We start from the raw sequence: 72,089 nt of genomic DNA, 5'->3' as shown, positions 1-72,089 counted from the left end.
CTTCCATTTGATTAGGAAAATTTAACCGCTTTGAATTTAGGGGTATCATCGTTATTATTGTTATTCTGTCTGGTCATTTTCTCAGATGGGAGCATGTATTTTATTGTTTTTCATACAATCATTTCTTATCTTGAGATCAGATGGTATTCTTCAAGGCCTTGAAGAATTTCAGAGGAAATCTCTCCTGTCCAAATTGTCATGAGATCACGAAGAAAGCAAACATGTCAATCTTGCCTGTTTTTCTGATTTAACTCCTAACTCTCCAAAAGAAGTTCACAGATTATAAAGTCAATTGGTTTGCCTTCCTAGAATCTCTGAACTTGGGAGCATAAACTGAGAAGTAGAAGATAACGTAGAGGCCTTTGCATTTAACCCTTTCATGTGATGGATGAGGGAAATAATGCAGATGAATGAAGTGACTTGACCAATGTCGTACAGTGAGTACCTGGAGTAGTCTTTGGATGCAAATCTCACAGACTGCAAAGGTAGAGAACAAAAGACTTTATGTACTTTAAGAATACAGAGCAATATGATTTTCACAAGTTGCCTGATTCAGTGTTTGAAGGGCGAAATTTCCATGTGAGAAAACAAGCCTCTGAATATGTCAGAACAGGAAAGAGATTCTTGAGCTGTCATTGTTTGACTCTTGTGTGTTTTCATTCTCTCCACATGTTGGGGAATAAATCCTTTTAGACTTTGAGAGGACAGGTTGATAGAGAAAACGGCCTTCAATTTGCCTTCTTTTTCATTCTAGGGTGTCCTACAGCATGGAAACATCTGAAGCTGCTTTATCTTTGACATATAATTTCTGATCTTAAAAGTCTGACAGGTAGGAGCTCAGTGGGAAAGAGAAGCAGAGCTAGAAAGAAATTCAGACCCAAATCCAGATGCAGAGTAAGACAGAGATAGAACCTTATGGGCAGCTTCTGCTTTCCTCTCTATCTCTGCTCCCCTTTTTTACTTAGATCATCCTGTAATCCGTGGAGGTTCTGAAAACAGCAGGCATGGCTGCACCCCAGGTACTGTCCTAATTTCTGGGTCTACTTGGTAGCTTCCAGGTAACATCAAGTGCAGCATTGAAATATGCACTTTAGGGCAGAAGAGTGCGGATAGAGATGAAGGAGTTGAAGATGTCAACTAGAACTGTGAGGGGATTGGTCTTTTGAGAGGATGGGGTTCATGGATCCTTCCATGTTGACACTGCTGAGGTAGAGGGTGTAAGTTTTACTAATTGGCCTCTGTAAAGGGCCTCTACCAGCCTCTGTCTTTTGAAGCAAGTTGCCTGAAGTGTCAATATGATGAAAGGAGAGAGGTTTGTTCTGGACAGATGTGATACATGACTTGATTTGGTGGTGGTTTGGTAAAAAACAGAGAAAGTTTTGGGTCAGGTGGGTCCATGAGGAATTGATTGAGAGCCAGAGCTAGAAACGTAGATAAGGGGTCTCAGCTTGATGGTGTGAAGAAGTGCCTGGAATGAATTCAACACTCTCCAGTCAAATCAGGGCGAAGGAATTGAGCTTAATCAGGTGTCTTTTACAAACCTGTTAGTATTCTGGGCAGTTCTGGTATCAGGATCCATTTTGGAATCTCAGACAAAGAGAAGGCAGCAGTGAAAAATCGAGGGGAGTATGTCTTGAAAGCGCTGAAGGGATTGTGCCTCAATGCCAGAAACGTATAGGGCCTTGAAAGTTTTGGTCTGGGAGGAACCCAGGAGCATGTGGATGCTCTGCAGAAATTTCCCTGAAGTAGATGCCTGGGATTTGCCTACCTCCTTATGGGACTGAATTCCAGTCTTTCGTTGCTTCCATTTTTTTTCTTCCTTGATCTCTAACCCACTGTCTTTCCAAGATGTGGACAACGAATATCTTCCCTCCAGGTATCTAACAGATCCTCCTCTTCGCCAGGAGTAAGTCATTATCCCTTTCCCATCCTTCTCTCAATGGAAATTCCACCTCACTTTGTTCTTTTTTCCCCAAGGTGTGAATCCTCACCCTGCTCCTACCTCTTAGAGTATATCTTCTATTCCTTTTTTTAAAACATTTTTTATTTAAAAAAGTTAAAAATATGTAATTTATTTATTTTTCAGTTTTCAGCGTTGTCTTCCACAAGAATTTGAATTCAAAATTTCTCCACACCTCTCCCTACCCCTCACCCCAGGACAGTATACATCCATCCATTCCTCCAACCTGTCCTCCTTTTTGTTACCCCACTTCCTTCTTCCCTCACCTTCCCATTATTTTTCTGTAGGATTTAATAGATTTATATACCCCATTGTCAGTACGTGTTATTTTTAATTGCAATTAAAAACAATTTTTAATATTCATTATTAAAGCTTTGAGTTCCAAATTCCCTCTCTTCCTCCCTCCCCACCCATCCTCACTGAGAAAGCAATTCACTATGCATCATATATGTGCAGCCATGCCAAGCATTTCCATAAGAGTTATGTAGTGAAAAACTAACAACTTTTCCCTATGTCCTATTCTGCTCTCCATTTATTCAGCCCTCTCCCTTGATCTGTCCTCCCCCAATACAGTTTGCTTCTGATTATCCATGTAACCAATTTGGTGTCTCTTCTTTTAGCTTATCTCTCCTGTTGCCTTCCCCTCTACCTTCCTAAAGGATAAATTAGATTTCTGTATCCAATTGAGTGTGTGTTATTCCTTCCTTAAGGCAAATCCCCTGAGAGTAAGGCTCACTTAATCACTTTCATCTCCAGCCTCTTCCCCTACACTGTAAAAATTCTTTCTTGCCTCCTTTATGTGAGATGGTTTGTTACATTTTTTCTCTCTGTTCTCCTCCTGCTAGTACATTAGACTCAGCAATTATTTCATTTTTTAGGTACTCTTCTTTCAAAATCAGCTCATGTTGTGCCATCGATCGATGTTCACATACAAACATATGTACATATATAATACATATACACAAACACATGGATATAAACATTCTTACACATGTATAATACACACAGAGATATATACTTATATGCACACATACATATATGTATACATATGTACATACATCCATATATGTGTAACTACCCTAATACTGAAAAAGATCTTGTGAGTTACAAATATCATCTTTTCATGTAGGAATGTAAACAGTTCAGCTTTAAGAAGCTCCTTATGGCTTCTCTTTCTTGTTTACCTTTTCCTATTTCTCTTGATTCTTGCATTTGAAAGTCAAATTTTCTATTCAGCTCTGGTCTTTTCCACAAGAATACTTGGAAATCCTTCATTTCATTGAAATTCCATTTTTTCCCCTGAAGTATTATACTCTTGTTTCTTTGGTTTTGATTCTATCTCCTTTGATCTCTGGAATATCATGTTCCACAGCATTCAATTCCTTAGTATAGAAGCTACTAAATCCTGTATTATCCTGATTGTATTTCCACATTGCTTGAATTGTTTCATTCTAGCTCCTTGCAATACATTGCCCTTGACCTGGGAAGTCTGGAATTTGACTATAATATTCCTAGGAGTTTTCCTTTTGGGGTCTCTTTCAAGAAGTGGTGAATTCTTTCCTTTTCCATTTTACCATCTGGTTCTAGAATATAAGGGTAGCTTTCTTGAGAATTTCTTGGAAGTTTATGTCTAAGCTCTATTTGATAAAATTTTTCAGGTATACCAATAATTTTAAGATTGTGTCTCCTGCTTCTAGTTTTCAAGTCATTTGTTTTTTTCAATGAGTTAGCACACATTGTCTTCTATTTTTTCATTCCTTTGATTTTGTTTTATAATTTCTCCATTTCTTATGAAGTCAGTAGCTTCCATCTGCTCCAGTTGAATTTGAAAGAACTATTTTCTATAGTGGGATTTTGGACTTTCTTTTCCATTTGGCTAATTTTGCTTTGGAAGGCATTTTTCTTCTCATTGGCTTTTTGGATCTCTTTTGCCATTTAGATTATTTTTTGGGTCTCCTTTACCAATCTCTTGATTCGTATCTCATGATTCTCTTGCATCACTCTCAATTCTCTTTCCAGTTTTTCCTCCACCTCTTTTACTTGATTTTCAAAATTCTTTTTGCTCTTGCATGGATTGAGACAATTGCATATTTTTTGATGTTTTCCATGTTGCTGTCTCTGGCAAGGGAATCCAGAGCTCCATTTTGAGGAACAGGACCTGGATTCACAGCCAGGCTGTACACTTCACATAATCCCACTCCACATCCCTTGCTGTCTCCTCAACATCCTTGTTCCATGCATAATGCGGATGCTACCACGTAGCTGCTATTGAGAGTTCCTGTGAGGACACAATGAATGACAAAGAATGGCGAAACTGTAAAGGATTTGGGAGGAATAATGAGATTTGTAGATGACAATGCAGAGTTATTCTTTAAAGCACTTTGGAGACCAATCAGCTGCGTAAATACGTCATTGGGCTGATAGTCAGTGGGTTTTCAGAGTGTGTAATTTGAGGTCAATAAAAGTTTTACAATTTCTTTAAAAACAGTTTGAATAGAATTTCACCCATTATGTGAAAGAAATGGAATAATGGCAGGAATTTAAATTTACATAGTACCTACTAAGTACAAGGCATTTTATTCAGAGATTTTCTGAAGTACTGTCTCACTAGTATCTCATTCTTCAAGCAGTGTAATGTTAGTAGCGAGCAGGTGAATCATGCTAAAAGGCTACTCAAATAACACATCCATTTCAGAAATTTGGTTCATCTCAAGTAACCAGTTATCATTGGGCTCTTTTGATCTTCTCTTTGTGGCAAGTATTCCACATCATTTCTCTGAGAAACAGGGATCATCACAGCTATGTCTTGACTTTTGCCATTTCTCGTTTTTCAGATTCAACCACTTCTTTATTTTATTGAAGCTCTTGGAGAGGCAAATAGTGCTTTCTTATCTTTGTACTTTGTTTTAATTGGGTTTGTAAGTGTGGCAAGTCTACTAAATCAGCCATAGATCAAGCAATTAATTCCATGGTAGAGGCGTGGCTGGACACAAATGCCCAATTCCAAACTCTTGCTAGTATATACAAGCCTCATGGGGAGAGACCAATGTCTCTTCAAACAATCTGACGTATACTTCTGGTGCAGACTTTTTGCACTTATTATAAAGATTTTGATTCGTTATTTTTACCTGGTTAAGGTAATAAGGGATCAGTGATTTTGTGTGATTGATCCATGGCTTCCTCTTCCCCACTCTTAATAGGTATTAATTTTGTCTTTTATTTACACCAGTTTTTTTTCTTATCTGTGAGACATATTCATGTTTCTTTGTGATGTGCAGTACAAACCTTCCATCTGTCTTCTTGAAGGCAGTGCTCATGACATACAGAAATGAAACTCTGAATCCAAGTCATTCTCCATAAAATTTTGAATGAATCCTCTCTGATTTTTAGGAGCTTGAAAGGAGGGCACTGAATGCAGATATCTTACACATTTCTAGTTTTACTTCTGGGAATATTGTTGTCCAGTCATGTCCAACTCTCTGTGACCTCCTATGGGTTTTTCCTGGCAAAGATATTGAAAAGAATTGACAGTTGGTTCTGCACCTCCTTTTACAATCGAAGAACTGAGGTCAAAAAAGATTAAGTGACTTGACCAAGGCCAAACAAGTAGTAAGGGTCTGAGGCCATATTTGAATTGAGGAAGATGAGTCTTCCTGACTCTGGCCCCAGTAATCTATTCACTGGGCTACATATCTGTCTTTGGCAAAATGGGCCTCTAAAAATGAGTGATTATGGAGTATATCAGCACACTCATTGGGGAAAGGAAAAGGAGAAAATCCACATATAAGAATTAAGTGTCCAAATGAGATTTACTCAGGCATGGTCTAAAAAAGCTTACCAAGCCCTCAGCAGGACTGGAGAAATCAGGCCAGGCTAATAGGGTCCTTCAAGTCTGTATCCAGAAAGAGGTGGAATAAATGAGACCTGTGAAGATGCCTGCCCAACTTGTCACTTTTGTGTGTGAAATGTTTCATATCCGACATTTTTTATGAATGCTCTGTCACCTTTGGGGGGTTCCTGGTTCTTGAATCATGGGAAAAAAGTTTTACCTGTCTCCTCTCTTTGCAGACCTCCTATGATTTTTGAGCATGCTATTGAGTTAATGGGACAAAGAAGGGAGAAGGAGAAGCTGGGAAAGTGTCTGACTCGTCTCTTGACTAATATATCTTGTGTCCTTATCTTGAGATAGTATATGATTTTTTCCAGGCCATGAAGGATTTCTGAGGAAATCTGTCCTGGAAAAATTGTCAGATCATAAAAAGAACAAACATGTCAATCACTCGCAATTTTCTGATTAAACTCAACCCTCCCAAAGATGATTTCAGATTACAAAGTGAATTGGTTTGCTTTCCTAGATAAAGGCTGTTAGGATCATAAACTGAGGAATAGATGATAATTTAAAGGCCTTTGTATTCAACCCCTTCCTTTGATGGATGAAGGAAATAATGCAGAGGAGTGAAGTGATTTGGACAGCATCATATAGTGAGTATCTGAAGTAGTATTTGGATGTATATCTCCCAGACTGCAGCATCAGAGAACAGAGGAGTTTCTGTTTTGTATTTGTAAGAGTGTAAAACATCATGTCTTTCACATATGGTCTGGTTCGGTCTTTGATCTGTGAAATTTCCACATGATAAAAGAAACCTCAGAATATGTCTGAATGGAAAAGAGATGTTTGGGATGTGTTTACTTCTTATGGATTTTCACTCTTTCCATATATGTGGAAGGAAATTTTGAGAGGAAAGTTTAGTAGAGAAAATGACCTTCAATTTACTTTCTTTTTAATTCTGGGTGCCCTAGACCATGGATCAAGCTGAAACTGATTTATATTTGGCACATAATTTCTGCTTTTAAAAGTTTGAGAGTTAGGAGGAGAATGGGAAGTGAGAAGCAGAGACAGAAAGAAGTGCAGACACAGACACAGAAACAGACAGAGATAGACTTTGTGGACAACTTCTGTTTTTGTCTCCACCCCTGTCCCCCTTTTTTCTCACTGAAGTCATCCTGTGATCAATGGAGGTTGCAAGGTCAGCAGGCATGGCTCTACCCCAGGGACTATCCTAATTTCTGAATCTTCTTCCTGTCTTTCAGTTAACTTCATGTGTGAGATTGAAATGAGAGCTTTAGGGCAGAGGAGTGAGAATTGAGATGCAGTGATTGGAGATGTGAAATAGAGCTGTGAGGACATTGGCCTGTCAGGAATAGGGTTTTCATGGCTCCTTCTATGTGGACTTTGGTGAGGTTGAAGGGTATGGGGAGTGAGAGTCATTCTCACTAAATGTCCTCTATAAAGGGATTCTATCAGCCTCTGTCTTTGGAAGCAAGTTGCCTGCAGTGCCAAGAGTTACCCTAGCCCATGTGATGAAAGGTGAGAAGCATACCAGGTATATGTGATACTTGACTTGATATGGAGGTGGTTTGGTAAAAAGGAGAGATGGTTTAGGGTCACATAAGTGTGTGGGTTGCAGATTGAGAGCCAGGGCTAAAAACGGAGGTTAGGGGTTTCATCCTGATGGTGGGAAGAAATTCCTTGGATGAATTCAAGAGAGGCCCGTCAACTGAGGGTGACAAGTTTGAACCAAAAGAGTTGTCTGTAACAAGCTTCTTATTACGCTGGGCAGTTCTGACATCAGGATCGATTTTGGAATCTCAAGATGAGGAGAAGGCTGAAGTGAAAATTTGAGGGCGTCAGATGTTGAAAGCTCTGAACAACTTGGACCTCAGTGCCAAAGAGTATGGGGCCATGGAGACTCAGGTCTGGGCAGAAGCCAGGAGCATCTGGATGCTCTGCAGAGATTTCCCTGAAGTGGAAGCTTGGGACTTGCCTGACTTCATTGGATTCATTTCCAGTCTTGCCTTCCTTCCATTTCTTGCTTTACTGGTCTCTGACCCATTGTCATTCCAGGGTGTGGACCCTGGTATCTTCCTGCCTGGCACCTTTATAGGTCCTCCTCTTTCCCAGGAGTAAGTCATTAACCCTTTTCCCCCTCCTTTAAATGGGAATTCCATCCCTCATTCTTCTTTTTTCCCCTCAAGGTATGAATCCTCAGCCTCTTCATACATCCTAGAGTATAAACTTCTCTCTCCCTTACCCAAATGTGAAGCCTACCTATCTTTGCTTTCCCCTGATGTGACATTTCCCCCTCTCACCTCCCTTCTCGTGTATGAACCCTAGGAATCTACTTTCACCCATCTTTCTCCTGTTGCTAGGTCCATGTCATTTTTGTGCTAGTCTGCGGTGGGGGTCTGTGGACTATTACAGCCTTCCAAGATGTTTTAAGTGAACTGAACCTTGTGGGGCTCCTGGACCTGGTCACATATATTGTAGGGGTGTCTGACTCCCCCTGGTAAGAATCTATCAGTGTGTATGTTGTCTGTGGGCAGGGAATCCATAGCTCCACTGAGAGGAAGGGGACCTGGGTTCACAGCCAGGCTCTATACTTCACAAAATTGCACTGCACATCCCTTGCTGTCTTCTCATCACACTTGTTCCCTGCATAATGCTGAGCATACCACCCAGCTGATATTGAGAGTTCCTGTGAGGACACAAGGAATGACAAAGAATGGCGAAAGTGTGAACAATTTGGGAGGAATAATGAGCTTTATAGATGACAATGGTGAGTTATACTCTATAGCACTTTGGAGAGTAATCAGCTGGGTAAACAGAGCATTGGACTGATAGTCAGTGGGTTTTCAAAGTGTATAAATTGAAGTCGATAAATGTTTTACAATTTCTTTACAAACAGTTTGAATGGAATTTGACCCATCATGTGAAAGAAATGGATTAGGGGCAGGAATATGAATTTGTATAGCACCTACTAAGTACCAGGCATTTTATTCAGAGATTTTTGGAAATACGGTCTCACTAGTATCTCATTCTCCAAGTAGTGTAACTTTAATAGTGAGCAGGTGAATTATGTTAAAAGGCTACTCAGGTAACACATCCATTTCAGAAATGTCATTCATCTCAAGTAACCAGTTATCACTGGGCTCTTTTGGTCTCCTCTTTGTGGCAAGTATTCGACCTCGTTTCTCTGAGAAATTGTGATCATCACAGCCATGTCTTGACTTTTACCATTTCTCCTTTTTCAGGCTCAACAACTTCTTTATTTTGTTGAATCTCTTGGAAAGACAAATAGTGCTTTCTTATCTTTGGACTTTGTTCTAATTGGGTTTGTAAGTGTGGCAGGTGTACTAAATCAACCATAGATCAAGCAATTAATTCCATGGTAGAGGCATGGCTGGACTCAAATGCCCAATTCCAAATTCTTGCTAGTTTAAACGAGCCCCATGGGGAGTGATCAAAGTGTTTTCAATCAATCTGAGATATAATTCTGGTGCAGACTTTTTGCACTTAGTTTAAAGACTTTGAAACTTTATGATGACCTGGTTAAGGTAATAAGGAATCAGTGAGTTGGTGTGATTGATCCTTTGCTTCCCACTCCCGACTCTTTTTTAAATTTATTTAATTTTTAACATTCATTTTCACAAAATTTTGACTTCCAAATTTTCTCCCCATTTCTTCCCTCCCCCACCCCAAAATGCCAAGCATTCTCATTGCCTCTATCACCAATCTGCTCTTCTTCTCACATCCCTCCCTTCCTTTGTCTCCATCTTCTCTTTTGTCCTGTAGGGCCAGATAACTTTTTATATCCCATTACCTGTATTTCTTATTTCCTAGTAGCAAGAACATACTCGACAGTTGTTCCTAAAACTTTGACTTCCAACTTCTCTTCATCGCTCCCTTCCCTCCCATTCACTTTGGGAAGGCAAACAATTCAATATAGGCTATATCTGTGTAGTTAAGCAAATGACTTCCATAATAGTTGTGTTGTATAAAACTAACTGTAATTCCCTCCATCCTATCCTGCCCCCCATTGCTTCTGTTCTCTCTTTTGATCTTGTCCCTCCCCAAGCATGTTGACTTTTAATTGCTCCATCCTCCCAATGCCCTCCCTTCCATCATCCCCGCCACCCTGTTTTCCCCTTCTCCCCCACTTACCTGAATTGTAAGATAGGTTTTCATACCAAAATGAGTGTGCATTTTATTCCTTCCTTTAGTCCAATGTGATGAAAGTAAGCTTCATGTTTTTCTCTCACCTCCCCTCTTTTTCCCTGCCCTGAAAAATGTTTTAATTGCCTCTTTTATGAGAGATAATTTGCCCCATTCCGTTTCTCCCTTTCTCCTCCTTATATATTTCTCTCTCACTGCTTAATTCCATTTTTTTAAAGATATGATCCCATCCTATTCAATTCACTCTGTGCTCTCTGTCTGCCTCTTTGTGTGTGTGTGTGTGTGTGTGTGTGTGTGTGTGTGTAATTCCACCAACTACCCAGACACTGAAAAGTTTCAAGAGTTACAAATATTGTCTTTCCATGTAGGAATGTAAACAGTTCAACTTTAGTAAGTCCCTTATGATTTCTCTTTGCTGTTTGCCCTTTCATGCTTCTCTTCATTCTTTCGTTTGAAGGTCAAATTTTCTTGTCAACTCTAGTCTTTTCATCAAGAGTGCTTGAAAGTCCTTGATTTCATTGAAAGTCCATTTTTCCCCTGAAGTATTATAGTCAGTTTTGCTGGGTAGGTGATTCTTGGTTTTAGTCCTAATTCCTTTGACTTCTGGAATGTCATATCCCATGCCCTTTGATCCCTTAATGTAGAAGCTGCTAGATTGTGTTTTATCCTGATTGTATTTCCACAATACTTGAATTGTTTCTTTCTAGCTGCCTGCAATATTTTCTCCTTGACCTGGGAGCTCTGGAATTTGACCACGATATTCCTAGAAGTTTCTCTTTTTGAATCTCTTTCAGGCGGTGATCTGTGGATTCTTTCAATATTTATTTTATCCTCTGGTTCTAGAATTATCTGGGAACTTTTCCTTGATAATTTCATGAAAGATGATGTCTAGGTCCTTTTTTAGATCATGGTTTTCAGGTAGTCCCATAATTTTTGAATTGTCTCTCCTGGATCTATTTTCCAGGTCCGTTGTATTTCCAATGAGATATTTCACATTATCTTCCATTTTTTCATTCTTTTGGTTTTGTTTTGTGATTTCTTGGTTTCTCATAAAGTCATTAGCCTCCATCTGTTCCATTCTAATTTTGAAAGAACTATTTTCTTCAGTGAGCTTTTGGACCTCCTTTTCTATTTGGCTAATTCTGCTTTTGAAAGCATTCTTCTCCTCATTGGCTTTTTGAACCTCTTTTGCCTATTGAGTTAGCCTGTTTTTAAAGGTGTTGTTTTCTTCAGTATTTTTTTGGATCTCCTTTATAAAGGTGTTGACCTGCTTTTCATGCTTTTCCTGCATCTCTCTCCTTTCTCTTCCCAGTCTTTCCTCCACCTCTCTGACTTGATTTTCAAAATCCTTTTTGAACTCTTCCATGGCTTGAGCCCATTGAATATTTATTTTGGATGTTTGGGATACAGAAGCCTTGACTTCTATGTCTTTCTCTTTTGGTAAGCATTGTTCTTCCTCATCTGAAAGGATGGGAGGAGATATCTGTTCACCATGAAAGTAACCTTCTATGGTCTTATTTTTTCCCTTTTTTTGGCTTTCTCCCAACCAGTTGCTTGACTTTTGGGTCCTTTGTCAAGAGTAGAGTACAGTCTAGGAATCTGTAAGATCTCTGTTCCTGCAAGGTGGAATGATCAAGAGTGCACTGGTCTGGACGCAGAGAGGGATTTTTATGCCCTGAATCTTAACCTTTACCTTTCCACAGCCACCTGGCCTTAGTTAAGGTAAGTCAGCACTGGGGGCTTGTTTTCAAATAATCTGGATGGGCAGGGCCGCCATTCAGTGTGAGACAAAGACCAGCTTGGCCAAAGCCTCCACTCAGGGTTGAGGTAAGACTCTGCTCTTCAGTGCCCCCATGGGTTTTTACTCTTCCTTATGGGATGCTGTGCTGCCTCTGTGGCTGCTGCCTGCTGCAAGAGCTATGAGAAGGCCCTTCTCCTTTCCTGGCCAGCTGAGAAAACCCCATCACTGACCTTTGCACCTGTGGATTGAGGGATCTGAGGACCCACTGTAGGGACTGGAGATTCCGCCCCTGGTGTCTCGGGGGCTTAGCCAAGGCTGGGCTGGGCTCTGTGCTCTGTTCTTCTTCCACTGCAACTGACATTTCCATGGGCCTTTCAGGTTACAGTGGGCTGGAAATCTCCTCCACTCTGTTGTTCTCCACTTCTGCTGCTCCAAAAATTGTTGAGAGTCCCTCTCTACAGGTGTTTTATGGACTGTAGTGGGAGAACTGTGTAAGTGTGTTTTTCTAGTCCACCATCTTGGCTCCGCCCCCCCCCTGCAATTCTTAATAAACATTAATTATGTCTTTTGTTTACACCAGTTTTTTTCTGATCTCTGAGACAGTTTCATATTTCTTTGTGATGTCAGTACTTGCCTTCCATATGTCTCCTTGAAGGCTGTGTTCATGACTTACAGAGATGAAACTCTGAATCCAGATCATTCTCCACAAAAGTTTGAATGAATCCTCTCTGATTTCTATGATATGGAAAGGAGGCCACTGAATCCAGTTGGCTGCAGTACCAAGACTCACCCTAGCCAATGTGATGAAAGGTGAGAGGGGCATGCCAGGCATATGTGATACTTAAGTGGATATGGGGGTGGTTTGGTAAAAAGGAGAGATGCTTTGGGGTCAGCTAAGACTGTGGGTGGGAGATTGAGAGTCAGGGCTAAAATCACAGGTTAGGAGTTTCTTCCTGATGGTGGAAAGAATTCAACACTGGCCAGTCAACTCAGGGTGCTGGGTTTGAGCCAAAAGGAACTGTGTGTAGCAAGCTTCTTATTATTCTGGGCAGTTGTGGCATCAGGATCCACTTTGGAATCTCAAGAGGAGGATAAAGCAAAAATGAAAAACTGAGGGGGGAGGTCTTGATAACCCTAAAGAACGTGGGCCTCAATGCCACAAAGTGTGGCGCCATGGAGGCCCAGGTCTGGGCAGAAGCCAGGAGCATGTGGGTGCTCCACAGAAATTTCCCTGAAGTGGATGCTTGGGACTTGCCTGAGTCTTTAGTGGACTCAATTCCAGTTTTTCCTTCCTTCTTTTTCTTGCTTCAGTGATCTCTGACTCACTGTCTTTCCAGGGTGTGGACCCTGGTGTCTTCCTGCCTGGTACCTTTATAGTTCCTTGTCTTTTGCAGGAGTAAGTCATGAACCCTTTTCCCCCTCCTTTCAATGAGAATTCCTCACCCTAACCCCTCTTTCTTCTTGTTTTCCCTCACAGTGTGAATCCTCGACTTCTTCATACATCTTAGAGTACAAATTTTTCTATACCTCACCCAAATGTGAAGCCTACCTATCTTTGCTTTCCCCTGATGTAACATTTCCATCCCTTACGTTCCTTCTCAAGTACGAACCCTGGTAAAGTATTTTCAGCCCTCTCTCTCCTGTGCTTTTTTCCCTGTGGTTTCTGTGCTACTCTGTGGTGGGGGTCTGAGGGCTGCCTCAAACTGCCAAGGTGTTCTTAGTGAACTGAACCTTGTGGGTCTCCTGGTCATGGTCACACACGTTGCAGGGGCGTCTGGCTCCACCTGGGGAACAACCTGTCATTGTGTATGTTGTCTGTGGGCAGGGAATCCACAGGTGCAGGGGAAAGAAGAGGACCTGGGCTCATACCCAGACTCTATACTCCACAAATTCCCACTCCACAAGTCCCCTGCTGTCTCCTGATCACACTTGCTCCATGCGTAACGTTGAGTATTCTTTCAGCTGATATTGAAAGAGCTCTTTTCAGGACACAGTGAATGACAAAGAACTTGGGGAAATTGTAAAGGGTTTCAGAGGAAGGAAGGGCCTTGTTAGATGACAAAACGGAGTTATACTATATAGCACTTTGGAGACCAACCAATTGTGTAAATAGAACATTGGGCTGATAGGCAATCTGTTTTTAGAGTGAAATACCATCCAGGCCTTAGTGAACTTCTAAGCATTTGCAAACCATGATAGAAAAGAGGAAGGAAGCAAGCATTTCTTGAGCAGCTCTTGTGTGCCAGGCAGTGTGCTAAGTCATTTGTGTTGAGCAACAACGACTGTCTTCTTGTATCCTCACAGCAGCCCTGGGACATAGGTAATATTATTCTCATTTTATAGTAGAAGACACTGAGGCAGGCAGAGGTGAAGTCCCTTGTCCAGGGTCCCATGACCATGAATTATCTGAGGTCATATTTGAACTGGGATCTTCTTGACTGCATGGCTGGTCTTATCTACACTAAACTGTCCCCTAGTTTCCTAATTGCTTTGTAACTGATCAGATCTTTCTCCATCTAGGCATAAGATGTTTTTCTCACCCTTAGGTGCATGTCCTCCCCCCACACCCAGATTCATGGGTGGATAGACCTGAACAAGGGAGAAATGGAGCTCAGCAAGGGGCTGAAGGGGGACACCTGGGATTTTTCTGTTATCCTGGATAGGCTCTCTTAGGGCTGCCGAGAGGATGACTATGCTGTCACTGACTTCTGGTCTTATTCCGTTGTCTACTACCTTAGAAAGGAAGTAAACTCTCCAGCAGAACACAGGAGAGCTAGGAGTAGTGAGTGATTTCATCTAAATCGAGGCTATTCCCATTCTATCCCCTGTTTTGGTATACAGCACTGCATTTGCTCATATGGGTCAGAACACTCACAAACCCCAGGACTGGTTTGATGAAAATGATGGGAAAATTCATAAGCTGCTAAACGAAAAACTAGAATTCCACAGGACTTACCAGCAGGATAATTCATCCATTTCTAAGAAGGAAGCATTTAATTGCATCAAAAGCAAAGTAAAAGCAAACCTTAGGGAGATGCAGGATTCCAGGCTCAGTAAGAAGGCAGATGAAATTCAGTCTTATGCTAATTGTAACAATACAAAGCGCTTTTATGATTCCCTGAAAGCTTACGGACCAAAAACGCGTGTTATCTCGTAACAACTCAGTGTTGAAGGAGCCACATTGATTAGTGATCACGGCATGATCCTAGAGAGATGGGCTGAACACTTTTGTAGTGTTCTCAACAGAGCACCATCAATCAATGCTGAGGCCATTAATCATTTACCTCAGGCTGAAGTCCATGCCTTTTTAGCGGAATTTCCAAGTGAAGAAGAGGTTTTCAGGGCCATTAGGCTCCTTTCATGTGGCAAAACACCTGGTGTTGATTCTATTCCAGTTGAGATTTACAAGGTTGGGGGACCATTGTTCACACAAAAGTCCAACTCTGATGGCCTCACCATGTTGTTTGGATTCAAAATGTGCTCTTTTTAAAAAGACTCTTTATGGATAACTCCCATGGAGCCAGCGATCATGTGGTGGTCAGTAGAAGTGATACAAGGACACTCTCAAGTTCTTCCTGAAGAACTTTGGATTTGACTGTGTGGCATGGAGGACACTGGCACAGGGCTGCTCAGCTTGGGGTGCCCACATGAGAAAGCGTGCTGTGCTCTATGAGCAAAGCAGAATTGAAACAACACAAAGAAAACGTAGAATGCACAAATTCGTGGTAACCACCCCAAATGTTCACATGGACTCTCTGTGCCCGAACTGTGGTAGAGAATTCCAAGCTCCTATTGGTGTGATCAGCCACGGTTGGACACACTGAAACTTCAGTCTGTCACGGTGATGTGATTTAGGTCCTCTTCGAGAACCAAGGAAAACAACCAACCAACCAATCTGCAGAGGAAAATCCGACTGGGGTTTGGGATGACCAGGATTGTAACTGACAACAGGGAGAAGGCAGAGCTGGTCAGTTGTTCTTTTGTTCCTGTTCTTTCTTTCTAGGAGAGTCACCTTTGCCCATGAGAGGATAGAACAAAAATGATTCCCAGAGATCTGTTTCCCAAGGTAAGCATGGAACTAGAGAATGCTCGGTAGCTAGCGTGGATGACAGCACAGCAGGCTGAGAGGAACCCTGACCTCAGGCTTCACTTGGCAGATTGGACTGAAGAGCCTGTATCATTGCCAAAACACCTGCCTCGTGTGCAGGCACGTGCTCAGTGACACTGCGAGATGAACATATGATGGCTGCCCTCCTGTAGCCCATGGAGAAGGGGGAGGATGGTTGACAGATGGGTAACAGACTCAGCATTATGGATCGTGTCAAAGATCAGGATATAGTGCTCCTGGAAAAAAGAAGGCTGAAGAGGTTCATGCGATCTGTCTTAGAGGATCTGAAGGATTGTTCCCTAGGAGAGTGATTATATCTATCCTTCTTGTGAACAGTGGAACGTATGAAGAGCTAAATTCAGGTTTGAGATAAGGAAAAACTTTCTACAGATTCAAGCCTACCCAAAGTGGACCCCATTTCCTCAGAAAAAAGTGAGTCTTCTCTTTTGAGGTCTTTATTTAAAGACTTGACGTTCAATCAAGCTGATGAGCTCAACAATGGCATAGACAGAGAAGAGAAGAGTGCCCAGGACAGAATCATAAGGGACACTTACAGTTACAGGTCCTAATCTAGAAGAGGACCCATTAAGGAGAAGAAGGACCTGTACGAAAGGAGGAGAACTCAGAGAGAGTTGTGTCGCCATAGCCTAGAATCAAGAGAACGTCAAGGAAGGGAGAGTGATCAATAGTGTCCAAGGCTGCAGAGAAGCCAAGATGAGAACATGATGAGAGAATAACCATCTGTCAAATGTGTTGTTAACAGGTTTCTTGTTCACTTACGGATTAGTGTAGGTGGTTGCTGAGGTCTTTTCTGACTCTAAAATTCTAGGATTTGCCTGTAGAATTTTATATTTTTATCAGCTCTCCATTTATCAAACATTTATCCTTTTATGTCAGTTATGTCTAGGAATGCTTCACCCTTCTACTTCCATAAATGAGCCTTCCCTTGTAACAAAGAAAAGATGTTAAATAAAACCATTCATGGAGGGACCCCAACTGGCAATGTACATAAAAATTATCAGCTGTTGTCTCTTCCCACTCACATGAACGGTGAAAATTCGTTGCTTTTACTCCTTTCCAGGGACAGGAGGAATCGTGTTGGACATCGCTTTGGTATTCTACTTATTTCCATCATTGCAATAATGGTGTGTATTGTCCTCTTGGTTCGACTCCACTCTGAATTAGTTCAGAGAAGTCTTCTCATGTTTTGATGAATTCCTCACTTTGTCATTTTTGTGATTCAGTGTTGTTCTTTTTCACCGTTTCATTTGCCACAGTTCAAATAGCTAATCCCTGATTGTGAGTGTCTAGTTTTTATTCACCCTGTCTTTGGATCAACTTCATTCTCAAATGTATCTTACCCTATCGCTACTCATTAAACCATCCCATCTAGAATTATTTCTAAAGAGAAGAAAAAGGAAGTTTGCTAAAACAAACCAATACATCAAGTGTTTGACAATGTATTTATGGTTCCACCACTTGCATCTCCAATGAAAGACAGGAGGTACATTTTCAGATCTCTTCTTTTGGAAGCTTGATAGTTAATTCTAGCTACAGAGAATACAAAGGTCTTTTTGTCCATCATTTCTTCCATGTATATCACAGCCATTTGGTTTATTGCTTTCTGTATTCCAAACACTACATTTTGTGTTGATTGGAGATGTCTTCATATGCTTTTCTCAATCTTTAATGTTTATATGACTTATGAAGCAGAAATATGCCCTAAAATTCATTCACAGCTACTTGATATTCTGTTCACCAGTCAACCAACATCTACTTTGTTTCCAGCTAGTCCTTTGCTACCAAAAAGCTGTTGATCAAAGATATTTATTTTTTTCTTCCGTTTTATTCGGAGAATTGAACCCATTTGAATTTAGGGTTATCATTGTTAGGATTTTTTTTCCCTTTGCTCTTTTTCTCAGATGGGAGTATGTATTTTATTGTTCTTTATACAATCATTTCTTATCTTGAGAACAGATGGTATTCTTCAAGGCCTTGAAGAATTTCTGAGGAAATCTCTCCTGTCCAAATTGTCATGAGATCACGAAGAAAGCACACATGTCAATCTTGCCTGTTTTTCTGATTTAACTCTTAACTCTCCAAGAGAAGTTCCCAGATTATCATGTCAATTTGTTTGCCTTCCTGGAATCTATGAATGCTGGGAGCATAAACTGAGAAGTAGAAGATAACGTAGAGGCCTTTGCATTTAACCCTTTCATGTGATGGATGAAAGAAATAATTCATATGAATGAAGTGACTTGACCAATGTGATATAGTGAGTATCTGGAGTAGTCTTTAGATCCAAATCTCACAGACTGCAAAGGGAGAGAAGAAAAGACTTTCTGTATTTTAAGAATACAGAGCAGCATGACTTTCACAAGTTGCCTGATTCAGTGTTTGATGTGTGAAGTTGCCATATGAAAAACAAACCTCTGAATATGTTAGAGCAGGAAAGAGATTCGTGGGCTCTCAGTGTTTTCCTCTTATGAATTTTCATTCTCTCCATATATTGGGGAATAAACCCTTTCAGACTTTGAGAGGGCAGGTTGATAGAGAAAACGACCTTCAATTTATCTTCTTTTTCATTCTGGGTGTCCTACAGCATGGAAAGATCTGAAGCTGCTTTATCTTTCACGTATAATTTCTGCTCTTAAAAGTTTGACAGGTAGGAGCAGGGTGGGAAAGGGAAGCAGAAACAGAAAGAAATTCAGACACGAACCCAGATGTAGAGCAAGACAGAGATAGAACCTTGTGGGCAGCTTCTGTTTTCCTCTCTATCCCTGCTCCTCCGTTTTTCTTAGAACATCCTGCAATCAGTGGAGGTCGTGAGTACAGCGGGCATGGCTGCACCCCAGGCACTGTCCTCATTTCTGGGCCTACTTGGTAGCTTCCAGGTGACATCAAGTGTGGCACTGAAATACACACTTTAGAGCAGAGGAGTGAGGATAGACTTGGAGTCGAAGATGTCCACTAGAACTGTGAGGGGTTAGCTCTGTTGAGAGGAGTGGGTTAATGGCTCCTTCTATGCTGACACTGGTGAGGTGAAGGGGGCATGTGTAGTGAGTAATGGGAGTAAGTCTTACTAATTAGCCTCTCTAATGGGCCTCTACCAGCCTCTGTCTTCTGCAGCAATTTTCCTGCAGTGTCAAAAGTCACCCTGGTCCATGTGGGGAAAGGTGAGAGGGGCATGCCAGGCACATGTGATACTTAAGTGGATATGGGGGTGGTTTGATAAAAAGGAGAGAAGCTTTGGGGTCAGCTAAGACTGTGGGTGGAAGATTGAGAGCCAGGGCTAAAATCAAAGGTTAGGAGTTTCTTCCTGGTGGTGGAAAGAATTCAACACTGGCCAGTCAACTCAGGGTGATGGGTTCGAGCCCAAAGGAATTGTGTGTAACAAGCTTCTTATTTTTCTGGGCAGTTGTGGCATCAGGATCCACTTTGGAATCTCAAGAGGAGGATAAAGCAGAAATGAAAAACTGAGGGGGGTGGTCTTGATAACCCTAAGGAACGTGGGCCTCAGTGCCGAAAAGTGTGGCGCCATGGAGGCCAAGGTCTGGGCAGAAGGCAGGAGCACGTGGGTGCTCCGCAGAAATTTCCCTGAAGTGGATGCTTGGGACTTTCCTGAGTCGTTAGTGGACTCAATTCCAGTCTTTCCTGCCTTCTTTTTCTTCCTTCAGTGATCTCTGACTCACTGTCTTTCCAGGGTGTGGACCCTGGTGTCTTCCTGCCTGGTACCTTTATAGTTCCTTGTCTTTTGCAGGAATAAGTCATGAACCATTTTCCCCCTCCTTTCAATGAGAATTCCTCACCCTAACCCCTCTTTCTTCTTGTTTTCCCTCACAGTGTGAATCCTCGACTTCTTCATACATCTTAGAGTACAAATTTTTCTATACCTCACCCAAATGTGAAGCCTACCTATCTTTGCTTTCCCCTGATGTAACATTTCCATCTCTTACATTCCTTCTCAAGTATGAAGCCTTGTAAAGTATTTTCAGCCCTCTCTCTCCTGTGCTTTTTTCCCTGTGGTTTCTGTGCTGGTCTGTGGTGGGGGTCTGAGGGCTGCCTCAAGCTGCCAAGGTGTTCTTAGTGAACTGAACCTTGTGGGTCTCCTGATCATGGTCACACACATTGCAGGGGTGGCTGGCTGTCTCCACCTGGGGACAACCTGTCATTGCGTATGTTGTCTGTGGGCAGGGAATCCACAGGTGCAGGGGAAAGAAGAGGACCTGGGCTCATACCCAGACTCTATACTGCACCAATTCCCACTCCACAAGTCCCCTGCTGTCTCCTGATCACACTTGCTCCATGCGTAATGTTGAGTATTCTTTCAGCTGATATTGAAAGAGCTCTTTTCAGGACAGAGTGAATGACAAAGAACTTGGGGAAATTGTAAGGGTTTCAGAGGAAGGAAGGGCCTTGTTAGATGACAAAACAGAGTTCTACTATATAGCACTTTGGAGACCAACCAACTGTGTAAATAGAACATTGGGCTGATAGTCAATCTGTTTTTAGAGTGAAATACCATCCAGGCCTTAGTGAACTTCTAAGCATTTGCAAACCATGATAGAAAAGAGGAAGGAAGCAAGCATTTCTTGAGCAGCTCTTGTGTGCCAGGCAGTGTGCTAAGTCATTTGTGTTGAGCAACAACGACTGTCTTCTTGTATCCTCACAGCAACCCTGGGACATAGGTAATATTATTCCCATTTTATAGTAGAAGACACTGAGGCAGGCAGAGGTGAAGTCCCTTGTCCAGGGTCCCACAACCATGAATTATCTGAGGTCATATTTGAACTGGGATCTTCTTGACTGCATGGCTGGTCTTATCTACACTAAACTGTCCCCTAGTTTCCTAATTGCTTTGTAACTGATCAGATCTTTCTCCATCTAGGCATAAGATGTTTTTCTCACCCTTAGGTGCATGTCCTCCCCCCACACCCAGATTCATGGGTGGATAGACCTGAACAAGGGAGAAATGGAGCTCAGCAAGGGGCTGAAGGGGGACACCTGGGATTTTTTTGTTATCCTGGATAGGCTCTCTTAGGGCTGCCGAGAGGATGACTATTCTGTCACTGACTTCTGGTCTTATTCCGTTGTCTACTACCTTAGAAAGGAAGTAAACTCTCCAGCAGAACACAGGAGAGCTAGGAGTAGTGAGTGATTTCATCTAAAGCAAGGCCATTCCCATTCTATCCCCTGTTTTGGTATGCAGCACTGCATTTGCTCATATGGGTCAGAACACTCACAAACCCCAGGACTGGTTTTATGAAAATGATGGGAAAATTCATAAGCTGCTAAACGAAAAACTAAAATTCCACAGGATTTGCCAGCAGGATAATTCATCCATTTCTAAGAAGGAAGCATTTAATTGCATCAAAAGGAAAGTAAAAGCAAACCTTAGAGAGATGCAGGATTCCAGGCTCAGTAAGAAGGCAGATGAAATTCAGTCTTCTGCTGATTGTCACAATACAAAGCACTTTTATGATTCCCTGAAAGCTTACGGACCAAAAACGCGTGTTACATCATAACAACTCAGTGCTGATGGAGCCACGTTGATTAGTGATCACGGCATGATCCCAGAGATGGGCTGAACACTTCTGCAGTGTTCTCAACAGAGCACCAACAATCAATGCTGAGACCATTAATCATTTACCTCAGGTTGAAGTCAATGCCTTTTTAGTGGAATTTCCAAGTGAAGAAGAGGTTTTCAGGGCCATTAGGCTCCTTTCATGTGGCAAAACACCTGGTGTTGATTCTATTCCAGTTGAGATTTACAAGGTTGGGGGACCATTGTTCACACAAAAGTCCAACTCTGATAGCCTCACCATGTTGTTTGAATTCAAAATGTACTCTTTTTAAAAAGACTTTTTATGGCTAACTCCCATGGAGCCAGCGATCATGTGGTGGTCAGAAGAAGTGATACAAGGACACTCTCAAGTTCTCTCTGAAGAACTTTGGATTTGACTGTGTGGCATGGAGGACACTGGCACAGGGCTGCTCAGCTTGGGGTGCCCACATGAGAAAGCGTGCTGTGCTCTATGAGCAAAGCAGAATTGAAACAACACAAAGAAAACGTAGAATGCACAAATTCGTGGTAACCACCCCAAATGTTCACATGGACTCTCTGTGCCCGAACTGTGGTAGAGAATTCCAAGCTCCTATTGGTGTGATCAGCCACGGTTGGACACACTGAAACTTCAGTCTGTCACGGTGATGTGATTTAGGTCCTCTTCGAGAACCAAGGAAAACAATCAACCAACCAATCTGCAGAGGAAAATCCAGCTGTGGTTTGGGATGAACAGGATTGTAACTGAAAATAAGGAGAGGGCAGAGCTGGTCAGTTGTTCTTTTCTTCCCGTTCTTTCTTTCTAGGAGAGTCACCTTTGCCCATGAGAGGATAGAACAAAAATGATTCCCAGAGATCTGTTTCCCAAGGTAAGCATGGAACTAGAGAATGCTCGGTAGCTAGCGTGGATGACAGCACAGCAGGCTGAGAGGAACCCTGACCTCAGGCTTCACTTGGCAGATTGGATTGAAGAGGCTGTATCATTGCCAAAACACCTGCCTCGTGTGCAGGCTTGTGCTCAGTGACACTGCGAGATGAACATATGATGGCCCCCCTCCTGTAGCTGATGGACAAGGGGGAGGATGGCTGACAGATGGGCAACAAACTCAGCATTATGGATCGTGTCAAAGATCAGGATATAGTGTTCCTGGAAAAAAGAAGGCTGAAGAGGTTCATGCGATCTGTCTGAGAGGATCTGAAGGATTGTTCCCTAGGAGAGTGATTATATCTATCCTTCTTGTGAACAGTGGAACATATGAAGAGCTAAATTCAGGTTTGAGATAAGGAAAAACTTTCTACAAATTCAGGCTTACCCAAAGTGGACCCCATTTCCTCAGAAAAAAGTGAGTCTTCTCTTTTGAGGTCTTTATTTAAAGACTTGACTTTCAATCAAGCTGATGAGCTCAACAATGGCATAGACAGAGAAGAGAAGAGTGCCTAGGACAGAATCATAAGGGACACTTACAGTTACAGGTCCTAATCTAGAAGAGGACCCATTAAGGAGAAGAAGGACCTGTAGGAAAGGAGGAGAACTAAGAGAGAGTCGTGTCGCCATAGCCTAGAATCAAGAGAATGTCAAGGAAGGGAGAGTGATCAATAGTGTCCAAGGCTGCAGAGAAGCCAAGATGAGAACATGATGAGAGAATAACCATCTGTCAAATGTGTTGTTAACAGGTTTCTTGTTCACTTACGGATTAGTGTAGGTGGTTGCTGAGGTCCTTTCTGACTCTAAAATTCTAGGATTTGCCTGTAGAATTTTGTTTTTTTATCAGCTGTCCATTTATCAAACATTTATCCTTTTATGTCAGTTATGTCTAGGAATGCTTCACCCTTCTACTTCCATATATGAGCCTTCCCTTGTAACAAAGAAAAGATGTTAAATAAAACCATTCATGGAGGGACCACAACTGGAAATGCACATAAAAACTATCAGCTGTTGTCTCTTCCCACTCACGTGAATGGTGAAAATTCTTTGCTTTTACTCCTTTCCAGGGACAGGAGGAATCGTGTTGGACATCATTTTGGTATTCTACTTATTTCCATCATTGCAATAATGGTGTGTATTGTCCTCTTGGTTCGACTCCACTCTGAATTAGTTCAGAGAAGTCTTCTCATGTTTTGATGAATTCCTCACTTTGTCATTTTTGTGATTCAATGTTATTCTTTTTCACTGTTTCATTTGCCTCAGTTTAAATAGCTAATCCCTAATTGTGAGTGTCTAGTTTTTTTTCACCCTGTCTTTGGATCAACTTCATTCTCAAATGTACCTTACCCTATCGCTACTCATTAAACCATCCCATCTAGAATTATTTCTAAAGAGAAGAAAAAGGAAGTTTGCTAAAACAAACCAATACATCAAGTGTTTGACAATGTATTTATGGTTCCACCACTTGCATCTCCAATGAAAGACAGGAGGTACATTTTCTGATCTCTTCTTTTGGAAGCTTGATAGTTAATTCTAGCTACAGAGAATACAAAGGTCTTTTGTCCATCATTTCTTCAATGTATATCACAGCCATTTGGGTTATTGCTTTCTGTATTTCAAACACCACATTTTGTGTTGATTATAGATGTCTTCATATTCTTTTCTCAATCCTTAATGTTTATGTGACGTATGAAGTAGAAATATGCCCTAAAATTCATTCACAGCTACTTGATACTCTGTTCACCAGTCAACCAACGTCTACTTTGTTTCCAGCTAGTCCTTTGCTACCAAAAAGCTGTTGATCAAAGATATTTGTTATTTTCTTCCATTTTATTCGGAGAATTGAACCCATTTGAATTTAGGGGTATCATTTTTGGATTGTTTTTCCCTTTGCTCTTTTTCGCAGATGGGAGTATATATTTTATTATTCTTTATACAATCATTTCTTATCTTGAGATCAGATGGCATTCTTCAAGGCCTTGAAGAATTTCTGAGGAAATCTCTCCTGTGCAAATTGTCATGCGATCACGAAGAAAGCAAACATGTCAATCTTGCCTGTTTTTCTGATTTAACTCTTAACTCTCCAAGAGAAGTTCCCAGATTATCATGTCAATTTGTTTGCCTTCCTGGAATCTATGAATGCTGGGAGCATAAACTGAGAAGTAGAAGATAACGTAGAGGCCTTTGCATTTAACCCTTTCATGTGATGGATGAAAGAAATAATTCATATGAATGAAGTGACTTGACCAATGTGATATAGTGAGTATCTGGAGTAGTCTTTAGATGCAAATCTCACAGACTGCAAAGGGAGAGAAGAAAAGACTTTCTGTATTTTAAGAATACAGAGCAGCATGACTTTCACAAGTTGCCTGATTCAGTGTTTGATGTGTGAAATTTCCATATGAAAAAACAAACCTCTCAATATGTTATAGTAGGAAAGAGATTCTTGGGCTCTCAGTGTTTTCCTCTTATGAATTTTCATTCTCTCCATATATTGGGGAATAAACCCTTTCAGACTTTGAGAGGGCAGGTTGATAGAGAAAACGACCTTCAATTTATCTTCTTTTTCATTCTGGGTGTCCTACAGCATGGAAAGATCTGAAGCTGCTTTATCTTTCACGTATAATTTCTGCTCTTAAAAGTTTGACAGGTAGGAGCAGGGTGGGAAAGGGAAGCAGAAACAAAAAGAAATTCAGACACGAACCCAGATGTAGAGCAAGACAGAGATAGAACCTTGTGGGCAGCTTCTGTTTTCCTCTCTATCCTTGCTCCCCCTTTTTTCTTAGAACATCCTGCAATCAGTGGAGGTCGTGAGTACAGCGGGCATGGCTGTACCCCAGGTACTGTCCTCATTTCTGGGCCTACTTGGTAGCTTCCAGGTGACATCAAGTGTGGCACTGAAATACGCACTTTAGAGCAGACGAGTGAGGATAAAAATGGAGTTGAAGATGTGAACTACAACTGTGAGAGGTTAGCTCTGTTGAGAGGAGTGGGTGACTCGCTCCTTCTGTGTTGACACTGGTGAGGTGAAGGGGGCATGTGTAGTGAATAATGGGAGTAAGTCTTACTAATTGGCCTCTGTAATCGGCCTCTACCAGCCTCTGTCTTCTGCAGCAATTTTCCTGCAGTGTCAAAAGTCACCCTTGTCCATATGGTGAAAGCTGAGGGGTTTGTCCTAGATAGGTGTGATACATGACTTGAGTTGGTGGTGGTTTGGTAAATAAAAAGAGAATCTTTCGGTTCAGGTGGCCCATGAGGTACCTATTGAGACCCAGAGCTAGAAACTTAGATGAGGGGTTTCAGCCTGATGGTGGTGAGAAATGCCTGGAATGAATTCAACACTGTCCAGTCAAATCAGGGTGAAGGGATTGAGCCTCAGGAGGTGTCTCTTACGAGCCTGTTATTATTCTGGGTAGTTCTGACATCAGGATCCATTTTGGAATCTCAGATGAAAGGAAGGCAGCAGTGAGAAATCGAGGGGACCGTGTCCTGAAAACGCTGAAGGGTTTGCGCCCCAATGCCAAAATGTGTGGGGTTATGGAAGCCTTAATCTGGGCAGAACCCAGGAGCATGTGGATATTCTGCAGAAGTTTCCCTGACGTGGATTCTTGGAAATTGTGTAATTCTTTATTGGACTGAATTCCATTCTTTCCTTACTTCCATTTTTTTCTTCATTGATCTCTGACCCACTGTCTTTCCAAGATGTGGATAATGAATGTCTTCCCTCCAGGTATCTTACAGGTCCTCCTCTTTCCCAGGAGTAAGTCTTTACCCCTTTTCCCTCCTCCTGTCAATGGAAATTCCATCTCACTTTATTCTTTTTTCCCCAGAGAGTGAATCCTCACCCTGTTGTTACCTCTTAGAGTCTAACTTCTTCTATTCCTTTCTTAAAACATTCTTTATTAAAAGAGTTAAAATATGTAATTTATTTATTTTTCAGTTTTCAGCATTCTCTTCCACAAGAATTTCAATTGAAATATTTCTCCACACCTCTACCCACCCCTCACCCCAGGACAGTATACATCCATCCATTTCTCCAATCTGTCCTCCTTTCTGTTATCCCACTTCCTTCTTCCCTCACCCTCCCCATTATTTTCTTGTAGGGCTTAGTAGATTTATATACCCCATTGCAGGTACATGTTATTTTCAATTGCATTTAAGAACAATTTTTAATATTCATTATTAAAGTTTTTAGTTTCACATTCCCTCTCTTCCTCCCTCCCCACCCACCCTCACTGAGAAAGCTATTCACTCTAGATCATATATGTGTAGCCATGCCAAACTTTTCCTTAAGAGTTATGTGGTGAGAAATTAACCAGTTTTACCTATGTCCTATTCTGCCCTCCATTTATTTATTCCTCTCCCTTGATCTGTCCTCCGCCAATGGTGTTTGCTTCTGATTATCCCTTTAACCAATTTAATGTCTCTTCTGTTATCTTATCTCTCCTATTACCTTCCCCTCTGCCTTCCTACAGGGTAAAATAGATTTCCATATCCAATTGAGTGTGTGTTATTCCTTCCTGAAGGCAAGGTCCATGAAACTAAGGCTCACTTATTCCCTTTCATCTCCAGCCTCTTCCTCTACACTGTAAAAACTGTTTCTTGCCTCTTTTATGTGAGATGATTTGTAACATTTCATCTCTCTGTTTCTCTTACTCCTAGTACATTGGACTCAACAATTAATTTTATTTTTTAGGTACTCTTCTTTCAAAAGCTGCTCACCTTGTGCCCTTGATCTATGTGTACATACATACAGACACACACATATACATTCATATACATAATATACACACACACCCATGTACATAAACGTTGTTACACATGTATAAACCCCACACATACATACTTACATGCACACACTTATGTACATATGTGTACATACATGCATATATATGTAACTCCCCTAATACTGAAAAAGATTCCATGATTTACAAATATCATCTTTTCATGTAGCAATGTAAACATTTCAACTTTAAGAACTTCCTTATGGCTCCTCTTTCCTGTTCACCTTTTCCTATTTCTCTGGATTCTTGCATTTGAAAGTTAAATTTTCTGTTCAGCTGGGCTCTTTTCAAAAAGAATACTTGGAAACTTTCCATTTCATTGAAATTCCATTTTTTCCCCTGAAGTATTATACTCTTGATTCTTTGGTTTTGATTCTATCTCCTTTGGCCTCTGGAATATCACGTTCCAAGCCCTTCAGTTCCTTAGTGCAGAAGCTGCTAAATCCTGTGTTATCCTGATTGTACTTCCACAGTACTTGAATTGTTTCTTTCTAGCTCCTTGTAGTATTTTTCCGTTGACCTGGGAAATCTGGAATTTGACTAAAATATTCCTAGGAGTTTTCCTTTTGGGGTCTCTTTCAATAGGTAATTGATGAATTCTTTCCCTTTCTGTTTAACCGTCTGGTTCTAGAATATCAGGGTAGTTTTCTTGATAATTTCTTGCAATTTTATGTCTAGGCTCTATTTGATAAAATTTTTGAGGTATACGAATAATTTTAAGATTATATCTCCTGCCTCTACTTTTTATGTCAGTTGTTTTATCAATGAGTTAGCACACATTGTCTTCTATGTTTTCATTCTTTTGGTTTTGTTTTATAATTTCTCTATTTCTTTTGCAGTCATTAGCTTCCATCTGCTCCACTTTAATTTTTGAAGAACTATTTTCTTTAGTGAACTTTTGCACCTTCCTTTCCATTTGGCTAATTTTCCTTTTGAAGACATTGTTCTCCTCGTTGACTTTTTGGATCTCTTTTGCCATTTAGATTAGTCTATTTTTGAAGCTGTTTTTTGGGTCTCCTTTACCAAGCTCTTGACCCGTTTTTCATGATTTTCTTTCATCACTCTCAATTCTCTTTCCATTTTTTCCTCCACCTCTTTTACTTGATTTTCAAAATCATTTTTGCTCTTCTGTGTACTGAGACCATTGCATATTTTTTGATGTTTCCGATGTTGCTGTCTCTAGCAAGGGAATTCAGACCTCCATTCAGAGGATCAAGCAACTAATTCCATGGTAGAGGCATGGCTGGACTCAAATGCCCAATTCCAAACTCTTACTAGTTTATACAAGCCCCATGGGGAGTGACCAAGGTCTCTTCAACCAATCTGAGGCATACTTCTGGTGCAGATCTTTTGTACTTAGTATAAAGACTTTGATTCTTTATTTTTACCTGGTTAGGGTAATGAGGGATCAGTAATTTTGTGTGGTTGATCCATTGCTTCCTCTTCCCCACTCTTAATAGGCACTAATTTTGCCTCTTGTTTACAACAGTTTTTTTCTTATCTGTGAGACAGTTTCATGTTTCTTTGTGACGTCCAGAACTTGCCCTCCATCTGTCTCCTTAAAGGCAGTGTTCATGACTTACAGAAACGAAACTCTGAATCCAGGCCATTCTTAATAAAAGTTTGAATGAATCCTCTCTGATTTCTAGGATCTTGAAAAGAGGCCATTGAATCCAGTTATCTTACACATTCCTAGCTTCACATCTGTGAATATTGTTGTTCAGGGATGTCCAACTCTCTGTGACCTCATTTGGGGTTTTCTTGGCAAAGATATTGAAGGGACTTGTCAGTGAGTTCTCCAACTCATTTTACAGTTGAAGAACTGAGGTAAAAAAGATTAAGTGACTTGTCCACGGTCAAACAAGAAATAAGGGTATGAGGCCAGATTTGAATTGAGGAAGGTGAGTCTTCCTGATTCTGGCCCCAATAATCTATCCTTTGTGCTACCTCACTGCCTTTGGCAAAGTGGGCCTCTCAAAATGAGTGATTATGGAGTATATCAGCATGCTCACTGGGGAAGGGAAAAGGAGAAAATCCACACATAAGAATTTAGCGTCCAAATGTGATGTATTCAGGCATGGTCTACAAATCTTACCAAGGCCTCAGCAGGACTGGAGAAAGCAAGCAAGGATGATAGGGTCCTGCAAGTCTGTATCCAGAAAGAGGTGGAATAAATGAGACCTGTGAAGATGCCTGCCCAACTTGTCACCTTTGTGTGTGAAATGTCTCATATCTGACATTTTTTATGAATGCTCTGTCACTTTTGGAGGGTTCCTGGTTCTTGATTCATGGGGGAAAAGTTGTTACCTGTCACCTCTTTTTGAAGACCTCCTATGGTTTTTGAGCATGCTATGGAGTTGATGGGACAAAGAAGGGAGAAGGATAAGCTGGGAAAGTGTCTGACTCACTTCTTGACTAATTTATCTTGTGTCCTTATCTTGAGATAATGTATGATTTTTCCAGGCCACGAAGGATTTCTGAGGAAATCTGTCCTGGAAAAATTGTCAGATCATAAAAGAAGAAACATGCCAATCAGCCCCAATTTTCTGATTAAACTCAACCCTCCCAGAGAAGATTTCAGATTACAAAGTGAATTGGTTTGCTTTCCTAGATAAAGGCTGTTAGGATCATAAACTGAAAAATAGATGATAATTTAGAAGCTTTTGTATCCAACTGCCTCCTTTGTTGTATGAAGGAAATAATGAGAGGAGTGAAGTGATTTGATCAGTGTCATATAGTCAGTATCTGGAGTAGTGTTTGTATGCAGATCTCCCAGAATGCAGCAACAAGGAACAAAGGAGTTTCTGTTTTGTATTTTTAAGAGCATTGAACATCAGGTGTTTCACAAATGGTCTGGTTCAGTGTTTGATGGGTGAAATTTCCATGTGATAAAAGGAACCTCAGAATATGTCTGAACGGAAAAGAGATGTTTGGAATGTGTTTGCCTCTTATGGATTTTCACACTTTCCATATATGGGGCAATAAAGTCTTTCAAATTTTGGAAGAAAGTTTAGTAGAGAAAATCACCTTCAATTTATCTTCTTTTTAATTCTGGGTGTCCTGGACCATGGAGAAAGCTGAAGGTGATTTATATTTGGCACATAATTTCTGCTTTTAAAAGTTTGAGAGGTAGGAGGAGAATGGGAGGTGAGAAGCAGAGACAGAAAGGAATACAGACACAGACACAGAAACAGACAGAGATAGACTTTGTGGACAGCTTCTGTTTTCTTCTCCACCCCTGCCCTCTTTTTTTCTCACTGAAGTCATCCTGTGATCCATGCAGGTTGTAAGATCAGCAGGCATGGCTATACACCAGGGACTGTCCTAATTTCTGGGTCTGCTTCGTGTCTTTCAGTTAACTTCATGCATGGGATTGAAATGAGAGCCTTGGGGCAGAGGAGTGAGAATTGAGATGAAGTGATTGGAGATGTGAAATAGATCTGTGAGGAGACTGGCCTGTCGGGAATAGGGTTTTCATGGCTCCTTCTATGTGGACTTTGGTGAGGTTGAGGGGTGTGGGGAGTGAGAGTCATTCTCACCAAATGTCCTCTATAAAGGGATTCTACCAGCCTCTTTCTTTGGAAGCAAGTTGTCTGTAGTGCCAAGAGTCACCCTAGCCCATGTGATGAAAGGTGAAGGGGCATACTAGGCATATGTGATATGGCACTTGACATGAGGGTGGTGTAGTAAAAAGAAGAGATTGTTTAGGGTCAGTTAAGGCTTTGCGTGGCAGATTGAGAGCCAGGGCTAAAAGCTGAGGTTGGGGGTTTCAGCCTGATGGGAAGGAATTCCTAGGATGAATTCAACATAAACCCGTCACCTCAGGGTGACACATTTGAACCAAAGGAGTTGTCTGTAATAAGCTTCTTATTACTCTAGGCAGTTCTAACATCAGAATCCATTTTGGAATCTGAAGACGAGGAGAAGGCAGAAGTGTGATCAATTGAGAGGGGCAGGTCTTGATAACCCTGAAGAACTTGGGCCTCAATGCCAAAGAGTACGGAGCCATGGAGGCCCAGGTCTGGGCAGAAGCCAGGAGCATCTGGATGCTCTGCAGAAATTTCCCTGAAATGGATTGTTGGTACTTCCCTGACTCTTTATTGAATTCATTTTCAGGCTTTCCTTCCTTCTATTTCTTGCTTTACTGATGTATGACCCACTGTCATTCCTGGGTATGGACCCGGGTATCTTCCTGTGTGGTAACTTTATAGATCATCTTCTTTCCCAAGTGTAAGTTATTAACCCTTTTCCCCCTCCTTTTAATGGGAATTCTATCCCTTTCTTCTTTTTCTCCCTCAAGGTATGAAACCTCAACCTCTTCATGTATCCTAGAGTATAAATTCCTCTCTACCTTATCCAAAGGTGAAGCCTACCTACCTTTGCTTTTCCCTGATGTAACTTTTCCCTTTCTCACTTCCCTTCTCAGGTATGAACCCTGCTAAGCTACTTTCATCCTTCTCTCTCCTCTGCTTAGGTCCCTGTGGTTTCTGTTCTGGTCTCTGTTGGGGGCCTGGAGGCTGCCACAGCCTGCCAAGGTGTTCTTAGAGAACTGAGCCTTGTGGGGCTCCTGTACATGGTCACATACATTGCAGGGCTGTCTGGCTCTACCTGGTCAGAACCTGTCAGTGTGTATGTTTTCTATGAGCAGGGAATCCACAGCTCCAGTGGAAACAAGGGGACTGGAACTCTCTGCCAGACTCTACAAACTCCCAGTCCACAAGTCCCCTGCTGTCTCCTGATCACACTTGCTCCATGCGTAATGTTGAGTGGAACTTCAGCTGATCTTGAAAGAGTTCTTTTTAGGATAGAGTGAATGACAAAGAACTTGGGGAAATTGTAAAGGGTTTAAGGGGAAGAAAGGGCCTTGTTGCATGACAAGACAGAGTTATACTGTATAAGACTTTGGAGACCAACCAGTTGTGTAAATAGAACACTGGTCTGAGAGTCAATCCGTTTTCACAGTGAAGTGTCATCCAGGCTTTGTTGAACTTCTAAGCACTTGCAAAGCATGATAGAAAGGAGGAAGGAAGCAAGCTTTTCTCCAGCAGCTATTGTGTTCCAGATAGTGCACTAAGTTGTCTGTGCTGAGCAAGAAAAAGATCTTGTTGGATCCTCACAGCAACCCTGTGACACAGGTACTAATATTCCCATTTTATAGTAGAAGACACTGAGGCAGGCAGAAGTGAAATCACGTGTACACTGTCCCATGACCATTAATTGTCTGAGGTCATATTTGAACTGGGATCTTCTTGACTCCATGGCTGGTCTTATCTACAATAAGTTGTCCCCTAGTTTTCTAATTGCTTTATAACTTGTCAGATCTCCATCTAGGCATAAGATGGTTTTCTCACCCTTCGGTGCATATCTTCCCCCCACAGCCAGAGTGATGGTTGGACTGACCTAGAGAAAGCAGAAGTCAAATTCAGCAGGTGGCTCAAGGATGATTCCTGGGATTTCTCTGTTGTTCTGAATGGGCCCTGTTTGTCACTCAGAGAGAGATGACTATTCTCTCCCTGACCTCTGGTCCGATTCCCTTGTGTTCCCATTCTATCTCCCTGTTTGGGTGGCTCCCCCAGACTAGTCTTCCAGGTTCCTAGTCAATCAACTCACAACTATTAAGTCCCTACTCTGTGCCAGATTCTGTGCCAAGTGGTAAGGATCTACTTGGTGACATCATGTTACATTTTTGGTGTTGAGGCAGGGAGCATCCCTTCAAATCTGACCTTAGTCAATAGAGGCTAAGATTTACAGTCAGGAAACCTGAGTTCAAATCCTTTGTTGATTCTCTGTGTGACCCTACTGCCTAGGTTAGTAAAACTGTCAAACAGGCAATTTTGAAGACCCAAATGATTCCAATGAGGAGAGAAAAAGGGAGTTGAAGAAAGAGAACAATGTGAATGTGGAAGGAACCCTTAAGTCAACTCAGACTTTGAAAAGCTATATCCAGATGATAGTAGGAAAGAAAAGGACAGATAATGGAATGAATGTAAAAGGGCAGAGTGACGAGTAAGAGAAGTTTAAGGTGTGCTGAAGCCAATCAGGAGGTACTTCAGGACAGCAAAAAATGCTTTTCAAGGTGTGCTTTTGGTCCAAGGCATAGGGTCTTTTCTCTTTGGAAGCAGTCCTCAGCAGCTCCCTGGGTGTCTGAGCAGCCTTTCAAAGATTACACTGCTCACCTCCTCATATGAGGAAGGGGCCAGAAAAGAAGCCCTAAAAATTGTCTGCTTACCCAGCCCTTGTCTGATTACCCCAGCAAGTGGAGAATACCACTATGTCATTGAAACACACACAAAAATGTACAAAATGTACAAAAACATCTGTAAGGATGATTCCACTCATCATTGGTACATGGAATTTGCACACATTTATAGAAAACACAAAATCCAGTAGACCAGAAAGATGAACCATTCTCATTGGAAGAGAACTCAACAGGTACTGCATCCAAATAGCAGCTGAGGGAAACAGGGCTGGCAAATGAAAGCCACCTTACTGAAGCTGACACTGGATGCACGTTTTTTGGAGTTGTCTCAGTGAAGGGGAGTGCTGACAAGGCTGTGGAACTATCGCAATCAAAGCTAACCTAGTCAGCATGTTGGTATGCCTGCCAAAAGGAGTGAATGACAGGCTCATGAGAATGCAATTGCCACTGGCAGTAAAACCCTGTGCTACCATCATCAGTGCCCATGCTCCCACCATGATGAACCCTGACGAGGTCAAAGAAAATTTTAAGAAGACCTAGAGACACTTATCATCAATGTCCCAAAAGAGGACAAGCTTCTAATCCTGAGTGACTTTAATGCTGGAGTAGGCTCAGACTAACAGACTGGGCAGGGAGTCCTGGAAAGGAATCAAGTTGGAAACAGCAACAGCACTGGCCATTTACTGCTGAAGAGTTGGGCATCACATGACCTCATCATGAACACTGTTTTTCATTTACCTAAACGCAATAAAACTTCATAGGTGCCTCATCGTAGTAAATATTGGCATATAATAGACTAAGTGATTGTAAGGAGAAGAGACAGAAAATATGTGAGAATGGCAAAGGCAATATGTGGTGCAGAGTGCTGGACTGATCATAGACTTATCCTTTCCAAGGTAAATATTCACATTCACCAAAGTGCCACCCTGAAGGCAAAATGACTACCAGAAAAATTAATGTCAACCAATCAGAACTCTTCTCTGAGCATGAAGAGTTTCTTGCTGACTTGGAGGGAAAGTTGATCCAACACACAGGTGGAAACCGTGGAGCAGAAAAGGAGTGTGCAGCTTTCAGAGATTTGATGTACAGCACTGCTTTTGCTCATCTGGGTCAGAACACTCACAAACACCCAGAGTGGTTTGAGGAAAATGATGGGGAAATTCAGAAGCTGCTAAATGAAAACCGAGGACTCCCCAGGATTTACCAGCAGTATAGTTCATCCATCTCTAAGAAGGCAGCATTTAATTCTATCAAAAGCAAAGTACAAGGAAGCAGAAGATGCAGGTCTCCAGGCTCATTAAGAAGGCAAATGAAATTCAATTTTATGCTGATAGAAACAATAGAAAGCGCTTTTATGATTGCCTGAAAGATTTTATGGACCAAAAACCTGTGTTACATCACAACTACTCAGTGCTGATGGAGCCACTTTGATTAGTGAGAAAGACATGATCCTAGAGACATGGGCTGAACACTTCCATAGTGTTCTCAACAGACCATCTTCAGTCAATGCTGAGGCCATTAATCGTTTACCTCATGTTGAAGTCAGTCCCTTCATAGCTGAATTTCCAAATGAAGAAGACGTTTTGACAGTCATTATGCTCCTTTCATGTGCCAAAGAATTGGTCCTGATTTTATTCCAGCTGAGATTTACAAGGTAGAGGGACCATTATTCATCCAAAAGTGCAACTCAGATAGGCTCATCATGTTGTTTGAATTCAAAATGTATGCTTGTCAAAAAGACTATTTTTTGGATAACTCGCTTTGGGGCAGGGCATCACGTGATGGTCAGAAGAAGTGATACAAGGACACTCTCAATTTGTCTCTCAAGAACGTTGGATTTGACTGTGTGGCATGGGAGACATTGGCACAGGACCACTCTGCATGGGGTGCCCGCATGAGAAAGCATGGGGTGCCCACATGAGAAAGCATGAGGTGCTGTATGAGCAAAGCAGATTTGAGACAGCACAAAGGAAACACAGAATGCACAAATTTGTAATAACCACCCCAAATGTTCACATGGATTATATGTGCCCAATCTGTGGGTAGAGAATTCTGAGCTCCTATTGGTCTGATCTGCCCCAGTTGTACACACTGAAACCTCACTTTATCATGGTGATATCATTTAGGTCCTCTTGGAGAACCAAGGACAACAACCAACCAACCAATCTGCAGATAAGAGGAAAATCCAGTTGGGAATTGGGATGGACAGGATTGTAACTGACAATAGGGAGAAGGCACAGCAGGTCAGTTGTTCTTTAGTTCCTGTTCTTTCTTTCAAGGGTAGTCACCTTTGCCCATGAGAGGATTGAACAAAAATGGTTCCCAGAGATCTGTTCCCCAAGGGAAGTAAGGAACTAGAGAATGCTCAGTAGCTAGAGTGGGTGACAGCACACCAGGCTAAGAGGAACTCTGACCTCATGGTTCAGTTGGCAGATTGGATTGAAGAGCCTGCATCATTGCCAAAACACCTGCCTCGTGTGCAGTCATGTGCTCAGTGGCATGGGAGATGAATAGAGTTTGGACATCATGGCTTCCCTCCTGTACCTCCTGGACAAGGGGAAGGATGACTGACACGTGGGTGAAAGACAATATTATGGATCACGGCAAAGATCAGGATACAACATTCCTGGACAAAGAAGACTGTAGAGGGCCAAGAGATCTATCTTAGAGGATTTGAAGAATTGTCCCCTAGAAGAGTGATTCAATCTATCCTTCTTGTGAACAGTGGACCATATGAAGAGCTAAATTCACGTTTGAGATAAGGAAAAACTTTCTACAAATTCAAGCTTACCCAAAGTGGACCCCATTTTTTCTGAAAAAAGTAAGTCTTCTCATGTGCAGTCTTAAGACTTAATGATCAATCAAGCTGATGAGCTCAGCAGTGGTATAGACAGAGAAGAGAAGAGTTCCCAGGACAGAACCATAGATGACACTTACAGTGAAATTTCATGATCTATAAGAGGATCCATTAATTAGATTAAGGCACTGTGTGAAAAGAGGTCAGCTAGGAGAGGATGGTGTCCCCAAAACCTGGAATAAAGAGAATATCAATGAGGGAGAGTGATCAAAGTGTCCAAGCCTGCAGAGAAGCCAATATGAGAAAATCATGAGAGAATGAATATCTGTCAGATGTGTTGTAAACAGGTTTCTTGTTCACTTACAGATCAGAGTAGGTGGATGCTGAGGTCTTTTCTGACTCTGAAATTCTAGGATTTGCCTGTAGCATTTCATATTTCTATCAGTTCTCCATTTATCAAAAATTTATCCTTTTATGTCAGTTATGTCTAGAAACGTTCCACCCTTCTACTTCCATAAATGAGCCCTCCCTTGTAACAAAGAAAATATATTAAATAAGATCAGTCATAAAGGAAAAGCAAGTGACAATACAAATAAAAATTGACAGCCCTAGTCTCTCCCCTCTCACATGAATGGTGAAAATTCTTTGTTTTTATTCCTTTCCAGGGACAGTAGGAATCATTTTGGACATCATTTTGGTATTCTACTTATTTCCATTGTTGTAATAATTTTGTATATTGTCCTGTTGGTTCAACTCCATTCTGAAATTGTTCATAGTCGTCTTCTCATGTTTTTAAGAATTCCTCACTTTGTCATTTTTGTGATTCAATGTTATTCTTTTTCATTGTTGCATTTGCCACAGTTTAAATAGCTAATTCCTAATTGTGGGTTCCTAGTTTTTATTTAACTTTTATTTCTTCACCCTGTCTTTGGATCACCCTCATTCCCAAATGTATCTTATGCTATTCCTTCTCATTTTTTTTAATTTAACTTTTAACATTCATTTTCACAAAATTTTGGGTTACAAATTTTCTCCCCTTTTCTCCCCTCCCCCCCCAAACCCAAGCTTTCTAATTGCCCCTGTGCCCAATCTGCTCTCTCTTCTATCATCCCTCTCTGCCCTTGTCTCCGTCTTCTCTTTTGTCCTGTAGGGCCAGATAGCTTACTTTACTCCTTTACCTGTATTTCTTATTTCCTAGTGGTAAGAACATTACAGTTGATCCTAACACTTTAAGTTCCTACTTCTTTACCTCCCTCTCTCTCCACCCCTTCCCTTTGGAAGGCAAGCAATTCAATATAGGCCAAATCTGTGTAGTTTTGCAAATGACTTCCATAATAGTTGTGTTGTATAGGACTAACTATATTTCCCTCCATCCTATCCTGTCCCCCATTACTTCTATTCTCTTTTGATCCTATCCCTCCCCATGAGTGTCGACCTTGAATTGCATTCTCCTCCCCATGCCCTCCCTTCTATCATCCCCCCCACTCTGCTTGTCCCCTTGTCCCCCACTTTCCTGTATTGTGAGATAGGTTTTCCTACCAAAATGAGTGTACATTTTATTCTTTCCTTTAGTGGAATGTGATGAGAGTAGACTTCATGTTTTTCTCTCACCTCCCCTCTTTATCCCTCCACTAATGAGTCTTTTGCTTGCCTCTTTTATGAGAGATAATTTGCCCCATTCAATTTCTCCCTTTCTCCTCCCTATATATTTCTCTCTCACTGCTTGACTTCATTTTTTTAAAGATATGATCCCATCCTCTTCAATTCACTCTGTGCACTCTGTCTCTATGTATGTGTGTGTGTGTGCATGTGTGTGTGTGTACTCCCACCCAGTACCCAGATACTGAAATGTTTCAAGAGTTACAAATATTGTCTTTCCATGTAGGAATGTAAACAGTTCAACTTTAGTAAGTCCCTTATGATTTCTCTTTGCTGTTCACGTTTTCATGGTTCTCTTCATTCTTCTGTTTGAAAGTCAAATTTTCTTTTCAGCTCTGGTCTTTTTATCAAGAAAATTTGAAAATCCTCTATTTCATTGAAAGACCATTTTTCTCCCTGAAGTATTATACTCAGTTTTGCTGGGTAGGTGATTCTTGGTTTTAGTCCTAGTTCCTTTGACTTCTGGAATATCCTATTCCATGCCCTTCTATCCCTTAATGTAGAGGCTGCTAGATCTTGTGTTATCCTGATTGTATTTCCACAATACTTGAATTGTTTCTTTCTAGCTGCTTGCAATATTTTCTCCTTGACCTGGGAACTCTGGAATTTGGCCACAATGCTCCTAGGAGTTTCTCTTTTTGGATCTCTTTCATGCGGTGTTCTGTGGATTCCTTGAATATTTATTTTGCCCTCTGGTTCTAGAATCTCAGGGCAGTTTTCCTTGATAATTTCATGGAAGATCATGTCTAGCCTCTTCTTTTGATCATGGCTTTCAGGTAGTCCCAAAATTTTTAAATTGTCTCTCCTGAATCTATTTTCCAGGTCAGTTGTTTTTCCAATGAGATATTTCACATTATCTTCCATTTTTCCATTCTTCTCTCTTTGTTCTGTGATATCATGGTTTCTCACAAAATCCTTAGCCTCCATCTGTGCCATTCTAGTTTTGAAAGAACTATTTTCTTCAGTGAGCTTTTGAATCTCCTTTTCCATTTGGCTAATTCTGCTTTTGAAAGCATTCTTCTCCTCATTGGCTTTTTGAACCTCTTTTGCCAATTGATTTAAGCTAGTTTTCAAGGTGTTAATTTCTTCAACACTTTTTTGGTTCTCCATTAGCAGGGAGCTGATCTGCTTTTCATGCTTTTCTTTCATATCTCTCATTTCTCTTCCCAGTTTTTCCTCCACCTCTGTAACTTGATTTTCAAAATTCTTTTTGAGCTCTTCCATGGCCTGAGCCCATTGGGTGGGCTGGGACACAGAAGCCTTGATTTCTGTGTCTTTGCCTGATGGTAAGCATTGTTCTTCCTCATCAGAAAGGAAGGGAGGAAATGTCTGTTCTCTGAGAAAGTAGCCTTCAATAGTCTAGTTTCTTTTCCCTTTTCTGGGCATTTTCCCAGCCAGTGACTTGACCTCTGAATATTCTCCTCACACCCACCTCGCCTCCTGGTCCTCCCAGCCAGCATTTGGGGACTGAGATTCAAATGCTGCTTCCAGCCTTAGGGCTTTTGGCGGGGGCAGGGCTGCTATTCAGTGTGAGAATTAAGTTCAGATGGTCAGGTCAGGGCAGGGCCGCCTCTCAGGCTCAGTTCCCTCAGGGGGTTTGTGCACAGACCTTCCACAATGGATCCAGGCTCCCGCCCACTTGGGGAGCCCCAGTCTGCAGCTGCCTCTCAGCTTCTACCTCCTGGGGGGGGGCCCGAATCATAGGGGCACCCCACTCCCCTCTCGACCCGCCAAAGAGACTCTCTCACCGACCCCCGTCACCTGTGGGCGGAGGAACTTGTGCGGCCGCTGGAGATCCCGTCCCTGAAGCCTGCTCGGGTCTGTTTCTCTTGGTGCTGTGGCCGCAGCAGGTCTGGGCTGGGCTGGGCTCCACGTCTGCAGCACAATAGACCTTTTGCAAGAGGTTTGCAGGTCCCTCTGTGGGTGGAGGGACCCGCGTGGCTGCTGGAGGTCCCGTCCCCGAAGCCCACTCGGATCTTTTCCTCTTGGTGCCGCGGCCGCTGCAGGACTGCCCTCAGCTCCCAGTCTCGGCGCCCAGTCTGCAGCACGAAGGAACCCCCGGGAGAGGTTTGCAGGTCCCTCCGGAACAGAAATCTCCCTCGCTCCAATATTCCATGGCCTCTGGGTGCAGAATTCGCCGTGAGTTGCTCCCCTGTAGCTGTTCTGTGGGTTGCGGGTTCGGAGCTATGTGTATGTGCGCCTTTCTACTCCGCCATCTTGGCTCCGCCCCTATTCCTTCTCATTAAACTATCCCATCTAGCACTATTTTTAAAGAGAAGAAAAAGGAATTTTGCTAAAACAAACCAATACATCAAGAGTTTGACAATGTATTTATGGTTCCACCACTTGTATCTCCAGTGAAGCAGAGGAGGTATATTTTCTCACCTCTTCTGTTGGAAAAAGCTGGATAATTAATTGTAGCTGCAGAGAATACAAGGATTATTTTTGTCCATCCTTTCTTCCATTTATATTACAGCCATTTTGCTTATTGCATTCTGTATTCCAAACACTTCATGTTGTGTTGATTAAGGATGTCTTCATATACTTTTGTCAATTCTTAATGTTTACATGACTTATTAAACAGAAATATGCCCTAAAATTCATTCACAGCAACTTAGTAGTCAGTTCAGCCGTCATCCAACATCAACTTTGTTTCCTTTAATTCTGTGCTACCAAAAAGCTGCTGTTCAAATACATTTATTGTTTTCTTCCATTTTATTAAGAAAACTTAACCCCTTTGTATTTAAGGGTATCATTGTTAGGCTTGTTTTTCCCTTTGCCCTTTTTCTCAGATGGGAGTATATATTTTACTAATCTTTATGCAATCATTTCTTATCTTGAGATAAGATGGTATTCTTCAAAGCCTTGAAGAATTTCTGAGGAAATCTCTCCTGTAGAAATTGTGATGAGTTCATGAAAAAAGCAAACATGTCAATATTGCCTGTTTTTCTGATTTAACTCTTAACCCTCCAAAAGAAGTTTCCAGATTATAAAGTCCATTGGTTTGCATTCCTAGAATCTCTGAATGCTGGCACTGTAATCTGAGAAGTAGAAGATAACTTAGAGGCCTTTGCATTTAACCCTTTCATGTGATGGATGAAGGAAATGATGCAGATGAATGAAGTGACTTGACCAATGTGATATAGTGAGTATGTGGAGTAGTCTTTGGATGCAAATCTCACAGACTGCAAAGGGAGAGAACAAAAAACTTTCTGTACTTTGAGAATATAGAGCAACATGACTTTCACAGGTTGCCTGATTCAGTATTTAATGGGTGAAATTTCCTTGTGAAAAAGCAAACCTCTGAACATGTCAGAGCAGGAAAGAGATTCTTGGACTGTCAGTGTTTGCCTCTTATGAATTTTCATTCTCTCCATATATTGGGGAATAAAGTCCTTCAGATTTTGAGAGGACAGGTTGATAGAGAAAACGACCTTGAATTCATCTTCTTTTTCATTCTAGGTGTCCTAGAGCACGGAAACATCTGGAGCTGCTTTATCTTTGACATATAATTTCTGCTTTTAAAAGTTTAAAAGTTTGACAGTTTAGAAGTTGGGTGGAGAAGAGAAGCAGGGACAGAAAGAAATTCAGACATAAACCCAGATGTAGGACAAGACAGAGACAGAACATTGTGGGCAGCTTCTGTTTTCCTCTCTATCCCTGCTCTCCCTTTTTTACTTAGATCATCCTGTAATCAGTGGAAGTTGTGAAAACAGCAGTCATGGCTGCACCCCAGGTAATGTCCTAATTTCTGGATCTACTTGGTAGCTTTCAGACAACATCATATGTGGCACTGGAATATCCACTTTAGGGCAGAAGAGTGAGGATAGAGATGAAGGAGTTGAAGATGTCAAATAGAACTGTGAGGGGATAGCTCTGTTGAGAGGTGAGTGTTCATGGCTCCTTCTGTGTTGACACTGGTGAGGTGGAGGGGGCATGAGCAGTGGGAGCAAGTCTTACTAATTGTCCTCTATGAAGGGCCTCTACCAGCCTCTGTCTTTTGCAGCAAGTTACCTGCAGTGTTAAGAGTCACCCTGGCCCATATGATGAAAGGTGAGAGATTTTTCCTAGGCAGATGTGATACATGACTGATATGGTGGTGGTTTGGTAAAACACAGAGAAAGTTTAGGATGAGGTGGGTCCATGAGGGGCTGATTGAAATCGTGAAGTAGAAACTTAAATGAGGGGTTTCAGCCTGATGGTGGGAAGAAATTCCTGGGATGAATTCAACACTGTCTAGTCAAGTCAGGGTGAAGTGATTGAGCCTAAGGAGGTGTCTATAACAACCATTCTGGGCAGTTCTGGCATCAGGATCCATTTTGAAATCTCAGATGAAGAGAAGGTAGCAGTGAAAAATGGAGGGGAGCATGTCTTGAAAGCCCTGAAGGGCTTGAGCTTCAGTGCCAGAAAGGTATGGGGCCATGGAAGCCTTTGTTTTGGCAGCAGCCAGGAGAATGTGGATGTTCTGTAGAAGTTTCCCTGAAGTGGATGCTTAAGACTTGCCTATCTCTTTATTGGACTCAATTCCAGTCTTTCTTTTCTTTGATTTTTATTTTCTTCATTGATCTCTGACCCACTGTCTTTCAAAAATGTGGACAATGAATATCTTCCCTCCAGGTGTCTTACAGGTCCTTCTCTTTCCCAAGAGTAAGTCATTACCCAAACGTGAAGCCTACCTATCCATTCCTATCCCCTGATGTAATACTTTGCTCTCTCACCTCCCTTCCCAGATTTGAATTCTAGCAAACTCCTTTCACCTCTCTTTCTTTAGGTCCCTGTGGTTTCTATTCTGGTCTCTGGTGGGGGTCTGAGGGCTGCCATAGCCTGCCAAGGTTTTCCTAGTGAGGTGAGTCATGTGGGGCTCCTGGACATGGTCACATACATTGCAGGGGTGTCTGGCTGAACCTAGTAAGAACCTGTCAGTGTATAGTAGGGAATCCACAGCTCCACTGGGAGGCAGGGGACCTGGGTTCACAGTCAGACTCCATACTCCACAAAATCCCAGTCCACAAATCCCCTGCTATCTCCTGATCACACTTGCTCCATGCAAAATGTTGAGCCTCCCATCCAACTGATATAGAAAGAGTTCCTTTTAGGACAGAATGAATGACAAAGAACTTGTGAAATTTGAAAGGGTTTAAGAGGAAGAAATGGCCTTGTTAGGTGACAAAGCAGAGTTATACTACAAATTGTTTTGGAGACCAACCAGTTGTGTAAATAGAACCTTGGGCCAATAGTGGGTTTTCAGAGTGAAGGGCCATCCAAGCCTTGGTGAACTTCTAAGCCCTTGGAAACCAAGACAGAAAGGAGGAAGGAAGCAAGCATTTCTCGAGCAGCTATCGTGTGCAAGGCAGTGTGATAAGTCAGTTGTGCTGAGCAACAAAAACTGTCTTCTTGGATCCTCACAGCAACCCTGGGACATAGGTACTCTTATTCCCATTTTATAGTAGTGGAAACTGAGGCAGACAGAGGGGAAGTCTCTTACCCAGAGTCCCATGGCCATTAAATATCTGAGGTCATATCTGAACTGGGTTCTTTTGACTCTGGCTGTCCTTATGTATAGCAGGGTGCCCCCTGTTAGCCCCATTGCTTTGCAACTGCCCATATCTTTCACCAGCTTGGCATAGAGATGATTTTCTCATCCTTAAGTGCATGTCCTCCTTCTACATCCAGTGTGATGAATGGAAAGACACCTGGAGAAAGCAGAAAATGAGCTCAGGAGTGGCTGCAGGAGGATTCATAGGATTTCTCTGTTGCTGTTGATGGACTCCATGTGGCAGCAGGGAGTAATGAAAATTCTCTCACTGACTTTTGGTCCTATTCCATTGTCTACTACATTATGCAGAAAGTAAGCTCTCCCTAGAAACCAAGGGAGAGGGGAGCAGGGAGAGGTTTCCTTTCAGGGTGAAGGTATCCCATTCTATCCCCCTGCTTGGTTGGCTGCCCCAACACAGGCTTCTAGCTTACTGGTCAATCAACTAGAATTTATTAAGCAGCTACTCCCAGCCAGATACTTCCCAAAGTGCTAGGGTTCTGTTGGGTGACCTCATGTTTACTTATTGATGGTGAGGCTGTGAAGGTCCCTTCAAACCCAACCTTAGTCCAAAGAGGCCTAGATCCAGAGTAAGGAGACCTTGGTTTAAATCCCATCTCTGCTCCTGATTCTCTTTGTGACCCTACTGCCTAGGTTAGTGAAACTCTCAAAGAAGAAATTCTGAAGACCCAGACCATTCCAATGAGGAGAGAAAAAGGACCATGATTAAAAAGTTCAGTGTGGATGTGGGGGAACTCTTGAGTCCAGTCAGACTTTGGAAAGCTCTATTCAGATGATAAAAGCAAGGAATAGAAGATGTGACAGATGAATGTAAAATCATGGAATGACCAGTAGGAAGAGCTTGACCTGTGCTGAAGCCAATCAAGAGGGGAGATCCATGGGAACTTCAGGAAAACAGGAAGGGCCTTTCAAGGCCTGCTTATGGAAAAGAGGAAAGTGAAGGAGGGAATTGGGATGGACAGGATGAGTACTGACAATAGTGAGAAGGCAGAGCTGCTCAATTCTTTTGTCCCTGTGCTTTCTTGACAGGAGAGTGGCCTTTCCCCTGGAGAGGCTAGAACAAAAATTGTTCACAGAGACCTGTTTCCTAAGGTAAGTTAGGAGCTAGAGAGTGCTCAGCAGCCACAGAGGAGGTCAGCTCCCCTGGCTCCGATGAACTCTGACCTCAGGGGACTATTGCAATTGGCAGATTGGATGAAGAGTCTGTATTCTATTAAAAAATACGTGCTGTCTTCAGAGCCATGTGTTCAGTGACACTGGGAGATGAGCAGTGATTGGGTATGATGGCTGCCCTCCTGGAGCTGATGGATGAGAGGGAGGATGAGTGACAGACAGGTTCCAGACTCACTGTGATGGCGATGTCCAGCTCCAGGTGAAAGGTTTTCCTGCTGGGCAGAGGGATGAGGGGTCCTGGAAGGCCTCTTCGAGGACAGGGTATTATTGGAGCTGGTCACCAACAGACTGGCAAGAGTGGAAGGGGGAGAGAGGAAAGGCCACAGGGTCAAGAACCTGTGCTGGGTTTCACCTGTCTTCCATTGTCTGGCCTTGAATATCTGCTGAGCTCTGGCTAAATCATAGTAGATTTACAGACAGGAGAGACCTTCCAGGTCATCTAGCTTAATCCCTACATTTTGCCAGTTAGGCAGCTTCCTTCCTTCCTCCTTCCTCCCAGCTTTCAAGGACTTACCCAAGGTCATTGCAACTAGTGAGTGTCAGACTCAGAATGTGATCCCTGGTCTTTCAGACTTTCCACTTTCCACCACCTAACTGCTTGAGAGTGCTAGTCTTCAGTTTTGTCATTTATAAAATGGGTGGGTGGGTTGAATTAGATCAGGGGTTCATAATCTTTTTTTTGTGTCATGACAGTCTGGTGAAGCTGATGAACCTCTTCTCAGAATAATCTTTTTCAAATGTATTTTTCTTAAATCCTAGAAAGTATCATAATATTTTCTTTTCAATAAAGTTGACATTTCCTTACATAACTGCCCTGTTCCCCTGAAATCCACACCTTGAAAAGGTTTATCAGTTGTAACAGTTGAAAGGAGGGGTGGGTCAAAGTCTTGGATGGGAGAGGTCTGGTTTCCTTAAAAGGCAGCGCTGCAGAGATTCCTCATAGTGGGTCAGCACGTCTTGCCCCAAGGAAACTCACAGACGAAGATCTTCTAAGAGGATTTCATCCTACTCTTCTCCTGACGGTAAGTCATTTCCTATTCTCATTATTCTTTTCTAACTTTAAAAAAAAATGTACTCTTATAATCATATAACAGATATAGTGTGTTGGTATTGGCATTGAAAAGAAGAAAGTTCCTTTAACAGCTTTTCTTAGCTCCTTTGTACTCACAACATCCCCAATCACACGTCGATAATTGAGTTAAATACTTTTCAAACTCACCATTTCCTAGAAAGTCGTTTACCTTATTACCTCTGGCATTTTCATACTAATCATAGTAGTTTATGTAGTACCTAGTCCATGTGCCAGGCTTTTTCTGTATCTTGAAAGTTGCTTAAGTCTGGTTTGAGTAAGATTTTAAAATGTTTTCTCTGTGTATTTTCAATTTCTTGGTTCATATTCCATGCCAATCAGAAAAAGTACCTGTAGAGGAGATAGTATTTTGTTCAATTGCATTCCCACAAGATCTGAATATTACAGGGAATATTACATCTGAGTATTACAGGTTTTCAGAAGCCAGGAAGTGTGATAAGCCTTTCACTACTATGTGTTTCTCTCCACAGCTGTGGGAGAAAGGTGCAAATATTTATTATTTCCTTGTACATATCAAGTCTGCTTAAATTCTTCTAATTTACTACAATAACATTTTCAACTCAACCAATTATTGATTTATAATTACTATGTGCAGTACTTAAATCTCAATTTTTTTTAAGAAGGGTCCATTTTTTTCTCTACTTGATGTTCCGAATTTCATGGTGACACTTCAACTCCCCAGTAGTGCTTTACTTTTTGGAATTACCCAAAGAGCCAAATCAGGTTCTTTAATTTTTTTCTAAATTACTAATTCTTCAGCCTGACTGTTGAAACCAGAGCAAAGAGATGATCCTTTCTCAATGAAATAATTCCTGTGAATTTTGTGAAACTTATGTTGTAGTCTTATATTGACTGGGAAAGGAAGATCTACACTAACTATCAAAGGGCCTTGCTTAAAAATTTCTAAACCTTGTCTGTTTCAGTGGGACAAAAAAATCTTTTTCTGATACCTATATGTTTAGTCTTTATTCTCCTGAATTTTGTTTTACATTTTAGCCCAAAGTTATATTGCAGAAAACCATCCTCCACCTGTACATGGCCCTACCCTAGACTACCACTCAGTTCCATGTAGATCTCTTGCAGGTGGCCCAGGTCCCTGGTGTTAGCCACTTTAGCACAAAGTTTTATTACATAAAACCAACCAATTTCTATACTGGCATTCCATTTTTAGTCTCTTAGTAGTTACAAAACACAGTTCATAATAGATTCTTTTTTATTAATTTATTTGTTTTTAGTTTTCTACAATTACTTCTATAAGTCTTATATGTTCTTCCCATCATTCCCTGAGATAGCATGCAATCTTATATGGATTCTCACATACATTCTTATTAAAGACATTTTCAGATTAGTCATGTTTCGTAGAAGAATTAAAATGAATGAGTGAAACCATGAGTAAAACCAAACCAGAACAAAACATAACACAAGAGAAAATATTCTGCTTCCTTCTGCATTCCAATTCCACAGTTTTTTGTCTGGATATGGATGGCATTTTGTCTCAAGAGCCCTTTGGGAATGTTTTAGATTTTTGCAGCTAGGTGGTGCAGTGGATAGAGCACCAGTGCAAGAGTCAAGAGGACCTGAGTTCAAATCTCACCTCAGATACTTGACATTCACTAGCTGTGTGACCTTGGGCAAGACACTTAACCGCAATTGCCACATCCTGGGTCATCTCCAGTCATCCTGGATGAATATCAGGTCCCTGGAGTCAGATGGCTCTGGAGGAGAAGTGAGGATGGTGACCTGCACAGCCGTCCCTCACTCAAAACAAAGTTAAGTGCAAGTCATGTCATCATTTCTCTGATGGTGTGGTCTTCTTTGGCAACAAAGGACAAACACAAAGGTCCTTGAAGTTCTGTGAAGGGCTAAGTCTATCAGAAAAATTCCTTGTCCATTGTGGTTGCTGTTGTGTGCAGTGTTTTCATGGTTCTGTTCCTTTCACTCAGTGTTAATTCATATAAGTACTTCCGGGCCTCTTTGAAGTCTTCCTGTTCATCATGTCTCACAGCAGAATAGTATTCCATTGCATTCATATACCACAACTTATTCAGTCATTTCCCAACTGATGGGCATCCCCTCGATTTCCAATTCTTGGCCACCACAAAGAGTTGCTCTACATACTTTTGTACATGTGTACATTTCCCACTTTTATAATCTCTTGGGGACACAGTCCCAGAAGTGGTATTGCTGGGTCAAAGGGTATGCACGTTTCTGTAGCCCTTTGGGCATAGTTCCAAACTGCTCTGCAGAATGGTTGGATCAGGTCACAGCTCCACCAACAATGAATTAGTGTTACAAATCTCCCACATCTTCTCCCACATTTATAACCTTCCTGTTCTGTCATCTTAGCCAACCTCATAGGCGTGATGTAGTACCTCAGAAATGCTTTGATTTGCATCTCTCTAATCAATAGTGATTTAGAGCATTTTTTTCATATGACTATAGATATCTTTAATTTCTTCCTCTGAAAACTGCCTGTTCCCGTTCTTTGACCATTTATCAATTGGGGAATGACTTGCATTCTTATAAATTTGACTCAGTTCTCTATGTATTTTAGAAATGAGACCTTTATCAGAGACACTAGTTGTAAAAACTCTTTCCCAGTTTTCTGCTTCCCTCCTAATCTTGGTTGCATTGGGTTTGTTTGTGCAAAAACTCATACCAGTTTCTTAAAGGACTTTTGGGCAGTTAGAGTTGGTTACTATCACATAGCTGTATCAGTGGTTGGCAAATAGAGCCACAAAAAAACTCACTCAGCACAACAAGTTCCTCATTGTAGGTAGCTCAGATTTCAGTAAGCAGGATGACTTTGGAGAAGAAATCATCTGTCTTCTTATCAAAATTAAGCTCTTTGATGCTGGAACAGTAGGTATCTAGCTATTTCTTGAAGGAATCCACTTGGCAATGACCAAGGACCCAGCTATGGAAGAGGAATGACATAGATATTCGGACCATACAGAATCTCTGCTCCTCCTCTCACTACTTACAATAAATTACGATTACTCCCTTCTTGGTTATTCCCTCTAAATGAAACACTGAGCAGTTTCCTCAAAGGCACTTCCATTTTGTGGTCTGTGAGTGATCCGGATCCTTCATGGCCTTTTTCTTCTACAAATATTTGATAGTTTCCAAAACTGCAGGTTTTCATGTTAGGAATTTTATGTTTGTCTCTCATCAAAAGAGGAACCAATTTCCTAATGGTTATAAATGAATTGAAATCCTTATGGCACTAATTTAACTTTGAATTCAGTCAAGTGAAATCTGTCCCTTATTTGAAAACTCAGTTTCAGTAAAGGCCATTAACTCCCAAGATTTCAAATTTCAGGGCCCAACGTCATCAGTATAATTTATGTTTGACAGTGATTTGAATTAGAAAGATCCTTTCATTTGTAGTATAATAATTTCTTGATTTAAAGTTTCGATTTCAATTAAAACACAGTTTAACTACGTATAACGTTAACAGGAGGGTTAACACTACTTAAAAGTATCTGATGGAGATTGAACTTTTCTGAAGACTTTATAGTGTAAGTTTTTCTCTATTTCTTCCCAAATCACTGCAAAACTAAGTCTATTTGTTGAGATCTAGGGATACTGGGACCTCAGAATTCAAGAACATATTATACAGGTCCTACCTGAAATGAAATGGACTAAACCTTTCTTTCAGATAGAGATAAGGTTTATCCAAACAACCTTCAGGATGGAAGAGATTTTAAGAATCTACCTTTTTGGCCAGACTCTTAATGAATCTGAGAAATTGAATGGAGACAAGATGGACCTTTGAAACAGAAGTTAGGCGTGACCAATTAGTCTGGGAACAGAGAAGGCATCTGGATGGAATTAAGGAGTGGTGGTCCAGGGTGGGGCCAGGTGCAGATCATGAGGGCCACAATGAAAGGATTATTAACTGGAAGGGCCTGGTCTTAAAATAAAGTACAAAGAAGCATGTCTACTTGCTTTCCTTTTCAGGATAATTTTAAGTAATTTCTGCAGTCAAGCTTGATACATGTGCAAGGCTAATTGGATGACCAATGAATTTGCCCCACCCAGGGAGGTCCTTTCAAATGCAAGACACTTTGTCTAGGGAGTCAGTGGGACAGGAGATATCTCTAGCGAGTACCAACTGTGAGAGTAGAGAGCCAGTTACAGAAGAAGAAATGAGACTTTGAGAAGGAATTGATCTTCATCCCTGCAGAGAATGGAAGAGCATCTCTTTAGTCCTCCCACAACTGGCAGTTGTATACTGCAGTGAAGAAATTTTCCATTAGGAGACGCAGGTATCTAAGGCATCACATCACTGGAGAGCTTTGGCCATCTCTGTTAGTAGAGATACCACTTCGAGGGGAACAGTATGATGATACCACAGGAAAAAAAAGGATATCAGGGACCTGTAATGATGAAGGTACTAGTTTCTTTAGTCATATATGTTAACTATATATTCTCTTCTCCACAAGTTTATTTTTCAGTCGACTCTTCCTTTTGTTTTTGTATATATTTTGGGCATCTGTGCCCCCAATTTATAAGAGAAGCTTTTGTAGCTACTTTCCCCACAATGTTGTCTAAGCAAATCTCTTTGCTTTGAACTCCTTTTGGCCACAGGCTGAACACGAAAGTGTGTGGTCCCTCTTATGGTGTTATATTAAGGTTTTTTCAGATCGTGAAATTTTTTTAAAGTTAATTTTCTTCATCCCTTATAAAATATTGCATTCCAATATCTTCCCTTCTTTTTAGTAGTTGCAGTGAAGTCTTATGTGAATCTCACTGTGATTTCTTTCTATTTGAACTCTTTCGAGTTGCTTGCAGTGTGTGTGTGTGTGTGTGTGTGTGTGTGTGTGTGTGTGTGTGTGTGTGTGTGTGCTTGATCTGGAAGCTTTGGATTTTGACTATGACATTTCTGGGTATTTTCAATTTGGTGTTTAGAAAGATGACTCATGCCTTTGTCCTATTTTCACATTGCCTTCTGTTTCTTAATAGAAAATTGGAAATTGAAGCTGAAACTGTTTCATCTTCAGCAAATAATTTCTGCTTTTAAAAGTTTGAGAGGTAACAGTGGGGTGGGAAAGAGAAACAGAGAGAATCATACAATCACATACAGAGAGAAAACAGAGCCCCTGTAGACAGCTTCTGTTTTACTCTCTCAAACTCCCTCCTTTTTCTGTTTCAGGTCATCCTGTGATCAGTGGAGGGTGAGAAGACAGGAGACATGGCTATACCTCAGGTACTGTCCTAATTTCTGGGTCTACTTGGTATCTTCCAGGGTACTTCCAATGTGTGATTGAAATGGGCACTGTGGGGCAGAGGGCTGAGGATGGAGATGTAGTGCCTGGAGATGTCAAATAGAACCGTGAATGGATGGGCTGGTCAGGAGGAGAGGGTTTGTGGCTCCATGCATGTGGACATTGATGAGATTGAAGGGTTGAGGAGGGGGAGTCCATCTTACTAATCGACCCCTATTAAGGGTCTCTGTGAGCTTCTTTGTTTTGCAGCAAGTTACCTGCAGTGCCAAGAGTCATTCTTACCCATATTTTCCAAGGTGAGAGGGAGGTCCCAGGTAAATGTGATACCTGACTTGATATGAGGGTGGTTTGGTAAAAAGCAGAGAATGTTTAGAGTCAGGTGGTCAGTGGGTGGCAGAGTGAGAACCAGGGTAAGAACCTGAGAAGATGAAGGGTTTCAGACTGATGGTGGAAAGAGCATCCAGAGCTAACCAGTCAACCAGGGACAAAGGGTTGAGCCCAATGAGTTGTGTGTAACAAGTCTCTTGTTATTCTGGGCAGGCCTCACATCAGCATCGGTTTTGGAATCTCAGACGAAGAGATGGAAGCAGTGAAAAATCGAAGGAACCATGTTTCCAAAGCCCTGCTGAACCGCCTTGCGGACATTTATGTCAAAAAGGTATGGGGCCATGGAGGCCCTAGTGTGGGCAGAAGCCAGGAGCATCTGGATGCTCTGCAGAATTTTCTCTGAAGTGGATGCTTGGGAGTTCCTAACTCTTTATTGGACTCAATTCCAACCTTTCCTTCCTTCCATTTTTTTGCTCTATTCATGTCTGACCTACCATCTTTCCAGGGTATGGACCCTGGTTTCTTCTCTTCTGGTACCTTATAGGTTCTCCTCTTCCCCTGTATTAAAGCATTGATCTTTTTCTCCTTCTTTGAATGGGAATTCCATCACACTATCTTATTTTTTTAATCCCAGGATGTGAATCCTCACCCTCTTCCTTCTCTTAGAGTATAACGTCCTCTCTACCTTTACCAAATGTGGAGCCTACCTACCATTCCTCTCCTCTGATGGAATATTTCCCTCTCTCATCTCCCTTCTCAGGTATGAACCCTGCTATGCTACTTTCACCTCTCTCTCTACTGCACCTAGGTCCCTGTGGTTTCTGTGCTGGTCTCTGGTGGGGGCCTGAGAGCTGCCATAGCCTCCCTTGGTGTCCTTAGTGAGCTGAGCCATGTGGGACTTCTGGACGTCGTCACATATATTGCAGGAGTGTCTGGCTCCACCTGGTAAGAACCTGTCAGTATGTATGCTCTCTTTGGTGGGGACGATCCACAGCTCCACTGGGAAGAAGGCTCTGTGCTTCACAAAGTCCCTCTCCAGAAGTCCCCAGCCATCTCCTGATCACACTTGCTCCATGCATAATGTTGAGCCTACCACCCGACTGATATTGAAAGAGTCACCTTGAGGACACAGTGAATGACAAAGAACTTGGTGAAACTGTAAAGGGTATGAGAGGAAGAATGGGTATGAAGATGACAAATCAGAGTTATACTCTAAAGCACTTTGGAGAATAACTTGCTGTATAAATGGAGCACTGGACTGATGGTCAGTGGGTTTCCAGAGTGAAGGGCCATCCAGTCCTTTTTGAACTTCTAAGTACTTGGAAACCATAATAGAAGGGATGAAGGAAGGAAGCATTTTTGGAGCACCTATTGTGTGCCAGGCAGTAGGCTAAAAAATTTTACAAATGCTATTTCATTGGATCCTCACAGCAACCCTGGGAGGTGGGTACTATTATTACTATTTCATAATTGAAGAAAACAAGGCAGGCAGAGGTGAAGTCACTTTCCTAGGGTCCCATGGCCATTCACTATCTGAGGTTATATTGGAACTGGGGTCTTCTTGACTCCAGGGCTGCTGTTATGTGGACTAGGGTGCCCCTTGGGGGTCTAATTGCTTTGTATTTGTTCAGATCTTTCACCTGCCAACTAGCCAGAAGCTTTTCTCTTCCTTAGGTGCATGTCCTCCCTGTACAACAAGAGTGATGGGTGGAAAGACCTGAAGAAGGCAGAAAGTGAGTTCAGGAGGCGGCTGCAGGACCCTAGGGATTTCTCTGTGGCTCTGAAGAAGCTCATTGAGGCTGCAGAGAGGGATGACTATTCCCTCACTGACTTCTGGTCCTATGCGATTGTCGACTACCTGACAAATGAAGTAAGGTCTCCTTTGGAACCCAGGGGAGCTGGGAGCAGGGAGATGTTTCTTCTCAGGGTGAAGTTGTTCCTATTCTATCCTCCTGTTTGGGTGGCTGCCCCAGCCCACACTTCCAGCTTGCAAGGCAATCAACTAGCATTTGTTAAGCGTAGTATCTTTCAGATACTATGATGAGTGCTAGGGTTCTTTTGGGTGACCTCATGTTAACTTATTAGTGGTGAGGCTGGGAGGGTCCCTTCAAGCCTGTGCTTATTCAAACGTGCCCTTGTTTTAGAGTCAGGAGACCTGAGTTCAAATCCTGTCTCTGCTACTGATTCTTATGACCCTGGGCAAATGTCTTCTCCTCTCTGGACTTATTTCTTTCTTGAAAAATGACAAGGCTGGAGTAGCAATAATGATCTAAGGTCCTTTCCAGCTAGAAACTCTCTGAATTGGTAACCTCTTGGCACCTCCTACCTACATGCTGGACACATCTCCGTGAATTCTTTTCCATTTCTCTGCTTTCAAATCTCTTCCTTTTAACCCTGTTAGCTTCTGGAGTCTCACCTGTCCCGGGTCAGAGAAGAATCAAGGATGGGGACTGTACCATATCCCATATTTGCTACCATCGACCATGACGTCAAGTTTTGTGGAACAAGTGAGTATGACCCTGGCATCTTCCCTGGAGGAGACTTAGGGTGGAGTGGCAAGATATCTGTCCAGAAGATCTATTTTGGGCAGTGATGTCAGGGGGTCTATAGCCAAGGTCACTCAGCTCCCTAGGAATATCTCAATAACCCATGGAACTGAGGCCTGTTTGAGGAAAAGTTTACTGAATCTTCCCAGAAGTTCATTTGGAGGGGTTCTTACTGACTGACCAGTCCAACCTGTACTAGAAGAAGAACCCCCACTTCACCATTCCTACCCAGTGGATGCATTCCCCTGATTGACATGTAAAGCCCCTTACCACTTGGCTCCCTTGATAGTTTGCCAGTCTTCTCATGCTTCTCTCCACATCCTCTACAATCCAGCAATGCTAACCTATTTGCTCCTTCTTGAACAAGATGTTGCATCTTTCTGCTCCATGCTCCTAGCTGTCCTTTGTTACTTGAAAACTCTCCTTAGTCTCTACAGCCTCGTTTCTCTGATTTTCTTCATTCAGTTCAATCCCCACCTTTAAATGACTACCTTCCTCAGCACCCCTTACCCTAACAAAGACAGTACCTTTCCCTCTGATATCATCTTCCATTCATTCTGTTTGTATCTAATTACTTTTGTATTGTTTCCACTGCTGGGGACATCATTAGGAGGACCTTGCTATAGTACGCATGAAAGGTAACGATTCTGAATTAGGGTGGTGGCTTTGTCAGTGGAGGGAAGGGGGCCCATAGTAGAGATGTTGTAAAAATAGAAATGAAAGGAATTGCAAAGAGAGCTGAGTTCATGTTGGATATATGAGTCATACATTGGATATGTGAGGTGAATGGGAATGAAGAATTGAGGATGGTAGTTAAGGCTGAATGAGTGGAAGGATGATGGTGTACTTGACATAGGAAAGTATATAAAATGGGAGGGTTTCTGGAGAATGATGAGTTTTGTTTTAGACCTGTTGAGTTTGAGATACCCGTGGAATGTCCAGTTTGAAATTTCTATAAGTCATTTGGTGGTGGAGAACTCCAGCTCAGGAGAGAGATTATGGTTAGATGTAGGGTTCTTGGAATCAGCCATGTAGAGGTAATAGTTGTACCCATGGGAATTGATAAGATTATTAAGCAAAATGGTATAGTGGTAAACAAGAAGAAGGCTTAGGACAGAGTGATGTGAACACTCATGATGGACATGCCCATTTTCCTGATAATCCACCAAGGACTGGACGGTAATGGCTAGATGGGTAGGATGAGATGAATCAGTATCAGAAAAACCAGCAGAGAAGAGACTATCTGAGAGGTGATGGAAGTCAACCGTGTCAAAGGTCCTCATTGAGACATCTTTCTCATGGCTCAGCTTTCCCAACTTCTTCACCCTATCCTCATGTGACATGGACTCAAGTCCCTTTGCATCCTGGCTGCCCTTCTTTTGACTCTCTGCAGATTTTGCTGTGTTTCCTACACTGAGGTCTTGAGAACTGGACACTATGTTTCAGAGGAGGAATGAATTGAGACATGATACAGTGGGACTAATACTTTATTACTTGAAGGTATACTCATTGTGACTCAAGTAACATAAGCTTTGGGGGCTGCTACATCACAAGACTGATTCATGTGACCTTGTGGTCACCTAAAACACTCACCTCCTTGGTAGACAAACTGCTGTCCTACAAAGCATGCCTCCCACTCATCTGGTGCTTGCGAAGTTGCCTTTTGGATCTCTAGTATCAGATGTGGGATCTCTATTGAATTTTTTCTTCTTAGATTTAGCCCAATACTTTAGTAGATAGCCTGCTAAAAGTTTTTAGGGTCCTGACTTGGTTGTCTGTTGTGCTGCCTGGCTATGCATCTCAGGTTCATGTTATCTGCAGATTAGATGTTCAGGTCATCTCTGCCATTATTCAGGTAGTTGACAGAAATTTCAAAATAGCACAGGGAGAAGTAGAGCTCTTTGGGTGACTTCCCTGGAGACTTCACATTTAGCTAACATTCAATAAGAAACTTACCCGTTGATTGTGCCAAATTCATTACCTATATTGTCACCTAGCATACATATTTCCATCTTTATCCCAAGCATACTTTTTTTTGAGTGATTTGGTAAAGCCTTGGCGATCTTGCTTAAAACATTGCCATGATCTGCTGGTTTAATAAGCCTGTTCAAATGGATTGAGCATGCCTGTTCTTGGCAAAATGACACCTCCTTGCCCTCATTCTTTTCTTCTTCAGATTTGTTCCTATTGCTACCATTTTTATTATTATCATCCTTTTCCAGCTCTCCTCCTCCTTCAACCATCTCTTCATTAATCCATTTAGCATTTTCCCCAGAATCAAAGTTGAATTCTCTGTACTGTATATAGTTTACAGCTTATTCCTTGCAACTCCCCATCCCCTGTATAAAATAAATCCTTCTCTCCTGTATTCCTCCTCTCATTCTCTGCAGTCCTAAGAGATCAATAAGAGGGCCTCAGGAAGCCAATACAGCAGTATTTTAAGTACGAAAGAATTTGCTCCATCTGCATCAGGGAACATGAATTCATCAAGTTCCACAGGGAGTTCACTTACTATGTCCTTACCTATGTTGAATACCAATCCTCTGTTAGACATTTTCATTCTGCCTTTCATAGTGACAAAAGAAAGCAAATAAATGAGCATCTCTGCTTTCTCTTTTCAACTTTCATTATGCCATATAACCCTAACCAGTGCCCTACCACTTCTTGGTTTTTCCTCTTCCCCCAACATAAGTACTAACTTCCTTTTTTCATCTTTAGGTTCCCTTGCCAATATCTGCTCATTCTGAGCTTTGACACTCCTGATACTATTCTTACAGACTGTTCTATGACCTTGTATTCATCTTCTGTTGCTTGTCTCTGCTTCTTTCTGCCATCAATAGGTACATTGTTAAGTTGCTTGTGCATCGATGGTGGTCTCTTCCGATGGTTTTGATGATTCCTCCTCATTAAAATTGTTTCTTGTTAACTTCAGCATTACGTCTTTGACATTCCCCATGGCTCCTGGGCTCACTTCCCCCGTAGCATTTTAGTTTATGGATACTGCATATCGTTCCTTAGAGCCTTTGGAGATGTGCTTTCCACAAATCTAGTGTGCATATCAGAATATGACCAGGTTAGCTCTCCTCTATTACAAAGTCCAGGAGGGAGCAGTTGCTTTTTAAGAAGGATTCCATCATTTCTATATCAGCAACCATCCTTCCTGTTAGTGAGAATCTTTAACAGCATAGAATTTCCCCTTGTTCACTTTTCAATTTTTTGAAGGATGAAATGATCATTAATGTAATTCAAGAGTCTATGAGCTCCTCTGCTTCTGGCAGAGAGGAAACTCCAGCAGTGAACTACATTATCAAAGTCCCCCATCACCACAGTATCCTACCTTTGTGCCAGGTCAGTGATGTATTCCCTGAGCTCCTCGTCTATTTTCCCTTTCTGTCCAGGTGATCTGTAGTATACTCCCATGCCAACATTTCCACTTTTTCTGTCTCCATTGATTTTCATCCAGGTGCTCTCCACCATGTTTTCCTTCCTCCAGTTTTCTTGGATTCCCTCAGATGAACATATGCCAATATATAATGTTGTTCCCCCACTTTTTATTTGTCTTCCTTAAAACAATAAACATCCTATCTTTCTATAACTGTATTCCAGTCAGGAATCTCACCCTGCCGAGTTTTAGTAACACCTCCAACTTCAAATTTGACTTCTAGCATAGCTGTATGACCCTTGGCAAGTCACTTGATCTGATTTATTCATATGCAGTTGCCCCCAAATAAGTTACTAATGAGTTTTTCTTGGATTTTTGCCTCCTCTGACCTTATGGGTGTCTCAATTGCTGTTCTTCATTACAGATATTCTTTTGGGTATCTAAATTGGAGAAGTTATCTATACACACACACACACACACACATATATATCTATAGATTAATAGATAAGTAGATAACCAGGTTTCTCCATCTCGCATCCTATTCTTTTGAGAGCCTTTATGATTATATTTACATCTATTTTAGGTGTAAAACCACATGTTCTTTAGATTTTACTCAGTACATTTTATTCCCAGCCAGGAGACAGTCATTTGTATGTTGATGCATGGTCCAGAAGTCCAAATTTCATTCTCAGATATTAACTTTCTCACTTGTTCATTTCACAGATCAGTTTTCTGTTTGTATCTCTTGTCAACCTATGAATGGGGGAGAAAAAACTCCCTATGTACCCCTGTGGTCTTTAGTCACTCTCCATGCCCCAGAAAACTTTGAACTCTTTGGCTATGCTGGTTTAGATTTCATCTACCAATACTATGTGTTCTTGGATTACTGGAATTTGGTAGGACTATCCATTTTGGCAAATCTTGGTCAGTTTTCTCTAGTACAGCAGATACATGCTCTAAGAAGACAACTGACCTCTCCATGTTTATGAGGTCAGTGAATTGGTGTTTGAGTATATCTGAGTTGTGTTCATCCTTCTTTACTGAAGAGGACCATGCCATCAGAGAAATGATGACACGACTTGCATTTGACTTTATTTTGAGTGAAAGAGGGCTGTGCAGACCATCAGCCTCACTTCTCTTCCAGAGCCATCTGAATCCAGTGACCTGATATTCATCAGGATGACTGGAGATGGCCCAGGATTCCCTGGGTGACCTTGGGCCCTGTAGGCCAAAGTCTTTGCAGGTACTCACTTAGGGTGAGGCAAAACCCATTCAGTGAATTGGCCTGTTTAAGAAGTAGCCAGGGCATGGCCCCTTTAATGAGGTCAAGAAAAACAAAGGCATCAGGCTGGGAGGAGGTGAGGTACCCAGGTAGCATTCAACCAGCTGCATCTACTCACAGGATCCTGTTCCTCCTTTGTTGCCAAAGAAGACCATGCCATCAGAGAAATGATGACATGACTTGCACTTGAGTGCACTCTGAAACTGAGACCCCAATGGGCCACTGCAAGGGCTCCTGGACCCCCTTAGCTTTAGAGTGATTATGAATAGTTCCTGTTGCTGTTTCCCACCCAGCCTGATGTCTGTTTTTCTTGACCTCATTAAAAGGGCCATGCCCTGGCTACTTCTTAAACAAGCCCATAATGGGTGTTTCCTCACCCTAAGTGAGGACCTGCAAAGAGTTTGGCCTAAAGTCCCCAAGGTCTCCCAGTGCATCCTGGATCATCTCCAGTCATCCTCAGGAATATCAGGTCACTGGATTCAAATGGCTCTGGAGGAGAAATGAGGCTGATGACCTGCAGAGTATATCTCAGTGGGGAGGTATTGAATTGCTCTACTCTTTGGTATTTCCCCTTGACCATTACTAAATGATCTCACCTGATAGATACTCTGGATCTACCTTAATATTTTTCAAGGATATACAGCTGCTTCTTAACCAAGAACAAATTTAGCTCCACCCTCTTCTCAACTTTGCTTTTCTTGTTTCCAATGTGTAATGGCACCCCTTCCCTTCCTCATTTTGTGAAACTCTCCCAGTTTCTAACTTTCTTACATAGGTCATGTTTCCCCTCTGCTTCTTCACATCTTTCTTCTTCTTTAGATTTTCACATTGAAGTCCCACTTTCACTTTTAATAGAACTTCTTTCGCATTATCATATGGAAAATGAAGAAAAGTTATTTGAACCTCTTTATCTTGCATCATGTTTCAATCTGGGTACTATGGAAGATCGATAACGTGGAGAGTAACCAGAGGAGGACAACCAGATTGATGAAGGGTCTCAAATTCATTGCATATACGGATGACTGAGAGATCTGGTAATGTTTAGCCTGAAGAAGTGAAGAATTCGGGAGACATGAGAGCTCTCTTCAGATATGGTGATGGTTATTCTGTGGAGAAGTGGTTAGATACATTCTGCTTCATCTCAGATTTAAATGGGGGAATTGACAAAGAGGCTGATTTATCTGTGATGTCATGGAAAGTCTCCCATCATGTGAAGTATTGAAAAGTAAAGTTACTTCGCTCCTGCCAGGATGCATTCCTTGGTGGCCTCCTTTGTTGGCCTCCCTGTTGAGGTGGCATCTTCTTTGGTGCTGTCCCTGTTGAGTTGGTGACTTTCTTTTCCTTAGAGCTATTCCAGGAGATGCTGGATGGTCACTTGCCAGGAATAGGAGGGAATTAGGGGTAATTTGAGTGGATATTGTATTATCTGGCCAATGAGGTCCTTCCTAACTCTCACAGTTTGTTATGTTGTTATTCTTCTCTCTTGGGAAGGAGAGCAGCCTGCATTTAAACATAGAACATGGTCATGCGACTGTGGCAGAAATACAAACATCACATCGTCAGCGCTAGTCACTACAAAAACTTTCCTGTTCTTCATGGTTGTTGAGATCCTCAGACTCTTGTACGACATGACTTTTTGGTGTTTGCAGATTGGATCCTATGTACTGTGTTACGGGCTTGGTCTAGCTTCCTTGCCTGATTAGGTCTAGCAAGTTGGTGCTAGGGACTCACTAGGAAGTGACTTCTATAATGAATAGCTCTCTCCTAGAAAAATAGGTGATAGGAAACATGCATTGGGAGCATGTCTTAGTGTGAATGTGGGTAGATATAAAGCCCTAGGGTGGTGTGAGTCTATCCTTGGGAAAACCACAGATCATTATGTGAATTTTTTTGGGTGTGAATCTTATTCTGTTGTGACTCCTACCCTGGTATAAAACCTGCTCTCCAAAGCCACAGTTTTGTTTTCTTTGCAGATGCCTGGTTTGAATTCACTCCTGACTGGGCTGGCTACTCCACACTTGGCTCTTCAACTCTTGGTGCTTATGTCCATACCACTTATTGTGGGAGCGAGTGTGAGGGAGGGAAGCTCATCAATGAAAAACCTGAAAGGGATTTCTCTTACCTGCGAGGTAAAGACTGAACCTATCCTCCAACAAAGTCAGAGCCACAGGAGCCATGGGATTGTCCCTCATTCAATGTTACCCTCCCACCTTCTGGCATCCAATTAGAGCCCTGATTCTCAGATGTTCCTCACTGTTGAAAAAACCTCTTGAAAAGCCTCTGCAGAACTATGTGAGATTACTTCCTGATGTGAACCCCAACATGAAACTCTGTTACCTCCTCATGTAATTTGGGATGCCAGATGTGAGATACCCTTTACTTCAACATCCCTAGTGGTGACTTGGGAGTCTGGACTCTCTACAAATATGAAGGAGCAGTTGCAGGGACAATGGACAGAGGAATGTTCTTTTGGTACTTAGAGATAGATACAAAGAATCAAATGAGAACCAGCCTGTGATTCCTTTCTGCGATATTCTCCTCCTCTCCTCTACAGGATTGTGTGGCAGTGCTCTGGCTGACATGAATACTAATCTCACAACCATCTGGGGTAGGTATGAGAAACAGGTTTTCCTCAGGGTTCTGAGAAGGAGGGAAGGGGAACAAACTGGAATTTGGCACAGGATGGGACTTTTTCTTAAGCCCCAGTGAAAGAATCTCCATTCTCCTTGTAGATAACATCTGGAAATTTATCTCTTGTTCAGACACCCAGGAAAAAATGCCAATTAATGTTCCTGAAGGTAAGGACCTGAACTTGGGTTGGCCCTGGGTATGAAGGATCAGTTTTTTTTTTTCGAGGGAATCAGGTTAAGTGACTTGCCCAGCATCACACAGCTAGCAAGTGCCTTGAGGGCAGATTTGAAGTCAGGTCTTCCTGAGTGCAGGTCTGGTGCTCTATCCACTGTGCCATCTAGTTGCCCCAAGGATCAGATTTAAACAAGTCATATTGGGTGATTATGGCCAAATAAATACACTCATCTTGCTTGAAACTTTCATGAGCTGCGTTATGTGAACTGGGATCAGCACCTCTTAAACGATACCTGACAGCCCTACCTAGGTATTCAGTGGGAGCATTGCTCCCTATGTTCATTGTTTCCTCCCTTTGAGATTTGGCAGGTCAACTTGTGAAATGGTCTTAGGGAAACCCAGGCAACTCCCCTTGGTTTCTGGAGAACAAGAGAGAAAAAGGCACCATTGAATACTAAACATGAAGCATTTCCTAAATAACAAAGGAAAAGGAACCACAACGCTTACTCAGTAATAGTGAAACACAGGAATAATGGAAAAGTTAGTGTACCCATGGACCTAGATCACCCTTCCACTAATGCACACAGTGTCCCCAAGAGAAGAGAAAGAGAAGATACACACTGAAGTCATACAGTAAGTCGCATAGAGAAATCCATGTGCATGGGGCAACAGATCACTCTGGAATTGTTTTGAGAATTGTTGATCTCTTTGGTATTCACCATGTATCATTTGGCAAACTAACTCGTGTTTTAGCTAGTTGTTCTCCTCTAGAGCAAAGCCAGTTGGCTTCTCCTTTTGGGCCATCTTGGGCTACTGAATCAGGGTGAAGTTCTTTTTAGCATATAGCTGCCAGTGATAAGGCATTCACAAAGTGTTAGGCTCATTTAGGAAAATATAATATGCTCTTTTGGGGAAAAGCAGTTCCATTGATTCTGGAACCAGTGAAGCTAATCAGGTCTGTTCTCTATGAGCTATGAGAAGCTTTTCTCTTCTAACAGCTACTGACTTCAGCTGCCAAGCCCATCTGTCAGTCTTTCTCAGTCCCTTTCAGCTACTGTATCTTGTGTTATGGCAGGTGCTTCTCTCTGTGCCCTCTCTTCTCAGCCTCTGACTCCTTCTGTGCTTGGTTTCTCCTATCCTATTTTCTGTATCTTCTGATTTTCTCTATATAATTGATAATGCTTCAATTCAAGGCCTTTATATAAATGATGACACATTTCTATCTTATGATGTGAAACTAAAAAATTCCTATAGTTCTTATTTGACTGTTCCCTGCATTCTAAACAGGTATTGTATGGAAAATTTCCATTTTAATCTTCAAATTGTTTACACAATCATATGTATGATGAATTGACCATAATGCCCTGAAGTGTTCCCCCCAGGGCCTGTTGAAAAATTTCCATGACAGGCAGTTTTCTACCAACTCCACAATACATCTACATATCTCCTCAATCCTTTTTGGGAGGATTGAGTTTCTTTTCAAGTTCAATTGGTCATTATCTTTCACATGAATACTCTTTTTCTGCTCCCATAAGCAACTGAAAACATATCATAACAAAGGGAACACACTCTACATATACAACACTTAGAGTAGTTCCCGGTGAAGACATTGAACTTGGGTTTACTGTTGGGGCACTACTCTCTTGGAGAGCTAGAGATTCACAAGAGTTTATGAGTCTTACCCAATTGTTTCAAGACTCACAGTGACTGTGTCATTTAGGGGCCCATCGTGCCGGAAATGTTCATGAACTGGATTATGTGGAAAGATTCCATGTTTCTCAAATCATGCCTAATATCATGACACTTTGTGCTCAGTGGAAGCTGTACCCTTTAACTATGTTCCTCATTTCATCCCTTTAAGATTCAATGAATTTGTGAATAGTTTTAGGATAATGCAGTCAACCCACTTTGGTGTACAGACAAGAAATACCAAGGCAGACACTATTTGATGTTACTAGATAGGCTAACCCCCTTGCCTTTGAATTTGCACTGTCTGAAAACCTTGCTGGCTTTTAGGATTATGACCCTGGGTATGGTGTTCTAGGCAACTCTCTAGAATTTTAAATTGCTGAGAAACTGACATTCTCCATTGGTGGAGGGATTTTTCTTCTTCTGGGTATTCTTTACATCAATCAAATTACATATTTAGTCCTTATCCTTATATTTATTCTGTATATCATTATATATGCATTGGTGGTCTCTTTCAGGAGAATGTAAACTCTTTGACAATGAGAATTCCTTTAGTTTTTGTATTTATAACCCCAGTACCTAGCACATAATAGACTCTTCATACAAGTTTGCTTGCTTGTACAGTTGATTTCAAATACATGGTGACAGCCATTCTTCCCTTTTGATATATTTCTTACTATTTGAGGAAAGAAAAGAGAATTGGGCTGTGACATAGCATTTCACTCAGCCACCTTCACGATTAATAGTGTAATAACACCAACTATAATTATTACTCCTGCATTCATAGTACTTTAAGGTCTACAAATCACTCTAATCAATAGAACTTGGGAGAATCAATAATGCAAATGTCATCCCCCTCATTTTAGAGATGAAGAAACTGATGCAGATCAGAGAGGGAAGTGACATGACTTCTGTTACATAGTTAGGGAATGCCATAACTAGAATTCAATTTCAGTTCACGGTGTGTTTTCCACAAAATTTGCTACTATCTAGGATGACTCTAGAGAAAATATTGCTTACAGGATCATCAATTTAGGTGACCAAAGGATGTCATGGTTTTCAAATCTCTAAGGATCTTGGTGTTGTTACTGCTTCTGCGGATGGCTTAAGGGCTGGAATTATTGACTTCTACAAGCACCTTCAGTCTTGGACCAGTAGGCATCTACCTGTGCATAGAGAAAGTCTCTAGGCCTCCTACCTGAAGAGAGGATTTTCCACTTTTCAGCCACCATTACTTGGCCCCTGGGGTCTTGCAGAGTCAGAAAGAAGGAATATTATTTATATTGTGGCTTTTCTTATCAGGAGTTATGAAAGCCATCAAGGAGCAACTATTCAACTTGATTTCTAGCTTTGTAATAGATGGACACTGTTCCGGAGACAGCCTGAAAAATCTTCAGCATATAATGACAGGTAGGAAGGGATGGTGGTAGTTCCTGTAAATTGTTCAGTCCCATGGAGAGATCCTTTCCCTTGTGCAGAAACTCATAGAATCTGAAAACTAGAATGACCCTTAGACTCAATTTGCAGAAAGTACATGTGGGAATTCTTTTAGAACCAATGAGGAATTAGGGGCAGATTTGGGAGGCAAAACAGGATGTTCTGATTTCACATCTAGGCTTCTTGATACTGCATGATGAGGGCTTAATCTCATGTGTGGGGGTGTCCTTTACTTAGGCCTCATCTTTTATTAACCCTCAGGAAACTTTTGATGTGATGAATAAGACAAGACATCAACTTTTGGGCAGCTCTTAGTTTAAAAGGGATGACAATTTTCACTTCTAGGAGTCTCTGGTGTGAGCTTTAGACACAATCCTGCCCTTAGGGGATCCCCGTAGTCTGAAGGAAGAGCCATACTTGTGCCATGGAGACAGTCCAGGCCTGACAATGTAGACTTTACTTCAGAGGACCCCCAGATTAAAGGAAGAGATTTGACCCCTGACTGAGATAGAAAACTCAGGTATGACATTATGGGCCCAGAAGCAGAATAGGGAATAATTTTTCAGCTTTGTTTTCAAAACTCTTGAGAACTACCCAAACAGCCTCAGGTGCTATGTCCTCCAAAAACATTTGAGGAAATTTTCTGTGTGAAGATCGTTTGTGAGTCCCAAAGGGAGCTGGCCAAGGTATGACATGGCCAGTGAGGGCACATCAGGATGCATCTGATATCCAGAATGATGTTGTCACACTTTGCTTTCCACATTTCTTCTGCTGCCTTTTTCTAGACTAGTTGAATTCCTGGGCGAAAGGGTATGCATATATAGAGCCCTCAGAGTGGGCAGAGACTGATGCATTCCCTTTCCTTTCACAGGGAATAAACATTTTTCTGATGCTGCAACTTTGACTGAACAGATGATGAAGCAGTTGCATGTGGCCTCTCCAGATCAATGGATACAGTTCATTTTGGAGATACTGATAATTATCCTTCAGTTATTTTTGGACAAAGAGAGTGAGTCCAATTTTAAAATTTCCCTGCAGCTGCATCTCGGGGATAACACCTGTCCTCTGTCTAATGTTAGATGACCAATGTATTCCCTGGAGGCAATTGAGGACCGTAGGGAGTGAAATGCAAGAATCCCAAATTCTATGGAGTATCATACCTCAAAGACCATTTGAGAATGCCTCTTCCAAATCCCTTTTCTTCATGATGATGAAAGCAAAGCTCAGAGAAGGGCAGAGGTTGGTCCAAGGTACCATTCTTAAACTAGAATATTCCAGGATTGAGAGCTATAAGGATCTTAGACTTGAGCTAGGCCAACCCCCTCATTTTATGGGGAAACATACTGAAGTCCGATGATTATAAATAGCTTGGACAATGTCACATAGCTAGTAAGCATCAGATCCTGTCCTCCAACTCAGTTCTCAGGGTTCTACTTTCTTTGCTTTTTCTACACAACTTCTCTGGCTTTTTCATCCTTGCTTTTCCCAACACTGGAATTCTTTTATAAACATCTTCCGATACTGATTTCTCTTTCTCTAGGAAAAGCTTTCCTCAATTTTTTCCGGAAGACCATCGACTGTCTCTTAAAATGGAAGTGGGGAACAACAAATAGCATTCTGTATAAATATGGTAAGGGCTTTTTAGCATTTCATTATTTGAGTAGGAAGAAACTGGAGCAGTCACTTACCAAATCTAGATCTAGTCAGCTGTATAGCATCTTTGGCAAGTGATTGTCCCCCTGTATGACCTTTTCTGATAAGGATAATGTCCTAAGGCTGCTTATTCTATGTTGAGACAAGTATCTTTGTTATGCTGTGTCATATCAACATGCATTTATTTAGAAAGCACTTGCTCTATTCCGTACACTGTGCTAAGTACAGGAGATACAAAGAAATGTGAAGAAAGAAACCTACCCAGTCCTTGCCTTTCCGTTTTTTTTGCAGGCTATTGGTGAAAGCAACATATTAGGAACTATGTACAAACAAGAGAGAGACAGGATAAATTGGGGGAAGTCAAGAGAGGGAAGTCACTAATGTTAAGGGGGATAAAGAAAGACTTTTTCCAGAAAGTGAGATTTAGCTGAGACTTGAAGAAAAAGAGGGAAGACAGCAGGGAAGGCAGACATGAGGAGGAAGGGTGATACAAGCAAGGGGGACAAGCAATGAAATGCCCAGAAAAGAAGTCAGAAAGTAGAGAAAGTAAGCAGGGGTGGAAGTGTGAAGTAGATTTTGAAGGGGCATTCATAGAATGATTTCTTATTAGTGAGTGGAAGACTATGTGCCTGTGGTTGATGGCGGGTGAGGTCACAGCTAGACATCAGAATGAGTACACTCACTTCTCTGAAGTTTTGTTTCTTTCTAGGCTATTGCTAATGTGATCCTGATTGCAGAATGGGTTGGGTCAACTCCAGCTCTGAGATTCTATGATTTTGTGGGAGTTTTTGGTCTTTTTTTCTCCCAGGCAAGGCTGCGACCTCATTTCCTACAGACCAGAAATATGTATCGTTGATGGATTCTGTCTTGGCTACCCACTCTGCCTATCCTCTAGTCCTTCCTCCAATGAGGAACAGTGATATCATCCTCTCCTTTGACTTCAGTGAAGGGGATCCATTTGAGGTAACGGGAAGGTCATTTTCCCTTCCCAAAGACCCTAGTTGGGGAAATCAAGAAAGAAGGAGGCCTTTCTTTAGGATATGAGACTTGAATCCTAATCCCCATCTCATGGTATGTCCTTCATCCTGTCTTTTTCTCTCTCTGATTAGCCTCACTTTCCCTCTCCCAAAAGTGTACTTTTGGGAGGCAGCTTGAAATTCTCTAGAGATCCTTCATGCTTCAGAGCCCTCAGGTGGTAGCTACAATGTGCCTGTGTCCTCTCTCCTTAGACAATCAAGGCCACAGCAAAGTACTGCAAAGCCCACCATATCCCTTTCCCTTCAGTGGATGACCATAAACTGGACCAAGAAGCCAAGGCTCCCTCTGACTTCTACATCTTTGAAGAGTGGAATGCACCTGTGGTCATGTACTTCCCACTTTTCAATAAAGTGAATTGTGGCAGTGAAGGTATGTATTTGGGCTGCAGAGCCACTGAGGTGTCTTGCACTGGGTTGGTGGAGCTTGGTAAACAGCACTGGGGTACTGGGTTCTTAGGGTGTCCTGTCACCTAGAATTTTCACAGTGGGGATGCAAGCAGGAGCTTTGGTGAATGTTGTTTAACTGCTGGAAGAGAGGTGTTGGTGGCCTCCAGGTCACTCTAAGTTGTGATGCCTTCTTCTCTCTAGTCTTCTCCATATTATTCCTCCTTCAAATGGGATGATGTAGCAGCCAGTGTTACAGGGATTCAAGTATCAGCCATTTGGGTGGTTGTGGTGATGGAGGGATTTGAGAATAATATTGATCTCTCAGCAAGGTAATTTGGCTGAAGGCACTTGGGTTGAGATCAGCCTGACCCAGGGGATTTTCATCCTCCTGTAAACATGTGGCAAGTGTCAGGCTGACTTTTGAATTGATCCTGATTCCACAATAGCCAGAGGATGGTAATGGGATGTTGCCAACCCAAGCTTGGGCAGAGTAAAGAGCTGTGGTGGCCCCCTTCCCCACATTTGTATTTCTCAGTGGAAGCATGTTTTAGAAACATTCATGACTTTTCCATCTCTTTCCTGATTTAGCCAAGTGTTCCAAACTTCTCTGCCATTGGCAGCTAGGTTTTCACCAGGTCCCATTTTAGAGATTGGCCATCATCTTTAAGGACCAGTAGAATTTAGTGTGAGATGGGGTAAGGGACAGTCTGATAATGTTAGTGCTTTTTTCCTATTAGTTCCACACCTAAGAAGTAGCACAGTAGTGCCTGGTCTAGTTTCTTTGAGTCCCATTTGATCCTGGGCAAGGATGGGAAGAACTAGTACATTCACTATTATTTCACACTTCCTAAGGGAAATCAAGTCAACTAACTTGTATTAAGTGGGTACAGCAATGAGGTTTGTGGTCGACTAGACAGGGTGACTCATTTCAGGGGAAAGAAGAAAATGGGGACTAGGTCAGGAAGGTCCTGTCCCAGCTTTCATCACATTGGTTTCCCAGATTTGTCCATGGATCCCATCCTGCTCAGCAGGTTGGAATTAATATTCTGAGGTGCCCCTCATCCCCCTCAGCACTAGCCTGCAAGCCTTCTCCCCTTGTTTGGGGACTTGTTGATTTCACAGAAATAACTGGCAGCATCAGTTATGTTTTCTAATTTAGTGAACCTGATAAACTTTCATTGCCTAAACCAGTCCCCAGCACTGTCACCAGATAAAAGTCAGACTAGCCACAGTCCTAATGTGCTTTTCCGTTTACAGTGAGTTCTTCTGCATATCATCCTTGTAAGAAATTTCAGAGGCTATCTGTCTAAATATTCTGAAGTTGTAACTAATAACAATATTAGCAAATGTTCCATGGCTTTGTGGTATTAACACAGTGGGTTGCTATCTGTGGACTATCTCCCCTCTATGTTCAGTTGCAACATCTCTCCAAAACTTTCAGCTCTTTTTCCTCTTAGTACCTGCCCAGCCCAACTCCCTTCTCCCTGCTATATGCCACACCTCAGGTTTGCATCACACTAAATCAAACATCAATGGGACAAATTTATAACAGTAAAATTTCAAAGTTCCAAAGATGCCAGTTTTCATACTTTAAATATTTATAACTGAGGAGGATTTCTGAAGTCATATAGTTATGACTGAACAAATGTAGAAACCAAGACCCTGAGAGTTTAAATTACTTTCTTAAGGACAACCAGAATGTAAGTAGGAGAAGCCGGATCTGGATCCAGGTCTTGTGAGATTGTGAATCCAGTACCTTTTCCCACTATTTATTGCACGAATTTCTAATTTTCAGTCATTATTCTGACTTTTTTTTAAATTGCCCATGCTATTTCACCCATGAGGGCAATTCCAGTAGCCTTCTCAAAATTCACAGCAAGAACCCAACACCTATGATATTAAAGTTGAGAATTACTAGAAGCCTTCCACTTCTCTGTTAGTGATCTCATTTCGGAGGCATCGTCTCTTGACTTTCAGCTGCTGTTCCATGGACTCAGTCAACAGGGGACTGACACAGCTGTAGGGGTTGATATAAAAATGACTGAAATGGGGCTTTAATAACAATAACTAGCACTTATGTAGTGCTTTAAAGTGTGCAGACCATTTTATATATATTATCTCATTCAGTCTTCACAACAACCCTGTGAAGTTAGTGAAAAAACTTAAAAGTCAACATATATCCTTGCCAGGCAGTGTGTGAAGCAGGTGGGACAGAAAAAACACAAAAGACAGTTTCTGCTTACTAGGAGTTCAGAGTCTAGTGGGGGAGACATGTAAACAGCTATGTTTACAAGATAAATTGGAGATAATCAACAGAGGGAAACTGTGAGAACTAAGAGCAACCAGGAAAAGTTTGCTGTAGAAGTGAGGTTTTAACTGAGACTTGAAGCAAGCCAGGGAACCAAGGAGGCAGCGCTGAGAAGTGAGAGAATTCCAGGAATGGGATGCTTAGCTGAGGAAAATCACTGGAATTGGGAGATGCAGTGTCTTGTGTGAGGAACAGCAAAGAGGCCAGTGTGACTGAATGAAGAGCCTGTGTGTGTGTGTGTGTGTGTGTGTGTGTGTGTGTGTGTGTGTTTGTGTGGGAAGTGGAAGGTCATGAAGGGCTTTGAATGTCAGGCACAGAATTTTATATTTGATGCTATAGGTGGTAGTGAGCCACTGGATTATATTGAATGGGGTCAGAGCTCTGCTTTAGAAAAATCACTTAGGTGTCTGAATGAACCATGAATTGTCTTGGGGAGAGACTTGAGAGAGGCAGATCCACCTTTCGACAATTGCAGCAGTCCCGGTGTGTTGATGTGGGTCTGTACAAGAGGGGTGTTAGTGTTAGAAGAGAGAAAGGAGCATATTTGAGATATGACAAAAGGTGAATTTGATAGGCTTTGTCTACTACTGATTGCATGCAAGGGGATAAGAAATAGGGAAAAATCAAGGATGAATCCTAGGTTGTGATTGGAGGGATGGAGGTTACAATGGACAGTGACTGGAAAGTGAAGAAGAAGCAAGAGTTTAGGGGAAAGGATAAGTTCAGTTTGGACATGTTGATTTAAAGATGTGCAATAGATAGTTGGAGATAGAAGGCTGGAAGTCAGGGGAGAGGTTAGGGCTGAATGAGTATGTAAGAGAATCGTCAATATAGGGATATGGCAATCAAAGCCATGGAAAATCATCAAGTAAAATAGTCCAGAAGGAGAAAATAAGAGAGCTCAGCACAGAGCCCTGTGGGACATGGACAATTAGTAATCATGACCAGTCAGAAGATCCAGCAAAGGATACTGAGGATGAGCAGTCAGATGAGTAGGAGGAGAGCTAGGAGAGGGTAGTATCACAAAAACCTAAAGAATCGAGACCATCAGCAGAAGGGGGTGATTGATGGTATCAGAAGCTTCAGAGAAATCAAGGACCACAATTGAGAAAAGGACTTTAGATTAAGCAATTGACAGATTTTTAGTAACTTTGGAGAGAGCTAAGCAATGAAGGGACGGGGGAGATAGAAGAAGGAGAGAGATGAGAGAGAGAATGAGAGTGAGGGAGGCCTGGAAAAGTTGTAATGGCTCCTAAGACATAGCTAGTTCCATGTCAGAAAGCAAGAAGGATGGGGATGTTCAGGGAGGCCAGGTCTTTGGGGGTGGTTGAAGGAGTTAAGTATTTGTAAGTCATAAGATTTTGGGAGGGAGGTGTCTTCAATGTCATCAAATGTGTGGAGGGTAGGAAATATTAAGTTTTTTTTCTTGTGTGACTGGGGGCCTTTGGTTTGACTTTGGATGATGACGTGCTAAGAATAACAGACAATAGACTTCTGTACAGGTATGTGAAAGGAGAGTCCTTCTGAGGTCCTTTCCTGCTCTCAGATTCTGTGGCTGCCTGTTTTTATAGTTCCTTTCATGACAGGGGTCCAGTTATAACCCTCTTCAGAGTCCAGAAAGGGCTGCATGTTAACATTATGCTTTCTCTGTCTCTGTCATAGAGGGCATTAAGGGGAGAAATGAGATATATAAAACGATAAACCTCGGAAGATATTCTGACAAAGAAGTGTGTGAACTCCTGGACCTCTCGAAGGCAAATGTCAGAAAGAACAAGGATCGTATCCTCGAGAAGATTCATGAAGTGGCAGGGTTACCTCATGGGATATAGCCTCAGGAGCTTCTGCCCTGACATAGTACACATATATCAAGACTGACTTCAGTCACCTGGAATCAGCTGCCATTCCTTCTGCCCTTTGGGAGAGGCATCCTTTCACCTGCTCAGTTAAATGCTTCAAGTATCCAGCTTCTGTTTTAAGGCCCCCATTTTCCTTTGTACTCTTCATGCAAGTTACCCACTTTCTGTTACCCCTTTCCAGGTCGAATAAAATATTGCCTTGGCCCCCAAGAGTCTCTTCTTCTATCCTTCTGCTTTACTCATTGCTGTTTGGAGAAGGTTGGTGTTGGCAGGAGTAGTGCTGATCCAAGGGCCAGAAAATGTGAGTTTGAGTTCTGGATCAAACACTGGATATATGACCCTATGTCACTCAGGTGATTTCTCTGAGTTTCTGTTATTTCATCTGTAGAATGCTAATGTATGCCATGTCTAGTTCACACATTTGTTCAGTGATCTTGGACCAAGAATTGACTTCTTTCTCTGCATCCCCCCATTTTTTTTTTGTTTACTTGACTGGTTAGGCTTTTTGAAAAATAGTAACGGAGGTGAAATCGAGCTCAAAGGCTAATCAGGTTTTTGTGTGTGTGTGTGCCAAATTTCTCA

General features: G+C 41.8%; 1 protein-coding gene across 2 annotated transcripts; it reads left to right on the top strand.

The window, feature by feature from the left end:
* The first annotated feature begins 44,360 nt into the window (after positions 1 to 44,360).
* LOC140503343 (cytosolic phospholipase A2 gamma-like) lies at positions 44,361 to 71,706 on the top strand. 2 transcript variants are annotated; one of them, XM_072607225.1, is made up of 16 exons: positions 44,361 to 45,499; positions 50,726 to 50,779; positions 51,048 to 51,094; positions 51,339 to 51,456; positions 51,934 to 52,070; positions 52,800 to 52,995; positions 53,527 to 53,632; positions 60,309 to 60,464; positions 60,890 to 60,943; positions 61,068 to 61,133; positions 64,132 to 64,239; positions 65,138 to 65,275; positions 65,807 to 65,896; positions 66,728 to 66,882; positions 67,149 to 67,326; positions 71,314 to 71,706. In XM_072607225.1, exons 2-16 carry the CDS (start codon positions 50,765 to 50,767, stop codon positions 71,478 to 71,480), a joined length of 1,731 nt encoding a protein of 576 aa, XP_072463326.1. In that variant the 5' UTR covers positions 44,361 to 45,499; positions 50,726 to 50,764; the 3' UTR covers positions 71,481 to 71,706. The 2 variants fall into 2 exon arrangements, with proteins under 2 accessions (XP_072463326.1, XP_072463327.1); XM_072607226.1 differs by lacking the exon at positions 44,361 to 45,499 and adding an exon at positions 50,534 to 50,604.
* Positions 71,707 to 72,089: the final 383 nt, after the last annotated feature.

This window comes from Notamacropus eugenii, chromosome 5, assembly GCF_028372415.1.
Source record: "Notamacropus eugenii isolate mMacEug1 chromosome 5, mMacEug1.pri_v2, whole genome shotgun sequence".
NCBI lineage: Eukaryota > Metazoa > Chordata > Mammalia > Diprotodontia > Macropodidae > Notamacropus > Notamacropus eugenii.
This window is presented reverse-complemented; position numbering and strand designations above follow the sequence as displayed.

Coding starts and splice junctions, on each gene's coding strand:
- LOC140503343 (XM_072607225.1), top strand. Junction 60,465..60,889: donor GGATTTCTCTTACCTGCGAG/GTAAAGACTGAA, acceptor TCTCCTCTACAG/GATTGTGTGGCAGTGCTCTG. Junction 65,897..66,727: donor TAGCATTCTGTATAAATATG/GTAAGGGCTTTT, acceptor TTTTTCTCCCAG/GCAAGGCTGCGACCTCATTT.